Source organism: Mustela lutreola, chromosome 3, assembly GCF_030435805.1.
Source record: "Mustela lutreola isolate mMusLut2 chromosome 3, mMusLut2.pri, whole genome shotgun sequence".
Classification (NCBI taxonomy): Eukaryota; Metazoa; Chordata; class Mammalia; order Carnivora; family Mustelidae; genus Mustela; species Mustela lutreola.
In genome coordinates, this window is record NC_081292.1 from 135,401,751 (window position 1) to 135,473,839 (window position 72,089).

The window sequence follows — 72,089 nt, forward strand, 5'->3', positions numbered from 1 at the left end:
TCTGAAATCCCACTTTTATATTAATTTAAGTGCTTCTAATCATATGTAAACTACTTATACACAAGTGAACAGTAATTATTAAAGTGTTCTAATTAAGAACACATACACATATTTATATTTGTTGTAGCTAATGTTTTAATTGCATAATAAAATTTTGCTAACACACTGCAGTAATTATAAAACATCAGAAAGTTTCATTTCATTTTATGCAAAAATGTAAAATAATCATGGAGGGCTAATGAGGTTTGGTGCCTCTACACTCATCACCTTTTTGTTCAGACAGGCAGAGGTGTAACATGCAAATCTAACACTTAATGAAAATTAAGCATAATATGTCTTACTGACCTACGCCATGCACTTGTCACTCATTAATTTGCAAAATTTAGCAACTTATAATGAGCGCTACTGTTACTGTGCCCGTGAGTTAATATTTAGGAAAACTTGTCCCTTAGATGCCTAGCAGGGACTAGTGTTGGTAAAAGATTTTCATTGATTATACCTCCTAAGGGAGAAATTCTGAGGCCCTTACATCAGTCAGTGGCAGCTTGGCACACAAAAGGGCAGCAGTTTGAGTCCCAAGTGTTCTGAATAATGCAGCAGGTAACTACCTCATCAGGGGTTTAAAATCCCCTAATGCTTATTTGAATTTTCCTTTATAAACACCTACCTAATAAAAACCTTTCATGTTTGCCATAATTAAATGCAAAGAGCTTGTGATTTAGGTTCTGTAACCAGAACCTAGCTCTCTTCACCCACATAGGTTTAGAAATATTAAACATTGTTTCCACCTTTTCTGACTCAAAAGATTACCAGGAACAGGATAAGAAATAGAAGGCCTCTGCTGGCCATGTTTTCCTTAATGGCTTTGGAACAATACTGCAAGTTCCCTTCTCCCATGTGACTAGATTACATGCTATTTTGTCATCGAGGTTGAGTATGCATTTTCGGTGCAGAAATATGTATCCTCATAAGCAAAAGGCTTGTTTTCGAACACAGTCTTTTTCTTTTTTTGGTCACTCCTTGGTCTTCATTTTTATTTTACTTTTTCCTTTCTTGTCTCACCTTTTTTCTCTTTGAAATCTTATTTCAGCCTTTCTCCTTCTACCTTCCCTTATTTCTGCAATTTGTTACTTGAGAGGAATGCAACAGGTGGGGAGGGAGTTGTTGAGAGGCCTGGGGGTGGGGTGGACAGGAGGCTGTCACAGTTGACAGAGGTAGCAATATCCTCAAATTGTCACTGTCTTGAAGAAGCCGTGGGGCTTCACCTTTTCTTCCCACCATGTTTCCTCCCTGAAGATCTTTTATAAATGCAACAGTATAAGTTCCCAGCACATAGTAGATGCAAAATAAATGCTTGCTTGATCATCATTTCCCTGCAGCCCTCTGAGGCAGCCAGTGGGCTTATTTTATTGACTTGGATTTATATTCTAATGGTAGGGACTAAATTCTCCCCTGTACATCTATTTCTATGTTCAGATTTCTCTAGTGGTGTTTTTGTTTGTTTGGTTAGTTTTCTTTCTTAGAGAGGGGGAGAAAGAGTCAGAGGGAGTGGGAGAATCTTAAGCAGGCTCCATGTTCAGCGTGGAGCCCAGTGCGGAACCAAACATGGGGTTCGATCTTACAAGCCCAAGATCATGACCTGAGCCCAAATCAGGAGTCCAATGCTTAACTGACTGCACCACCCAGGTGCTCCTCTAGTGGCGTTTTTAAGGAATCACAGCACACAGTTCATTTTGCAATAGTAGGAACTCTGTCCATATTTACTTGTAATTATAGGCTATCTGCTCTTCAGGTTTATGCTGTCACGTGAGCCTAGTATGGTTATTATGCACAACAGAACCATAAGAAGACACAGGTTAATGAACAGGCTGTGTTTCTCTTCCATTATGTTATCACCATTTGCCCTGGTTTAACCTGCAGACACCATCTTCCTGTGTATATTGCTATGTCTGACCTACAGGCTCTGCTTGAGAATGCCGGCTCCTCTGTCAAACACTAGCTCCCTTAGGTTTGCCATCCTAGCCTGGAACACAGTGAAGTGACTTGATAGGGCACCATGGGGGTCAGAAACTCTGCCTCACATTTCAGTCATCCTTGGTTACCCATCCGAAATGCAAACCTCTGATTATTTCTCTACATCTTCCCCAGCTCACGGACATGCTCTGCGCTTATGCTACTGGCCTCACAAACTTGTCCATGGCACTCTAAGGTGTAACTGCCCCTCATTCCTCAACCCACTCAAAGAATGCTGCCTCCAGCTCTCTGTGTGGCTCTTCCTGGATATCCCTGCTTCTCTTCACTCAACCCAGAGAAAAAGCAGTTCATTTTAAACCCAATACAGCACAGTTCCTTGAAACTAAATGGTCTTTTCTAGCTCCCAACACTGATATGGCTATTTATGCAGCACAGTCTATGCACCAGGCACTAAAGAAAGCACCTTATGTAGATAATATTTATTCCTCCTATCATCCCTGATTTATACACCAAAAAGCATCATTGAGTGCTTCCTATATGGAAAATATTATTTTAGGTACTTTATTTTATTTTATTTTTTTAAAGATTTTATTTATTTGTCAGAGAGAGAGAGGGAGATAGAGCGAGCACAGGCAGACAGAATGGCAGGCAGAGGCAGAGGGAGAAGCAGGCTCCCTGCTGAGCAAGGAGCCCAATGTGGGACTCGATCCCAGGACGCTGGGATCATGACCTGAGCCGAAGGCAGTCGCTTAACCAACTGAGCCACCCAGGCGTCCCTTAGGTACTTTATTCTGAGTTTCCCCAGAAACCAATCCTGAAAAAAAGATTTAAATAAAAATTGTTGTTTGGGGAGTTGATTCTATGGGGAGTGGGCAAAGAAGCACAGGAAAGGGAAAATACCCCGTAAAGCATATGTTATCAAGGAAGTTACCACTTTTGGTAAAATCTGGGTAAAATGGGAAATCTCAGGGTCAGTGTACAATGCCATCCTCAGAGTTATGCTACTCAGGAGTTAAATTATGTAGCCAGAGGCATATAAATGGATTTTTAGATAGTGCTGAGATCTGGCTGGAATTGGGGACTATTCATTGGTAATAACACCAACCTATTCACTTCTGTGTGACTGCCCCATATGACTCCCAACCAAAGCCTTTATACTTTAATTCTTCAAATTTGTCTACGCCCAAGTCTCTTCTTCCTCCCTTGTTCCCCCACATTGGTTGTTGTGCCTCTTCCTTTACTGGACTGGACATCGGCTCACTCCGAGATAGCCATCGCCGGCTTCTCTTTTCCTTCTTTCTTCTACCTCTTTGTCATGTTTTCATTTTATTTCATTATCATCCCCAAATACGAACTTGTTCAAACCCCTCTTCTCTTAAAAATAGAAATATTCTTTTTACTTATTTGTTTATTTATTTTTGAGAGAGAGAGAGAGAGAGAGCAAGCAGGGGCAGGGAGGGGCAGAAGGAGGGAGAGAATCCCAAGCAGGCTCCATGCCCAGTGCCAAGCTCACCATGAGGTTCGATCTCTTGACCCTGAGATCATGACCTGAACTAAAATCAAGAGTCGGATGCTAAACTGACTGAGCCACCCAGGTGCCCCCCAAAATAAAAACATTCTTGATTCTACCTCCTTCTTTAACTGCTACCTTTTCCCCCTCCCCCTCCCACCTCATTTCCCACCTTGCTTGGTTATTCCTACAGTATCACTTTCTCCTCTCCTTTTCCTTCTCCAGTCCATGGCCATCAGGTCTCCCTGACCCATCCTTTCTTGAAAGTCCTTTTTTTTTTAATTACAAAAGACTATCTTCAATCTTTATGTTCATTTATTTTTTTCTGGAGACTTTGAATATCTTAAATGACTGACTTTCTTGAAATTCTTTCTCCTTGTCCTCTTTAAAGTATCCTCTTTTTCCTGGTTTTTTTTTTGTTTTGTTTTTTTTGTTTTGTTTTGTTTTGTTTTGTTTTCCTGGATGGCTTTAAAGTTAGCTCTAATAGTACTCATATTCTTGCCTTGAGCTGTTTCTCTTCTCTACATATTTCTCCTAGATATCTTCCACGTCTGTAAATTCAATAATCTTCTTCATTCCAGTGACTTTAAAATCTTTATCACATCACAAATCTCTTTGATAACCTCCAGATCTGTATTAAACACAAGCTAATGACCACCTTCCTCTAAATCTCTTCTTCCTTCTCTTTTTTTGGTTAGGGTCAACATTATCTCTCTAGTTTCTTTTTGAAAAAAAAAAAAAAAAAAAAGAATAATCCCCAAACTGGATTTTTAAAAAAATTAGTTTCAGAGGTAGAATTTAGTGATTCATCAGTTGTATATAACACTCAGTGCTCGTTACAAGTGCCCTCCCTGATGTACCCCCATCTTCCCACCCACATCCCCTCAATTTGTTCAGTGTCTTTTTTGGTTTGCCTCCCTCTCAATTTTCATATCATTTTATTTTTCCTTCCTATTCCATATATTCATCTGTTTTGTTTCTTAAATTCCACTTATGAGTGAAATCATATGGTATTTATTTTTTTTCTGACTGATTTATTTCACTTAGCATAATACCCTCCAGTTCCATCCATGTCTTTGCAAATGGCAAGATTTCATTCTTTTTGATTGCTGAGTAATATTTCACTGTATATATATATACACCACTTCTTCTTTATCCATTCATCTGTCATGGACATCTGGGCTCTTTGCGTAATTTGGCTGTTGGGGACATTGCTGCTATAAACACCATGGTGAATGTGCTCTTTCGAGTCACTGTGTTTTTATCTCTTGAATAAATACCTAGTAGTGCAATTGCTGGGTCACAGAGTACCTCTATTTTTAGCTTTTTGAGGAACCTCCATACTTTTTCCAGAGCAGCTGCACCAACTTGCATTCCGACCAAGAGTGCAAGAGGGTTCCTGTTTCTCTGCATCCTCACCAACAATCTGTGGTTTTGACTTGTATTTCCCTGATGCTGAGTAATATTGAGCATTTTTTCATGTGTCTCTTGGCCATTTGTATATCTTCTTTGGAGCCATGTCTGTTTATGTCTTCTGCCCATTTCTTTCTTTCTTTGAAAGAAGAATTTTTTTTTTTTTAAAGATGTTACTTATTTATTTGACAGAGAGAGACAGAGCAAGAGAGGGAACAGAAGCAACGGGAGTGTGAGAGGGAGAAGCTAGCTCACTGCTGAGCAGGGAGCCTGATGCAGGGCTTGATCCCAGGACTCTGGGATCATGACCTGAGTTGAACACAGATGCTTAATGACTGAGCCACCCAGGCGCCACTTCGGCCATTTCTTGATTGGATTATTTGTTTTTTTGGTGTTGAGTTTGATAGTTCTTAATAGATTTTGGATACTAGCCTTTTATCTGATAAGACATTTGCAAATATCTTCTCCCATTCTGTCAGTTATCTTTTAGTTTTGTTGAGTTTCCTTTGCTGTGCAAAAGCTTTTTATCTTGATAAAGTCCCAAAAGTGCATTTTTGCTTTTGTTTCTCTTGCCTTTGGAGACGTGTCTAGCAAGAAGTTACTGTGTCTGAGGTCAAAAAGGTTACTGCCTGTGTTCTCTTCTAGGATTTTGATAGATTTCTATCTCACATTTAGGTATTTCATTCATTTTGAGTTTATTTTTGTGTATGGTGTAAGGAAATAGTCCATTTTCATTCTTCTGCATGTGGTTGTCCAATTTCCCCAACACTATTTGTTGAAGAGATGGTCTTTTTCCCATTGGATATTCTTTTCTGCTTTGTTGAAGATTAGTTGACCATAGTCAGAGGTCCATTTCTGGGTTCTCTATTCTGTTCCATTAATCTGTGTATCTGTTTTTTTTTTCCTTTTAAAGATATTATTTATGTACTTGATAGAAATATAGTGAACACAGTAGGCAGACTGGCAGGCAGAGGGACAGGGAGAAGCAGGCTCCCCAACTGAGCAGGGAGCCCAATACCGGGCTTGATCCTAGGACCCTGGGATCCTGACTTGAGCCTAAGGTAGCCTCTTAACCGACGGAGCCACCCAGGTGCCTCTGTATGTCTGTTTTTATGTTAGACCATGCTGTCTTGATAATCACAGCTTTGCAATATAGCTTGAAGTCTGAAATTGTGATGCCACCACCTTTGGTTTTCTTTTTCAACATTACTTTGGCTATTTGGGGTAATTTCGGGTTCCATACAAATTTTAGGATCATTTGTTTCAGCTCTATGAAAAATACTGATCATATTTTGATAGGGATTGCAATGAATGAGCAGATTGCTTTGGGTAGCATAGACATTTTAAAATATTTATTCTTTCAAACCATGAGTATAGAATATTTTTCCAATTCTTTGTGTCTTCCTCAATTTCTTTCATAGGTATTCTATAGTTTTCAGAGTACAGATCTTATACCTCTGTGGTTGGGTTTATTTCTAGGTATCTTATGTTTTTTGGTGCAATTATAAACCACATGGATTTCCTTGTTTTCCTTCTGCCTCATTCTTAGTGTATAGAAATGCAACTGACTTCTGTGCATTGATTTTATATCCTGCGACTTTGCTGAATTCCTCTATCAGTTCTGGCAATTTTGGGGTGGAGTCTTTTGGATTTTCTACATCGAGTATCATGTCATCTGTGAAGAGTGAGAGCCAAACTGAATTTTGTACTTTTGTCTTCTCCGCATTCATTTCTCACATAGAATTTGTCTTGATTTGAATTTCAGTCCACCATTTTGGCATCCATCAAATCTTTGTCCTCCTGTGAATGATTTAGCTCATGTCCTCGTCTTTACTTCAGCAGCCTTCTATATGTACTTCCCTGACTCTGTTTTCGCCCTTCTCAATTATTCCTCAATCCACTTCCAAAAAACAAACATGACTACGTCACTTCCTGGACTGAAAGCTTTCTCTAGCTCCTCTGGCTCCTCCAGGACCCTCAGAATTAGTCCTGTGTTCTTTGGCAAAGCCTGTGAATTCTTCCTGGTATGACATCTTTGTACCCACTCACAGACCCATGTTTTTGTGCAAGCCACATTTTTTGCCTAGGATACCTGCAGGATCATTGCCCCTTGTTCCCAAACAGAGACACTGTTCTACTACTACTTACCTAAAAAATAACTAAGTATGTATTCTTCTAGCTCAGTTCAGCTCAAGCTTTGAGAGATCTCTTCAGCCTGCCAGATATGCTCTGGATGCCCTCTTAGGTGATTCCATTAACACCAAATTACCTACAGTAATAAACTTGAGTTTGTTAAATAAAAGGTCCACATTGTATACAATTTCATATTTCAAGCACCTAACACAGTGCCCGGCATAAAGCAGGTGCTCAGTACCTAAGTAGGGAATACAAACCTTATAGAATTCCTGCCCTCACACAAACACTCAATCCATCTTTTAAGAAAAACATTTAATGGCAGCAATTCTTATATAATATTTTCTCACCTTTTAGAACTCCTACTATTTGACTGTAGTTTCTCATTCTACCTTCCATGTCTCTTCCATATCTTAAAAATATTTTTGATATAAAGTTAAATAAAATTAGAAGGATGAACTCCTTATTTCTTAAAACGTACTTGCAAGATGGATGATTACAAAGATGTATCTTTAGAGACAACTAAACATCCATTTAATGTAAGTGTGAAATGTCCACTAGCTGCCATCATGATGACTAAACATTTTGAATAGCTATTTTCTTAAGTAATTTTTTAAAATGTGTACTTCATTTATGTGTCAGGAAAATGCACCATTTCATTTGATTAGTGTAAATCAAATCGCTACAAACTGCTCTCTGAACCAACACCATGCTGCTTCAGATGTGCATTAAGTAGTAAATCAACTTTATTGGAAATGCTAGGTCTCATCTTTTCAGAGCGAATGCTATGTACTTTTTTCAGAGATGCAATAATTCTTTTACATTTCTGGATTCTCTATTAAATTGCTCCTATTTTGTAAATTATTACTGCTCTAAGTAGCCCAAAGTAATGAAAGTATTAAAAAGTGTCCAAAAGTTACATTCCTGTGGTATTCCTGAGCTTTCAGCTGAATGCATTTAGCCTTCTCTCATCCTTTCAGGGATTTTTCAATACCTTTGGCAAATTTCAACAAAGATTTGCCAGCATCCATTGACTGGGCATAATATTTTATGACCTGCTTCTAGGGAGCTTTTGGACTAAAAGACATTCAATAATTAGAGCACAGCGAGGGGCTCAGCAGAAGAATGCCATGCTCCCTACAAGCGATGAAAGCTATTGTGTGTGGCCAACATCACACTTATGTGCATCTGTTAAATTAATTCATCTTCTATGGCTTTTCTCATTTTGATAGAAAATTTATCAGCAGCCTAAAAGAGTAAGACTGGTTCAGTTTCACATTTCAATGTGTTGCATTCAAAAGCTGTGAAGTGTGATTTTAAGTACTGCTCAGAAAACAATATCTATAATGTTAAAAAAAAAAAAAAAAAAAAAAAAAAAAAAAAGCTTTGTCAGGTAAAAGAAGGTGCATTTTGGATCCGAAATGGTTCTCTGCTGGGCAGCATGAAATGTGTGATAGTGAAGCCTTCCCCTTAAATTAAAGCAATTTAACCTGGCCTTTTCAACATAAGATGATTACTTACTTCTATTTTACTGAAAATGCACATGCATTGAATCTGCTCAAATATGACAGCTAGTGTTTTCTAATCTCTGGTCAGACACATATTAAGTTAACACATTTTAACTGCCTTGTAGGATGACATTTTAGCCCACATGGTTTTAGAAATAGTCCCTGCTACATGCTTCATCAGTTGCAACTGTGGATTGAATGTTCCTTTCAAAGCACGACCATAAATATTTCCACAAATGAGTGATCTGTTCCCATTACATCTGCTAATGCTATCTTATGGCAGAGCACAACAAATAGTTCCGACATCACATCACTGCACACGGGAACTGTTAAGGGGCACTCTGGCGGGATGTACCACATCACAGAGAATTGCATCACTGATTGTCTCTGAGGAGCTAACCTGTCTTTCCAGAGACATGTTTCTTGACAGCCTGTCACAAGGAAAGCTGCGGATGTGCAAGGAACAAAGAAAAATGCCAACACTGTATATGTTAAAAAGTCGCAAACTTTAATCTCAACAGTGAAGGGGAGCAGAGTTTGCAACCCCCAAATTTGCCTCTTCGGCATGCATTTTATTCTAAATTTGTTTTGTTTTTGTTTTATTTTGTTTTTTTGTTTGTTGTGTTTTGTTTTTTTCAAAGAAGCAACAGACATTAAAAATGAAGCAAAGAAAAAGCTCTAAAAGCTGAGTAGAAGTTACCCTTTCGTAAAGGACATTTATATTAATAAGGGAAATCTCCACTTGTAAGGATGTTCCCGTCCCTGTACTGGGAAAGGGGGGAGGATATCTCAATCTCTAGAAACTCTTATCAATGGAGAGAGCAACAACTTAAATCTGTGCAACAACCTTACCCTTGCTTGTTGTGTTATTCCCAGTAACCTTCCATGGTGGACTCCCCGTCTGCGATAAACTCTGTCTTTAACTGACAATGATAAACTTAAGGTGACGGCTTCATCCATTATGGAGACTTACTCCGTTTTCCTAGGTCTATCTCATGTATACAGGAGACAGGCATGTTACTACACTTCCGTTTGTTTTTCTCCTGTTGATCTCATATCAATTTAATTATTAGACCAGTCAAGGAAACTAAAAGGAAAGAAGAGGAAACTTCTCTGCGCCTATTTTGGTGACCCAGACGGGACCTTTGTAGCATGGATACTGCTCACCCTAGAGCCATGGCAGCTGAGAAATCTTGGGGCATCTGACAAAAAGCTAGCAGAAGGTAAGAATTCTCACCCTATCAGTTCTGGATCTCTGCCCGCAAAGTCTAAAGGAAGCAAAAGGGATTTAGTTCGTTTCTTTGTCTAAATTTATGTTATCAGGAAAAAATGTTTGGGTGAACTAGTTCATTAGGTGTAGTGGCTTTGGTAAAAAATCTGTATTGGGTACTTTTGTTTCCTATTAATCCCTTTCCTCCCAGAGATAGTCATTGTTTTCTTTTTGTCTCTTTCATCTTGTTCTGTCTCAAGAACTTGGTTTTGCGACCAGGGAGAATATTCTCCTTAGTCTCTGTCAGCCGGAGGGTACACGTATGGCTATGCTTCTGTGGATCGAATAAGCAGAGTCCTCTCTTTCCAGCTCTGCCAGCAATCAGGGGAATTTGTCATAGGGGTCTTGGTCCATATGGCGCTTTATTCATCTCAACCTTCACTGCCTTGTTAGAGCTAGAAAAGTCCCAGTCTAGTAACACCTATTCAGTGCCATAGATTAACAGGTCTGTAACTGGAGGCATCTCATGTTCTCATGGGAAGCCAGAGATACTGGCTTACACTTACTTACACTGTACCATTCTTACCATCTATAAAGGAAGACCTTTGCTTTCTTAGGCTGACTCTGAGAGTGAAGTTTCTAGATCTTGTGAGGCCTACAACTTTGCATTTTCCTTTGGAGATGACTCTTGCATCTTTGGGATGCCATAAAAAGGCTCATTGGTTTGACTCGGTATTGAGATTAAAATAAGATCCAACTTGTCAATGGCCATATGATGGATTCTTTGAATTGGACAAACTTTGATAATTTGAAAATTTCCCTTCCTTCCTTCCTTCTCTCCTTCTCCTCTCTTCTCCTCCACCTCTCCTTCCTTCTCCTTTTTTCCTCCTCCTTCTTTAGAGCACTAGTCCTAAGCAATTGTCTTATTGGTACCTATAGAAAGACCAAATTTAAAAAGTAGGTAAGAATTCTCACCCTATCAGCCACACAGGCACCTGGGTGGCTCAATCAGTTGAGTGTCTGACTCTTGATATTGGCTCAGGTCATGATCTTGGGGTAAAGCCCTGCATCAGGCTCTGCACTCAGGATGAAGTCTGCTTGTACCTCTCCCTCTGCTCCTCTCCTGGCTCATGCTCTCTCTCTATCTCTCTCAAATAAATAAATAAATAAATAAATAAATAATGAAATCTTTAAAAAGAAAAGTGGACATAGAGAAGTGTAATGGCTGGTTTTAGGGACTCTCTTGAGGAGAAAAAAGAATAGGAATTAGACTTAAGACAAAAATCAGTATCCACATCTTATGTGAATTCCCCTTCTCAAAATCGACCCCATCTATCTATTTAAGCTTCCTCTTTTCTGCAAGATTTTACAGGGAGCACTCAGCCTAATATCTAGGCAGAAAGTATACAGGTTACACATGTAAATGCTGAAAGCCAGAGAGTGAATTTAGTAGAAACACCCTAGATGTGTGGTAGGGCTCACTTTGCTGCCCTTTACAATACTTCCTATAAGCAGGGCTCTGTAATCAGGCTCTGCCAGTTTCAGACTTTACTATGCATGTACTTTAAGGATGTATATTAGACTTCCATCACAGAGAATTCATGTTCCCTGGACAGCAGAAGATTTTTAATTTTTTAAAATTAACTTATTTTTTATTTTTATTTATTTATTTATTTAGGATTTTGTTTATTTATTTGACAGAGAGAGAGAGGAAGGAGCAGAGTCCCTGCTGAGTAGTCCGCCGCCCCCCCCAATGTGTGATTCGATCTTGGACCTTAGGATCGTGACCTAAGCCAAAGGCAGATGCTTAAAATGACTGTTTTCCTTTACTTATTTGAGAAAGAGCGTGAGAAAGAGAGCACGAGTTGGAGGATGGGAAGGGGCAGAGGGAGAGGCAGAAGCAGACTACCCACTAAGTAGGGAGCCCGATGAGGAGCTCAATCCCAGGACCCTGGGGCCCTGAACTGAGCTGAAAGCAGATGCTTAACAATCTAAACAATGCAGGCAACCTGCAACAGATCTTTTAAATGATAAATGTCTTTAACTTTCTCTTTCAGAAGATCCTGCTAAAGTACAGATAAATTAGAATGATTAGTGGCCATTGACAACACCCCTCACAGAGGAAAGAGATGACCAAAATTGTTCCTAGGCTCTCCTATGAATTATCAGCTGAAGACATGTTCAGCTGATAGAAGCGAAGTTTGAATTGTACACACAGGAAGAAGGCTTTGTTGAAACACTTTACACAAACTTTACAAAGACACAAATCTTTTGATCCCTATCTTAGATATCTCCCTGCTATAGAGAAGCGAGTGTATTTGGAAAGGTGGGTAGTTCCTTGATAGTCTAGCTGCAACCCAGTTATTCCGTAACAGACTGTAACCCATAACAGTCTTTGTCTTAGAAATCTCTTACAAAACCAAAAATGTGGCTCTAGAAGCCACCCAAAATTCACCTATCCTTAGCAATCCCCAAATCTCCACTATTGATCTCAAAGTGCTTGTAGATATCAAAGAAGATCAGCATGTTGGAAACAGAATTGTCTTGTACTTAAAGAAAGAAAAAAAAAAAAATAGTAATTATCCTAGACCTCTGAGAATAGTCAAATATGATCCCAAACTCCATCTTGGAGAAAACTTGAATTGCTTTTGTGATGTAGATTGTCTCTGTCTTCTCTAGGACATAAGAACCATTCTTTGAAATGCAAACTTTAGAAGGAGGTATTTCTCATCAAAAGAAAAAAAAAAGTAAAAAGTATGGGAGCAGGAGGTATTTGGAAGTTGGACTAATAAAAAGTGTCTTCTTAAGTGTCTTCTCCACAAGAATTAGTAGAAAAACTATCTGAGCAGGTGAACTTAACTTTTCCAACTGCCAAAACAAAATTTATATCCAGTTTTTCTTCCTAAACCAGGGAGTTTTGTGTTATGCCTGACTAGTGGCTCAAATTTTAAGGCAATGGCTATGAGATTGCTGTGTCTGTTTTTAGGTTTATGTGTGTCTACATATGTATATTGTAGATAAAATGATATTTTTCTATTTCTAGATGGTATTGCCAAAATTAATTTGTAAAGAGCTCTGTTTACTTGGCTTTAAATTAAGTGCTTACAAATTAAGTATTTCTAAAGTTCTCAGAAATTAGAATAAAAACTAACCCAAATGCTTTATGGGTCACATGACCTGGAAAAAATACTCTATTAAAACTAGTTTAAGTTCATTGGTTTAGTTAAAATAGACATGTCTTTAGAGTTATCAAGATCGAATATAATGCAGACATACAACTTTTATCTTGCCTAGGTTTACTAGTCAAATAAATTCATGTTTTGTATCTGTGTTACAAAAAATTGTCAGCAAAAAAAATAGCCAAAGATGATGGCTGATTTTGTCTAATGGGTCATGAAATTCTCATGGGTCGTCTAAACACAATTGTTGGGTAGAAGTGACTTAGAGAGATGTAAGTGGGATAAGAGGTTTTAAGTGAACTTTTTAGCTATAATTATATTTTATGGTATGTGTTCTTAAAAATAGTTGCCAAAGTCTTTTTGGTAACTTGAACCTTTAGAGTTTTGCTAAGCAAAATTAGGTGATGAGAATTCATTCAATATCTATATCATTTCCAAATAAGAAAAAGAGTAAAACATTGATTGCTGAATATTGGTTTATCTACTTCTGGCATTTGGACTACAGAGTAACTAAAGATAAATTTGATTCTGTTAGTAACATGTCTTGTGCCTTTTTTTTTTTTTTAAGATTTTTTAATGTATTTATTTGACAGAGAGAGAGCACAAGTAAACAGGGTGGTAGGCAGAGGGAGAGAGAGAGGCAGGGAGCAGGGAGCTGCTGAACAGGGAGCCTGATGCATGGCTCAATCCCAGGACCCGGGAATCATGACTTGAGCAGAAGGCAGCTGCTTAACCAACTGAGCCACCAGGGGCCCTATGTCTTGTGCTTTATTGTAAGATTGTACTACGAAGTAGCACATGCTTCTAGAAATTATAAAATGGGGGACACCTGGGTGGCTCAGTGGGTTAAAGCCTCTGCCTTCGGCTCAGGTCATGATCCCAGGGTCCTGGGATTGAGCCCCACATCAGGCTCTCTGCTCAGTGGGGAGCCTGCTTCTCCCTCCCAACCTCTGCCTGCCTCTCTGCCTGCTTTTGATCTCTGTCTGTCAAATAATAAATAAAATCGTAAAAAAGAAAGAAATTATTAAATGTATTCATAAATTTTCCAATCTAAGGAATACTGGTGTATCAGACTGTTCAAAATAGCTTAATTTTTAATTTTCACTAAAAGTTAAAATTTCTAAGGACTAAAAATTTTAATTAATATTTGTAACAAAAACTACTACAAATGATAATGGAAATATCTCCATATGCAAGGAAAGTATGATATATGTTTTTAAAAGAAAGTGTAAGGGATGGAAATACATTTTTGTTGGAGGAAAAAAAAAGGAAATTTGTACCAAAGTAAAACTGGTTATTTCAAAATGAGGAAAAATGTATGACAAAATCTGAAGGTTGTAGAAGGTTTGTGGAAAGGAATCCTTAAATTTTTTTTTTTTAAGTTTCTATTTATTTATTTATTTATTTAGGGGAGAGAGAGAGAAAGAGAGCAAGAGCGAGAGTGAGCACGAGCAGAGTGAGGGGCCCAGCAGAAGCAGACTCCATGCTGAGCAGGGAGACTGACGTGGGGCTTGATCCCAGGACTCTGGGATCGTGACCTGAGCTGAATGCAGATGCTTAACTGAGCCACACAGGCCCCGAGAAAGGAATCTTTAAAAAGGGAATTTTATGCGTATTTGAGACTGAATACTATTGAAATGAATTTAATTAAATAAATGAATTTTAATATCAAAAGTAAGCTGGTGTAGAATTAGAATTTGGTTTTCTTTCTGTTAAAAGGATAATTTATCTTGAACTATTAGTCTGCTCTTGATAAGAGAGTGTAAAATGTTTTTCTTTGCCTTTTAAAATAATCTGCCTAGAAAGCGAAGATTTTGTACTGTATCAAATAATTCCTTCTGCTCCATGTTATCTCTATCATCACATCTTTGATTACTTAAGTAAACCTACTCCTCTCAATATTAAAAGAACTAAGTTTTGTTCATAACTGTGTAACCTTCTATATTTGCCCATGAAATCTTAGTCATTTTGGTTAAATAGATAAGTATTCTTTCATAGTGACCCATGATCCTATGTAGTCATGAGAACAAAGCCCTTTGATATTCTCCATGAAGTCTTTTTGCTCTGGAAGAAATTTTGGGGTAGTCCAAAAGGTCCCTGGAAAATATTGAAATATTTGTTGAACTAATTAGGCTTATTTGGCATTTTAAGTTCTATTGAAAGCATTGTCACAAGTGATGCTAAACCGTCTTAGATTGTATCTGTACAGATAATATGCTATTAGTAAATTAATCATTAATAACATTAGTATGTTTTAATATAACTGTTATTAATATAAGCATTCTAGAAATAATGTGAAATTCCTAAAAATCTAATATATCCTGGCATAGTGTTATCACTTGTAATTCTAATTATCTTGGAGTTGTGTGTCACAGAAATAACCAAATTTTCTTGTCAACTGCATTGTAATGAATTCTCGTCAGTTTATTTTATTTTATCTTGAAGATTTTATTTATTTATTTGACAGAGAGAGAGAGGTCACAAGTAGGCAGAGCAGCAGGCAGAGAGAGAGGAGGAAGCAGGTTTCCCACTGAACAGAGAGCCTGATTCAGGGCTCAATCCCAGGACCTGAGTCAAAGGCAGAGGCTTAACCCACTGAGCCACCCAGGTGCCCTCATCAGTTTTTTTTTAAAGAGAAAGAGAAAGAGAGTGCGTGCACACATGCATGTTAGTGAGGAGAGGAGCAGAGGGAGAGAATTCCCCCTTCCCAGCAGACTCCCTCTGAACTCAGAGCTTGAGCTCCGTCCCATGACCCATGAGATTATTACTGGAGCAAAGCCAAGAGCCAGATGCTCAACTGATGGAGCCACCCAGGCACCCCACCCTCATCAGATTTTTAACTATGGCCATTTTTTAACTCTTTGTCTCTTACACAGAATTACTGTTTTACTCTGATGCTTTTGCAAAGTTGTTTGCTAAAGTGTTTCCTCTTCAAGGAGACTCCTGGAAAGTATTCTAGAATACAGGTTTCTGATAACTTGAGGATTATAAAACTGGACTGGGGAAAAAAATGTCCAGAACTAATAGAAGAAGCAGATTCAAGCAGTACAAAATTAGTAACATGGGACTGAATGAACTGATTAGGATGATTATAGTTTTTGTGACTTTTTTTGTTTTGAAGATTTTTATTTATTTGAGATAGAGAGAGAGCTAGCAAGAGAGAGCAAAAGCAGGGTGAGGGGTAGAGGGAGAAGCAGCCTCCCCACTGAGCAAGGAGCCAGATGTGGGGCTCCATCCCAGGAGTCCCAGATCATGACCTGAGCCGAAGGCAGTGCTCAACCCACTAAGACACCCAGGTGTCCCAATTTTGAAATTTTCTTCCATCTTTTGACTTGGAATCACTGCCCATTTTCCTGAAGTCCTGAACACTGAAGCTAGATGATTTGATATAAACTTTAAAGAAAGCACCATAATAGTTATGTTTAGACAATCTTCTCTGTGCCTGTTGCCCAGAAAAGTTTACTGGTACACCCAAATGACATCACCAGAGACATTCAAACTGCAAACCAGCACAGTCCATCAGATTGCCACTGCCTGCTCTCTCCCCATCTGAAGATGCTTCCAGACTGACATCTGGAAATCTCAATTGCTGGCTCTCAGGACTCAGATGCTGAGTTTGTAATTTGCACTGACCTTTAACCTTTGGTTTTCTTTGTCTCCATAGAAATGCTTCTTATTAAATACCTGGTTGCTTGCTTACAGAATATAGGCCTAATTGAGATCCCACCTGCATTACCTGCCTCCCAAAATGAGATATAATTATTTAACTGAACTTACCTATTCTCAAGACTGAGACTGGTTCAATGAGCTGTGGAACAGTCTATCAACTTAGCTTAGAGACTGTGAAACTTCTTATTTGAAGTTTCAAAGGTGGGACTGACGGGGAATAGATTTTGCACCCCCAAACATAACTCATTGGTATATTGATTATTTTAAGCTTATTTAAGGTTATTATTTCTTTTTAAAACAACAGACGTAAAAGAAGTTCTAAAAACTGAGTAGAAGTTACCCTTTTGTAAGAGATTTACATCTTTAAAGGAAATCTACATTTGCAAGGATGTCTTCTTCAGTATACTAGGAAGAGTGAGATAACTCAATCTCTAGAAATTATTTTTTATTACATTTTTAAATGCCACTATACTTAACAGTGTTATTTTACTTTCAGATGTACAATATAGTTCTAGAAACTCTTACCAGTGGAGAAGGCAATGATTTAAATCTGCATAATAACCTTACCTTTGTTTGCTGTGCTTTTCGCGGTAACCTCCCATGAAGGACTCCCCATCCCCAACATCCGCTTTTATCTTTAGCTGAAGATGGGATTTAAGGTGATGACTTCTGCTCAACATTTGAAATGCTAAACATTTCAAGGACTTACTCAGTCTTCCTGGGTCTCTGCCATATACACAAGAGGTAGACATGGTATTAAACTTCTGTTTGTTTTACTTCTCTTATTCTATCTCACATGAATTTAATTTTCAACCAGCCAAAGAACCTAGAAGGGAGGAAAGAAAAACTTTTCTGCCCCTGCAACATCTTCTGCCAAAATGTGAGCATCTTTTTAGGGTCAATAAAACTTTGGGAAAAACTCACAAGAGATGGACACTCTGAAAACTGGGAAAAAAATACTGCATCTAACCAAAAATCTCATCTACAAAAAATTTAGAAACAAAAGCTTAAAAATAATGTTTTTTGTGTGTTTTTTTTTTAATTTACTTATTTATTTATTTGAGAGAGAGCATAAGTAGGTGGGGCAGGGGGCAGAGAGAGGAGAAGTATACTTCCTACTGAGTAGGGAGCCCACGTGGCACTCCATCCCAGGACTCCAAGATCATGACTTGAGCTGAAGGTAGACCTTAACCACTAAGCCACCCAGGCATGCCCCAAATAATGTTTTTTGTGAATTTATTTTATTTTTGAAGTCCAAGAAGGTATTATCAGTATTACAGTGATAATTTCACTTTTTTTCCCAGTGGAGAAACTTATCAGAATCTTTTATACCTTTTCTCAGTACAGTGATTATTATTTTTATTTGTGTAACAAGTGAAAGTTAAATTACTTTCCACCTTGATAGCAATTTGAGATGTTTCTTCTGCATGAGTGGTTAAAAATGACTAACCTTTTGAGATCTTTTTTTTTTTTTAAATAAAAACATCATTTGTTGTCATTTTCAAGGAAAGAGACTTAAACAGATGGGGAAAATATCCATATCTCTTAATGCAGCTCAACAAAGTAGGGTAAATTATCCAGATAATATTGTTTATGATCAGACATGTTATGTCCCATCATCTTCAGTGTGAGGTGATCGGAACAACAGACGCAACAGACGTAAAGGCATGTTTCTCCTCTCTAGAGCACAGCCAAGCAGGCGATGAAAAGGCCACTTAGTACTCTTTTATTTCTCTAGGGTGCAAATGCTTCTGGATGCCAAAATAAAATAAAATAAAAAGTTTCATACTGAAAATCAAATAAAGAGCTTCAGTGCTTACAACAATTGGCACATTCTAGAAATCTTCTACTGTGCTAGCCTTGGCACGCTGCATTTACCGTGAGCTCGACTAAATAACCTGCTCACCTCCCAGTTACATTTTCTGCCTTCTGCCTTTGAGTTTGCTGAGAAGTGTCATCCTATAGATGAAGCCAACAAAAAAAATTAAAGAGATTCCTCCATGACCAGACTTTCTTGTTTTAAGTATTGCACAGCAAAAAGCTTTACTAGCTATTTCAGTGCTTTGTGAGGAAAGAAAAATACACTCTGAAAAATTGTTGTGTTATAACTAAGAGTGTTTCTTAAGAAATGTTTTTAAAAGAAGAACATGGAGGCATCGAGAAGTTCTGTGATTTCTCCAAATTGCACTGCTCATTGAAAGTAAGACAGAGATCTTTTGATTTCCAAACTCATGCTTTTACCTACTCCTGTGTCTTCCTTAGCAGCCATATAAACTGTGCCAAAATGAGTTCCCGTTGCAATGAACTCTTCATCTTGGCTGGCCTCTGCTGGAGTTTCAGCCACCTCTTTTCTTGCTTTCTCTGATTTCCCAACCTAGTACAAATATACACTACATATTTGAAGGGCTTAGAGCATAAAGTGCTACTATTTTTAAACTATTATTTTATTTCAAGGATTTGCTGTGGTCTAAAATAAAATTAGCCACATAACGAATGTTTTCAGGAATTTACAGTATGCAGGAGAAGCACTACCACCATTGTCAAGTAGACTTAAGATGAAGCCCTAAGGGAAATTCTACATGTCACAAACCAGATAACAACAAGAGCAAAGCAACAACGTGGCAGTATCTTCTCACTGAGACAGATTTTCACTGGCAGCTACACAGACTACCCTGTTTACTGGACTTGTACTCAGACTTCTACTTGGTCAGGGTTTTGTTAGTAAATATTGTTTGAGGAGAAAAAAAACTGTGAAAGACTTAAGTCACCTAATCCTGGTTACTGTCTTCTGAAAAGCTAACACAGTTATCCCTACAGGTGCATTTGGTAAGCCCTTACTGTATGCAGAACACTGTTGTGGGAGTGAAGGAATAATAGCATTTGAGAAAGACATACTTTTTTTCTTCCTCAAGGAGTTTTCAGCCCACTTAATCAGGAACAGGTGCCCATAGCCAGTATGGGATTCCTACAGAAGAAACTAGTCCAACCAATAGTGATTTGGGGCACTCTTGTGACAAATTTATATTCTCAAACAGCTGAGGGGAAACCCACCCTGAGGATTTGAAATGATTTACTGAAAAGCAGTATCTTTTCTGTGTATTTGCTTCCCCTTAGAATCAGTGAGAAATAAGGGTCCAAAATCTAATAAAACTCCATCTAAATGTATTCCCCACAGCTCAGGTATGCTGACTTAATCCTAGTACCACCCAGGGATTTAGAGAGACTAATAGTGGTTTACAGCTAAGCAGTAACATCGTAACAGGGAATACTTTCCTTGGCTATTGGCCCATGTTTCAAAATATATAAATACCTACAAGCATCACATCTGAGGATTTGAAACACAGAAGTAATCTTTCCTTACAGACGCACAGACACACACATACAAACAAAACAATGGAGGAGAAAAAAATGTGTCACATCAACATCCTAGATCATTTCTCGAAGGCTAGATGCTTAAAGCTAACTATGAACAAGCTGAGTGAACACCTGTAAGACACTTCCTAGGCAATACACTTTTGCCAACAACTCATGACCAGAATGCTTTTTATGTATACTTTGCAAGGAAGCGAAAGGAGAGATGAGATGGAAGGAGAGAAGAAGGAAGAGAAAAAACAAAACAAAACAACAAAAACCTTATCTTTTCTTACCAAGTTAAATTTTATTCATAAAGGCAAAGGAGAACCTGGAGATACTATTTTGTTTAGTTTTATAATGTTACAATAAACAAGGTTCAATTACATTTTGGCATCAAATAGTGTTGAACGTAACTTTAACATCGACTGAGCCCCTTTCTCAATGCTGGTGACTCAGACTGCAAACCCCTTGAATCAGTTTTCTATCTGTTTTTTCAATAGTTAAACACAACCACTTGGAGATTTGCAGCACATCATTTGTATGCTGTCACTACTTTCCAGGTCCCATTGACACTGTGCACTCATTGTCTTCCTCTGTGACTCAAAGGCAACTGAGGGAAGAGACGTCTTTTGCAGTGTCCACTACTGGGTCCGACTATATTTATTACCTCCACTTAGGCCAGGTGTGGCACCCAGTTGTTTAGAGCAGAACTTACACAAGCTTAGTAAAAATACATTATGTCCTAATTAGGTACTTTTTTGTTACTAAATGGTGGGGTTGGGGACAATTTTAGGTCCCCTTGGACTATTGATTGTACTTGCTTTGAAAAATTTTCAGGCAGTAATCATCATGTCTATGAAATACTTTGAGACCTTCTTCATAAGCTGGAAATGGAAAAGTGGTTTTCTAAGAAACTCATTTATGCTCTATGCATTTTTAGACCCATCTCTAGACAGGGAGCCCTTATTCTGGAACCATCTCTGAGGTAGACCTGACACAATCCAGGAACCAGTTAGAGAAGGTAGAGCAAGTGGCAGACTGGACTGAGGTATCTTTAACAAAGACTTCTCTGTATTAAATAGCAGGGCAATAAGCTTTACCACCACCACCACCAACAACAACAACTAGATAGAGTTCAGTGAGGTATTTAACAAAAAGATGAAACATTGCATGAGAGGGGCTAACCATGTTGTTTGTGATAAAATTAAACTTATATGCATCTATTTAGTTTTTTCATCAACTATAAGTCTTTTTCTTTTGGTGCTAATCGGTAATGGTTAGCACTCTAAATTAAAACTTAATATGCTGCAATGATTCTGCTAAGTATTATTTTCAGCAGTACTCAAGTAAAATAAGATTCTCATGTTAAAAGTGTGTGTGTGTTTCTGTGTGTCTGTGTCCTTGGAGACTGGTTTTGTAGAAGGATGCTTGTATTGAAAACTACCATTACTTAATTTAGATGAATTTTAATCCAAGTATAAAAATTCCTCTATTATTTTTGGACATAAGTCTACTGTTTCATTAGAACCAAAATTATTATTATTATTTTTTTGAGAGACAGAAGGAGAGCGAGAGCAAGCACACAGTGGGAAGGGGCAGAGGGAGATGAAGAGAGAATCTTAAATAGGCTCTAAACCCAGCAAGGAGCCCAACACAGGGCTCAATCTCATGGGCCTGAGATCATGACCTCAGCTGAAATCAAGAGTCAGATTCCCAACTAAATGAGCGACCCAGGAGCCCCAGAAATAAGAGTTCTTAAAGAAATTAAAACTATATAGACTATAAATATGAACAAAATAGAAAAAATAAACAAAAATACAGGTAAACTTAGGAAGCTCTGATCCCATGATACTTTGTGCTGCCATCCTACCGCTCCTCACACAGCCATTTCAACTGCCTCAGGTCCTGAGCCCAACCCTTTCTCCTACCACTGTGACTCACATTCCATGTTATTCTAGACTGAAAGAAAGTATTGGGAGGTCCAGAGGATCTATACTGTGAATACTCTGAAAAGTTAAGGAAGGACATTATTGTGGCTGATTATAAGACCTGGTAAGAAAACTGTACACTAAATGGGAGAACTCCTTAAAGAATCTACAAACAGAGATAAAATGGTAAGAGCAGTGGTTGAGGTAGATGAGCTGAACAGTGATATGAAAGGACTGAGGTAATTTCCTAGACAGGGATACTGAAATAGTAAAAATGGAAAGGGATCTATACCTTCAGTGCTGTTAAGAAGAAATAGGCAGGTCTTAGGGAACAGTTAAAGATGGGAAGGATTAAAATAGAACCCTGAGGTTTTTTTGTTTTGTGATACTTGGGTAAGACGACAATGGAAAACTGATAGCATTAAAAATGTAAGGAAAAATAACCAATTCTAGATAGTAAGCTATTTTTTTTTTAAAAAAGATTTTAATTAATTATTTGACAGAGACACAGCAAGAGGGGGAACAGAAGCTGGGGGATTAGGAGAGGGAGAACAGGCTTTCCGCAGAACAGGGAGCCCAATGTGGGGCTCCATCCTAGGACCCTGGGATCAGGACCTGAGCCAAAGGCAAATGCTTAACAACTTAGCCACCCAGAAATCCCTGGATGGTAAGCTATTAAATGGACTTTCAGACTTGTTAAATCTGAGGTAACAATGAAACATCCATATTCAATTTTAAGAACACATAATAGGAGTGGGTGGCTTAACTGGTTGAGGATCTGATTCTTGGTTTTGGCTCAGATAATGATCTCAGGATCTGAGATCAAGGTCCCTGATGGGCTCCATGCTCAGATTGGGGTCTGCTTGAGATTCTCTCCCCCTTTGCCCCCTCCTCACTGTTCACACTCTCTCTGTCTCTCTCTCTCTCTCAAATGAATAAATAAGTCTAAAAATAAAAAAAAAAAAAAAAAAAAAAAAAAAGTACAAAATAAATCTTCACACTTGCATAAAAGATTGTGTTTTCAAGGTATTTTCTCATTTTGTTTTGCTAGATCCTCCCAATTTTAGGAGGCCTATTTTACAAGTAAGAAACTGAAAGTCAAGTAGGTTGAATACATTATCTGAATTCTATCTTCTGTCTGCCTATAAGTTACAGAGAGCTAGGATTCTAACACAAATATTCTGACCACTAAATTATGCTTATACTCAGTATGGGAGACATAGGATTAGAATTTGTCCCTGAGATTTTGGAAGTTACTAGGTAAAAGAAAATAAGAAAAGCCCAAACCAGGTAACTCAGGAGAAATCTCAGATAGATACAAGACTTATTGTAATTTATTCACCTATCTTTCTTGGGTTGAATTGTTATCTAGCTTGATTTCCTTTCCTGTCTAGCAAAACCACCTTTAAAATGACATGAAATCTGTTCTTTTCCTTAACCGGTTCCCAAGCCATTGTTTCCTCCCTCTGTGTGCCCTTCCTCATGGTGATTTTCTTGCCTTTTTCTTTCTTCTTAAAGACCCTGGCAAAGCTTATATTATCTATATAGTATATAGATAATATATATAATATATGCCTATACCACCATATTCTACTTCTGAGTTTTTTCAATTTTGCTTTAAGCACATGCTCAATTGAAAATCTGTAAATTGTTCTCTGGTCTCATGTCCCACCGGTCTCCTCAACTTTGCTTTAAGAGTAAAACCGTGATCTCAAGCAAATGACTTAAGGTAAAGGTGACCTTCAATCCAGGAAAGGAGGGCAATTAATCAAATAACCAGTATCTAGTTCAATTAAGTACCATCCCTGGACATGCCTATCATTTCTCTATTTTCAACATTTTTTTCTCACTTAGAAATTCCCAGGAATAGGAATCCAAGTTATCTGGAAATTCTATTTATTTTGAATGCATTATTCTATAAATCCAGAAAAAATAATGTATTGTATTAAGGGATATTTTCAGGAATATAAAGTCAATCAAAGAATCGTTCCTTTTTTCTAGGACGTCTTCCCTACTTTTGGTGGAAACCGTGTATGCTGTGCATGTATATGCATGTATATAAGCAATATGAACTGGAAGAGGCGCAGCAATAGAAATTAAATAACCGCCACAGAAATAAGAAATAGTGGCACGATAATATTTAGTTGAGAAGGCTCTCTGGAGGTTCGGAAGGTGGACTTAGGCGCTAAAGAAGGGCTTAGATCTGGTCAGGTGACAGAAGATGGGATTCCAACTGCGGAAAACCGAAAGAAGCAAAGACATAGGGACTCTCTGGAACACCTACTAACAGGTACAATGGACCCTGAAGATGTGGACCGCATGTGAAAAATAAGTAGGAACAAACTTAAATTTTAAATCAATGTCCCCCACTTAAGCCCGGACTTTCTAAAATAAGTATACATAGTATTTCTACTCATTAGATCCATATTTTTTCTCCCATTTGTGTTTTTGTTAAAATAGCAACTGAAGCCATGAAGACAAAAATTATCCAATTAATGCTTTTCTTCAAAGTGGCATTTAAAAATTTTAATTAAAACTATTTATTTATAGATCTCTCTCCTAATTAGAGGCTACAAAAATTAAAAACATTGGTCTTAGGAAAAAAATTGATGTAAGCATAATGTGCAATTTTCCTGGCCTGTATAAACATATTTAATGGGCAAATGATTTCAAATGACAATATCATGCCATTTAAAGCCAACTAATGACATTTGTCTAGTAGTCCCTGGCATCTGTTCTCAAATTTCTCAACATTCCTAAAAAGGCAGAGAAAAACACAAGTCACAATGGCACCAGCCGCTAGGTCTGACAAATCAGCTCTAAGTTAGGGGAGCCACCTTCTTAACTGCAAGGCGACTTCAACCAGGTTGGCAATTGCAATGAGAGAAATGAAGTTCTGTGACTAGCACTCTTGAAGAAGCAGGAAAGTCCTTCAGGCTCCTCCTTCCCCAACCCCAGCCCCAACTCCATCATAGCTTGATTCCAGACAGAGTTCCAGGCTATTTTTCTTCTGCTGTATTGCTATTGCCTTTGTAAGGATTGGATTAGACATTATGCTCTCACCCTACTTAAATCTGGAGTTCGCAAATCCAAACATCAAGTGAACAGAAAGAAGGTGGACTGGGAAGGTGAACATGAACTAATGCTGTGAGGTAAAAAACAGTCTGGGTAGGATTCTTTTCCATGTTGACTTGGTAATCTTTGGCTCTACCTCTTGGACACTGGGCTGAAGGCTATAGTATAGATACTATGATCTGTGTTCTCTTCTCTGGTCTGTGGTTAGACACGTTATCGTCGTATTATCTTTCCTTCAAATTCCCCAAAGCTGGGAACCAGTTCAGCCACTTTAACTTGATCTGGGTACTTTTCAGATTTTTAATTGTTTTCCTGAATTTGGAATATACTAATGAGTTGGTGAGAGTTTGGATTGGAGAGATGCCTCGTGATTCTTATCTTTGAGTTTATTATTCCTACACAGGTACCCATTATAGTTGTGATCCTCAGCAATGACGACGGGAGGAATACCTGTCTCTATCTGCAGTCCACCCTTGTTCATCTTCACTCTCCAAATGAAGGATATTAGCAAGGTGGGTTTTTGTTGTTGTTGTTTTTTATTTGAATTCCTTCCACTTTCCCTTATTTTTTGTCTACTTTCTTGCATAGCTCTGTCAAGAACTGGTGTCATACCATAATTTGATTCAAATTGTATGATGCAGTGAAATCACTATTTATATTGCCAGACCTATACTCAGAAAAATTGCTGCAAGGACTTGGAAGAAATGTTTGATGAGCAATTTGGGATATGGAAGTGAGATGGCAACAGATAAAGATGGAGGAGCAGAGGTGGCTGTCTATTGGAGTGGTTTCTATTAGAGACAGGCCCACTAACCAGAACAGCATTGTGTACAAGTTTACTGAAGAGTTGAGAAGAATTTCTGAGCGTGAGAGCCAGCATAGCTGGTCCTTTTCCAGCTGGCCAACTCTTAGCTCTTACAGAGCATGTCCCACCTCCCTAGGGGCCTCAGGAACTCTCAGCTGTGTTTCCTACCATCCTAGGGTCTTCAGCGTTTGTGAAGTTGAGTACTCTCAGTGGGCCCATCTGGCTGGTACCTCCCTCTGTCATCACCCATTTATTGTTCAGGACTTCCCTATGAAGCCTCAAGTCGCCAGGATGACATTCAGAGAAGCCAAAAGCTGAGGACATTTGAATGTGTGTCGGGAGTGGTGGAATTGCTGGAGACAAAAATGCCTATAAAGTAAACTTACAACCATAAGTTTAATAACCGTGAGTATTCAGTATTCTAAAATTTGTGGCTTTAGATAATTGCTCATAGCCTTTCCTCCTCTATTCTTAAAAAAAAAAAAAAGGAAAAAACCCTGATAGTCTCATTAGTTTAGCTTAGGTCAATTTTTCCCACTAAACTCAGGCTAATAAGTAAATCATAGGTAATCATAGACGATTAATATAAAACATGTAAACTTTGCATTGCAGATGAACATGAAGTATGAGAAGCTACTGGACATCACATAGGTAAAAAGGAAATATGCATTGCACCTCATTGGATACTAAATTCAGAATTTGCTCAGGTGCTGTGTAGGAAACCTCTGATGGCACTTCTTATAGACCTTGCTAACCTGAACAGTAGCATTTTAATAAATAACTAAAAGGGTTTTTTTTGTATGTGTAGGGGTACAATGCAAAGTAAGATAAACCCCCCAAATGTCTATTTTAATCTTTCTTAAGGTTTGAGGTCCATTTTGACTTGAAGTCACATGTTTAAGTCATTGTAAAGTTAAACAAGATTTGTTTGAACAAGATAATACCATTTTTGCAATCTCCCTGACCTTGGCATAAGGTCAAGGATGCAGCAAGTCCTTTCAGTGTTACACTGGGGTACTCTTGGTGAAACAAAGTGTCCTGGGTTGCCCAGGACATTCTTGGTTTAGCTCTGAGAGTCCAATGTCTGAGAACCCTCAGTTCTTAGAAAACCAAGATAGGTGGTCACTCTGTATACCCCAAAATTGTTTTAGTATCTTAGGAATTCACCTTTGTGTGATTCTATTATTTGCTTTTAAGGACTCCGACTTCGTGAAGTTACATGTTGATTTGTTGATCTTATCTGATAGAAATTCAGATAAATTATCTAGCAGAAAAGATAACTCCAAAAGTTATTGTTTTGTTTTAAAGATTTTCTTTATTTATTTGAGAAAGAGAATGTGCACACACGTGCAAGGGGAGGAGAGGCAGAGGGGGAGGAAGGAGAGGAAGATAGTCTCAAGCTGACTCCATGCTGAGCCTGGAGCCTGAATCGTGGAGGCTCCATCTCAGGACTTTGAGATCATGACTGGAGCTGAAACCAAGAGTCAGAGGCTTAACTGACTGAGCCACCCTCGTGTCCCAAGTTATGGGTTTTTAATTTTTTTTAGTTTTTAAATTTTAAAATTTCTCTGTAGCTACCCTAGAAGTCTTTTAAAATTCCTTTTGCATGCTGATCAATACCTAAAGTTTTTTTTTGTTTGTTTTGTTTGTTTGTTTGTTTGTTTTTAAAGATTGATTGATTGATTGATTTGAGAAAGAGAGAGAGAGAGAGAATGCTCACAGGAACAGAGGAAGGCAGAAGCAGACTCCCTGCTGAGCAGAGACCCTGATGCTTAGGTCTCCGGACCCTGAGATCATGACCTGAGTCAAAAGAAGACTCCTAACTGACTGAGCCATCCAGGTGGCCCTAAATATCTAGTTTTTAAAAATGTTTTATCACTTTATTTTCACCTTAATTACTTAACGAATTGTTGGTGTGTTCATTCTGTATATGTGTAACAGTTACATTACTTAAACAAGGAGACAATTAGACTGAGGTGGCTTTAATGCCTCAGCAGCCTGTGTTAACAAACCAAAACCGAAGCTCAAATGTCTCAAGGATAAGGAATTAAAACCCAAGGATAACCTATCACAAACAGCCAACTAAGCTTTCCCAAATAAAGCAACCTCTTAAGACATAGAAAGACAATCAGATAATTTCTTTGCTTTGCTTCCACCTCCTCTCTATAAATGTCTTTCCCTTAGCTTTGATCGACAGAGCACTTCTAATTACTTCTGGTTTGACACTGACCAACGTAAATCAATTTTTGCTCAAATAAACTCTTAAAAATTTTAATATGCCTCAGTTTATTTTTTTTATTAATTATTTTTATTAACATATAATGTATTATTTGCCCCAGGGGTACAGGTTTGTGAATCATCAGACTTACACATTTCATAGCACTCGCCATAGCACATACCTTCCCCAATGTCCATAAGCAAACCACCCTCTCCTTATGTCCCCTTCCCCCAGCAACCCTCAGTTTGTTTTGTGAGATTAAGAGTCTCTTATGGTTTGTCTCCCTCCCGATCCCCTCTTGTTTCATTTTCTCCTTCCCTACTCCCCTAACCCCCATTCCTGCCTCTCAAATTCCTCATATGAGAGAGATCATATGATAATTGTCTTTCTCTGATTGACTTGTTTCACTCAGCATAATACCCTCTAATTCCATCCACAGCATTGCAAATGACAAAATTTCATTTCTTTTGATGGCTACATAGTATTCTATTGTGTGTATATATATATATATATATATATATATATATATATATGATATATGTGATATATATATATATATCACATCTTTATCCATTCACACACACATCATATCACATATGATATATGTGATATATATATATATATATCTCACATCTTTATCCATTCATCTGTTGATAGACATATGGGTTCTTTCCTTAGTTTGGCTACTGTGGACATTGCTGTTATAAATGTTCAGGTGCACATGCCCCTTCAGATCACTATGTTTGTTATCTTTAGGATAAATACCCAGTAGTGCAATTGCTGGGTCATAGGGTAGCTTTATTTTCAACTTTTTGAGGAACTTCCGTGCTGTTTTCCAGAGTGGCTGCACCAGCTTTCATTCCTACCAACAGTGGGTTGGAACAGAGGGTTCCCCTTTCCCCGCATGCTCACCAACATCTGTGGTTTTCTGACTTGTTGATTTTAGCCATTCTGACTGGTGTGAAGTGGTATCTCATTGTGGTTTTAATTTGTAGTTCCCTGATGCCGAGTGATGTTGAATACTTTTTTCATGTGTCTTAACACAGTTATACTTTAACTGTTAAAAATTTATACTTAGGCCTCACTAAATAAGACAAGACCATTATGATTTCAATGCAGTTCTTTTAGATAATTGAATTTTAGCCAAGGTACTCATGCATTTCTCTAAGCTTTAGTTCACTTATTCCCAAATATGAAGATAATGTAGGGTTTTTATAATGATCAAATGAGATAGATGTATATTAATTATGAAGCAAGATGGCTTATATCCAGTAAAGCTATATTTATGCTTTATTGTCATGGTTATCAACTCATTACTGAATTCTTCCTCTGGCGTATTGAACACCCAAGATTAGCAATATATTTCAGCCAACTTTTATCAATGTATCTTCATTGGAAAAGTCTACATGACTAGATTCAATACATTATGATTCAAAATATGGTCTGCTGTCCCTCTTAAGACTTTTTTCATATACTGTTATTCAGAATACAGCCTCATTTTATATTTGTGAGGAGAATTAATCAGTTCTAGTTGCACTACCTTGAATTTGTTCTTACTGAATTTCACCACATTTAATTCAGACTCTCAATTTTTTTAGTTTGAGTCTGAATTCTTTCCAAATAACTTGGTCTCTGACATTTTTGTTATCTTTTCTGAAGGTAATACATATAACAAGGTAGAAATGCTTTGTGAAAACATTCAGTTTTTTTCGGAATTAAAGCATCTGAGAAACATTAATGATACAGTAAAGGACATTTTAATTCAATAGTAATTCAGTAGTATATTACATACTTCAAACATTTCTCTAATTTCTTAAATATAATTAACCAATTAGCATCCAGAGATACTCATTAATGTAGCAGGAGTAAGATTATTCATAAATTTATGTGCTCAAAGCTATCAAAATATTATTAAAATATTCCAGATTTTTTTTGTCTAATTCTTAAAATTTCACGATATTTGAAAGTCATTATAAAATGTCATGAAATCCCTTTAAGTAAGGCATCAGAATGACAAAGGACACTATCCCTCATGAAGCATGCAGTATAGTGTAGTAGGCTGTCGATAGTCTCTGGGGTCATACACGCCATGCCCAAATCCAAGCACTGTCATTTGCTAGATTTTGAGAAAATCATTTTATCTCTCTAAATCTTACTTTATTCATCTGTAAAGTGGGGATAAGAATACCGATCATGTAAGAGGAAGTCTCTGTTGAGTTAATGACATAATACAAAGTATAGAGCAAGGTAGCTGGCACGTCGTATTTAGTAAGTTTTAACTATTTATATCATCACTGGAGGATGAACTGCCAGTTCAAAATATGTACCTCCAACAATAAACACGTTTTACTATCATAAAGAGGAATCACCAAGGAGAGCAGAATGATCAGATATTGGCAGGGGATTAAGACTTCTTTTGCCTTCGTACTTTCCCAATTATTATATTACCGAAACTTGATTCTGAAAAGGTGATAGAATAAAGCTGGATAGAATAAGTGCCCCCGGCAGGTTTGAGGAGCAGGGTATGGATAGACATCAGGATAGGACCCTTAACTCTGCCTGATTCCTACAAGGCAGTTAAAGGATGAGATGGGAGCCAGGGTGTTGCTGATTACTCCCAAAAGATGCAGAGTCACATCCCTCTTTGAGGGACTTGTGTTCTCTAAACCCACAGTGCTTAAGCAGTATCAGAGTCGCAGAGATGAAACAAGTGGAAGAACCTTTGAGTGGATATACATTATGAAGTGTTGGTAAAAATCTCAATTCTTATACCTACTTCAAGTCAGTTTGAGACACAGATTAATCCAATGAAGAGGAAAGCCATTTTTTAAGTTCATGAGACCAGTAAAATAAAAGCAGAATTTGGGCTATTACGGCAAAATTTGTTTAACAAATGGCTTAGTCTAGTGCCTCACCTGTAATCCAAAACCACATGCCCTAGTTGAATTCAGGGCCTCTTGAATTGAAGGCCCTCACTTATTTTTTGCCCATGTGTTAATAGTAAAGAGATAAGGGCAGAGGATGGAAACCTTCTTTTAGATCAAGAATCAGCGAACTATGGCTGACAGAACGAATCTGCCTGCCTTTGTACTGAACATAATAAGCTAGGAATAGTTTAAACAAAAAACAGACAAACAAAAACAAAGATTACGCAGGAGAGACCATTTGTGGCGCCAAAGTCTGAAATGTTTTCTCTCTGGCCTTTTACAGAAAATGTTTAACTGACCTTTGTTTTCAATCTGTGATCACAAGCCCAACTCTAAAAGCCTTCTATAATACCTGTCGATGAGCTTTCTGTAAAGGTTAGAGATTAAATACTTAGGCTTTGAGTTGAGTAGTTACTCAACTCTAATGTTGTAATATGAAAGCAACCACAGATAATAAGTAAAGAAACAAGTGTGGCTGCGTTTCAATAAAGTTTTATTTACAAAAATAGCAGGCCAGATTTGACCCTATGATCACAATTTCCCCTCCCCTATTCCAGGAGATTGCTCTTCTGTCTGAACTTAATCTATATGCTTGATTTTCTCATTATATTCTTGCTTTGTTCTCTGAACTCAATTCTTTTGTTATGGCCTTTTTAACCTTCTCTTGCCTTCTTCAGGTACCATGACTTAGCTCTTTTTATGGACTTTTATTTTCCTAGATTTCCAGAATTCCTGGTAATGACTTCCTGCTCACCTGTGGTCACACTACTCATCAGATGATGCCTCATCTTTCTTAACTTACCTGTACTGGAGCTCAACAATCCCCACCCTCCAGCCCCTTTTATTCTTCTGACTTCGAGAAAGTTCTTAAAAACAATGCTAGCCTCAAAGTAATCCTCGTTCCCACACAAGAGGCAGGTTGATACCCACAAAAGACTATAGGCTTTGGAGTTAGATAGAACTAGGCTCAAATCTTTGGTTATCAACTTTCTGCCAAGAAAGAACTTAAAGTTTTTTTTTTCTGAGCATTGCTTCGAATAGTCTTACAATATTTCAGGCTTTTTCTGAAGATTACACATGTAAATGTACGTAAAATATCTGGCATGTTAGAGGAAACAACCAGTATCTGTTTGACGATGATAATCAAAAATCATGATTGCTGTAATTGTCCCCTAAAATGATTCTCCTTTTAGTCTTGTCTCTTTCATCTGTTATGCACACAAATGTTAAATTAATCTTCCTATGATATCTTTTTCAAAATCTGTCTCCTGAACGAAGATACCTAAAATGATTTCCAGTTGTACTGATGGAATATGATATTTTAATAATCTAAACCTACAGAGAGTGTTGGGATTAAACCTTCTTCACTGGGGTCATCCAGACTAGAAATCCCTTGAGAAATGGGGGTAAAGGTTACCTTGCATGGTAATAAATTTAACTTTTTCACACAAATGTTCTATTAATTTCTACACAACATTCACTCATGCCCCTACAAACACACAACCCCAGGTAAAAAAGTGATTCAAATATGGCATCATCGTCAGAATGTGCACTTATATCACTGCTTCCTTTGTGACCTAAATTATACTGAAAATATACTTGATTATTGCGTGCTTATTGCTTAACCCTTGTTAAATATCCTAGACATTAATAGGGGAGTGTCAGTTGGGTCCTTTTGGAAGCAGATGGGAGAGAGTTAGGAGTGCAAGGGGCTTATTGTAAGTGATGCCAATGGATAGTAAAAGAAGGAAGTGGAGGAGGAAGCAGGATGTGGCAGGGAGAGCTCTCAAGTCATGAGGCAAATCTGACAAAATCATGGTTAACACAGGGAGCACCAAGGCAACCGGTGCCTGTTAAAGGAGTTCTGCATTGGGCAGAAATGGCCAGACCCCACACAGTACCTCCATAGAACTAGATCACTAGGTGTTGCTTAGGCAAGGGTTGGCCTTGATCCCAAAGGTTTAATGGCTGGAGACTGTCAGCTCACTACATTCCTAACAGCTGAATAAGTTTTCCTTGAAGGAACAACTGAGTAACATGCTTCCATAGTTTGCACTATGAGATAAAGGCAAAAAAAAAAAAAAAAAGAAAAAAGAAAGGTACAATTCCTGTGACATATGAAATAACAGAAACATATATAAACTAAAGGAGTTAAATTAATGTATCAATGTTAAGAGATGTAACATGAGCACATGTCCATTTGAATCTCATTAGAGTTCAGAAGAGTGAAAAATCAAGTATTTCAAGAAGCAGGTTTCAATGATCAACATTTTATTAGACAATATTTGTTTGCTTTTAATTTGCTGTTTGTAAAACTTAGTTAAAACTTCTGATTCCATATTTATAGTTTTACAACGGAGTGGTGGATATTTGATTTAATATATTGTGTCTTGTTAAAAAACAGACCCTGAGATTATAAATTCATTCATAATTTCTCAAAAGGAAATTCCATGGGTTGCTGTGACACAGAATATTAACCTATATGTTTTAAAAATGTTTCCATGCTCAAACTAATGTTAGGGAGGAAAGGATAAAGAAGATAGACATGGATCTTTATTGCAAAATTTCTCAGGGGCTTCAAAGTGCAAATATACATTGTAATCTCAAAAGGTAGAAGGGGCAAGGTAAATGGAGTATACCAAATTTCTCACGTTTAACATAGAGCCAAAACTAGTTTGGGAATTGCTGAACTAACAAACTTGAAGTTTACCCATATAAAGGAATATAGTCAATTTTTCCAAATTTTTTAAAAATATCCAAAAAATAGACTGATTATTTTTTCAGTTTTTATCTGCATATTTGACATTAGTTAGACAAAGCCCAATTTTCTGTTTCTTTGTTGAAGGAAAATGTTCTTTCTGAAATAAATCTCATATTTTGAAACCATTAGTTAATAACACTAACTAGAGGCTAAAGGCAGCTATAATTATTTGCATCATCATCTGGAATTGGTTTTCCTTTTAATAGAGCCCATTTGCACTATAATAAAAAACATGATAGGAACTGATTAAAGCTGGCTGGAGCAGTTTTCATTTAAGAATTTCTCTTCCTGTGTCAGCCAATGTTTCTCTCTTAATGTTATTTTAATGCAGTCATTTTATGTTTGAAAATGAAGGCAATCATGTCAGTCCACGAGCTGGCAAAAGACAGTTATTGATTTTTACAAATCAGTCACCTTTAAAAATCCATATGAGATGAATATTTATTATTTTGCAAGTACAAATCAGTTTCTGTAGAAACAAGAATGGATGCATGATAAAGCGATGCGTTTTCAAAGAATGGAAATGTGACGAGGAATGGCTTGTCTTAATGTGTCCCTTACATTGTGTCATTGTCATAAACATCCCTCATTGATTATTTCTTCCCAAGTATTAGCAATTTTCGTTGTTTGCAGTGTGCCAGATGCAAACACTAAGAAAGTTTAAAAAGGACAAACTCTGGAATCACCTTGTTGCTCATTGAGTTACTGCAACTCACAGGTAACAATACAAATTTGTCAAACTTCAACGTAAGTTTTTCTTATAACCCGATGCTGAAATGATTTTGGTAAACTGAATCATATTATACATGAAACCAGGGCAATCATTTTTGAACCGTGTTCTATGGGGCCTTTGGGGGAGAACGCAGAAGAGAATTGCCTTCGAGGCTACCCCGGAGATGAGGATGCAAAGAGAGCGCTGGCTGAGCGCCCGGCCTCTCCCACACTCCTCCTTCTACCAGGAAAGGTACACCTTTAGAGTTTTATGTAATAATTCCTTTGTGGCTTAAGCAAACAAAACAAATCAAAATTTGAAATGGACAAATTTTGCTAGGGGAATTTTCATTTTTCAATGTTTATCAGCATGAACCCTTTAAAAATAAATACTAACAGCCAATTATGTAAAACCAAGTAAAAACAAATGTGCACACAGAATTCCTTGAATAAAATAAACTCGTGTATAGCGTAAGGATGATAAAATATCCTTGGATAACACAAGGTCCTTAATAAGATTTGGGAGCTTTTTTCCTTGCTTTCATTTTCTTTCATATTCTTCATGTCAGAAGGGAGCTAGGAGTGGAAAGTGGTTCCCCGTCTCTGCTAAAGGCTAATGTATGACGGAAAAGATTATTTTTTACTAAGCTCAAGATAGTCCACCTAAGGCAGCAGGGCAAACTATTATTCAATCAATGGTGTTGACTTCCATGTTAGAAATCTGTATCAAGTTTCCTCTGGACTCAATCCTTCCACTACACTTCATCTCTAGAGGAAAGCAACTCTTTTACTTCTCACTGGATCCAGGTCATGTCCTACTGGAACTCCTGCCAATCTTGGCAATTAGCTCCCCAGAAATAATTAACTTGACAGAACAAATAAAGGTTAAAAAGATCTTCAAAATGTGACCAGGCATTCAAACAGGTGAGCATGCACTTTGACAGCAGGTTATAGACATGTTAAGGCAAATCACATCCAATTTAGCGGACACCAGAATCTCAACTAGAGAAAACAGACTCCTGTTACATGAGCTGAGGAATTTGGAGCAGGTTCCCTAATGGCTGACAGAGAAAGGTGTGGTCCGTTCACCCTTTTCTTAGCAAGAATGTCTTTTTAGGGCTATAACAACAACCACAACAAAAGTCTGTATGCTAAACACAAGGAAATGAATTTGCAGAATGCGGATCTCTTTCAGACTTATCTAAAAGGCTCATTCGCCCTGCACGCTGAATTTACACTGGGTTTATAGGCAGGACTCCAGATACTTTAAATTTTGTTTTTGATTAAAGCTCCCTAAATTGTTTCTATTCCTGACAATTTGTTTCAAAAAAGCACCTCATTTCAGGATTTAAAGTGCCCAATCCATACCAGTAATCAGAGCTACAAACTTCGTTTAAATGAAAGTTTCTCCCCTCACCCCTCACCCCCAGGGATGCAAAGTTTAAGGTCTGGAAGTTGGCCCTGGGACAGCATGGCATGAACTGTGGTTTCTTTGTAGTTTTCTAGCCTCTCCCCCACTGTCCTGACCACTCTAGGGTCAAGCTCAGGAAGAAAGAGAGTAAGTGAAAAATGGGCAGTGCGGCACATTGTGGGAGGCACAACTCTTCTGTGTGTTTTGTTTTCATTTCACAGGTGCCCCATCCTACTTGAACTTCCAGGGGCAACAGCAGGACAAAGGCATGCCTCCTGCTTCTGACTCATGGCTCTCTGCCCTCAGACACAGTCACCCTGCTGGGATTTCCTTTCTCCATGTTGTTTTCCCTGCAGAGTTTTTTAAGTGGCTGCAACGAGATCTCTCTTATGGGATGATCTCACTGTCAGGCAAGGGCAACTGTAGCCTCAATCACTTCTCCTTACACTCTCTTACTAAGACTCAGACTCCAGTACCTTGAGCTTTAGGAGATATTTGATTGGCTGACAAGAATGGGAGATCTAAAATAATATGCAGATTGTCTCCAAAGAAATGCTCCCTCTTTCTATTTCAATACTGCTTTCTCCTCTGTTCTTTGCCTCTTCTCTTTGTCTCTGTCTCTCCTCCTCTTTCACTCTGTCCTTCCCAGAGCTTGTAATCATCAATGCTATAGGCCTAATTATACACTCTTTTTTTTTTTATTTTAAGATTTTATCTATTCACTTGACAGAGAGAGACCACAAGTAGGCAGAGAGGCAGGCAAAGAGAGAGGAGGAAGCAGGCTCCCCACTGAGCAGAGTTCCCAATGTGGGGCTTGATCCCAGGAACCTGGGATCATGACCTGAGCCAAAGGCAGAGGCTTTAACCCGCTGAGCCACCCAGGTGCCCCTTTACAGGCTCTTTTATAGTTTCCTGTAGAGATAGTCCAGCGCCTGCCTCTAAAATGTTCAAGTCCTTGGTCTTGGCCTTCAGGACTTCCAGGAAATTATCTTAGTGTTCCCCCACTAAGATACAACCATCCCAAACATACCAAGATTATTTAAATATCTATATCCCCCTAGACTGTGAGAGATAACTTATCTAAATATGCCCCATCAAGACAAAACCACACCCTTATTCATCACTATATCTGTAGTGCCTAAAAGGGTTTTGAATATGTAAGTTCTGATCCTTTTCTTTACATTCTCTTAACCTGTCAAATTCCTATTTATCCTTCAAGGCTGAATTTAAACATCATTCCTTCGCAAGTCTTCCCTGATCCTGTTCAGCAGCATCAAGTATTTTCTCTGTCTTCATAACTTCTATATAACTTTACTTGTACCTCTGTCATATTGCTTATCCCCAGCCATGCTTTTACAGATAATTAACATGTCACTTGTCTCCTTTAATGCTAAATGCAGGCAGAGAAGAGTAATGTGTCCCTGATGCCCTCTTCTGTCTCTGCATCTAGCCTACTGCCTGCAACACACTAGTATAAAAATAATTTCCTCTCCACCCATGTTTCTTTCTTTCTTTTCAATTTCACTTTGCTAGCAAGAGATCATCAATAGTTATCATGTTGTGCTAATGGGTAAGAGTTTTCTGTGCCATGAGAAGGAATGAAAAACTTATCCAAAAGGGGATTTAAGGGCCTACAACTCTTCCATTAAAGAAAACAAAACCTTCCATTCCATCTGAACAGGGTGACCCCTGAGTGCTACGTATTTACTGCACATCCTAAAGGAATTTCTGCTGTATCATTCAACAAAGATCACAGGCATCAGAATGACCTGGCTTACACTTAATTGGTTAACAGTTACTCAATTTCTCTGCAATTTGATTTACTCATTTACAAACAGGGATGTACAGTATATACCAGGAAATTTATAAAAACCACATTTGTGCACATTACCTGACTCATGGAAAGTACATAATTAATAGCTATTATTATTATTATTAATATTGCCAATTCTTTTGGTACCATCTGTGTGTTGGGCCTGCTGACAAGGGACCTATGTGTCTTCTTATTTCAGAGAATGAGGAACCACTGCCCGTCCTTGAAATGTATCAGAGAGAGATGTGTACTTGAGGTAGTGAGCTTAATGATCTTTGCAGCTGATATTAACTAGGTTAGGGAATATCAAACATGAGTCAAAGACCTTTTTTGCTAAACTGGATCTTTAACACTTAGCAACTGACAGAATTCTAGTCTCTTTGTGATTTTTTAAAGAGGAAAAAACATAAACAGATGCCATGAAAAATCTGTGTATGTAGGAAAGATTACTCATTCTGAAAACAAAAATTGTGCCCTTATTAAGACCTCTAACCCATATTGGCCCAGCTGCTCTGTGGACCCAAGAACCTTTCCTGGGTGATTTGTATCTTCTCCCAAAGTAATGGAGTCATGTATTCTAACACCTGGTACCACCTGCTCCTGATAAGCTAAACGGCTTTGCAGCCTCCTTGACTTTCAATGAGAAGATAAAATGATCCTGTGTAGCTGGGAGAGCGTATTATGGGGATGGCAGCAAAAGAGGAATAAATTAAAGCAGTCCCTCTCAATGCCCTTAGGTAAAAAGAGACTTAAGAGATTTAAAATGCTGAACTTTGGGTCAGCTGGGCAATCAAATAAGCAGCTGGAAGGATCTAGAGGAAATGTGATGATGGATATTTGAGGCTCAACTGTCAAGAGGGTCTAGATACACTTTACCATCAGGCCAGCGTTGGAGTTGTTTACAGTGAATGTTCCCGATAACCCACAGGTTCTTTTAACTTATCAGTAAAATGTAAATAAAATTTAAGGATTAGGTCTATTTCCCTCTTCACTTGGTTTTTATTTAAATATATATCTTAGGAGACAAAAACCAGACACTAACATTAAAATGCCCTCTTATAGAATACTTCTTGTTCTTTTGCTAAAATATTAATTTCACAGTAACCCAGGCATTGAGGTCAAGGGAAATATCAAATACACAGTAGAAAAAAAAACAGACACATGAACTTTATGAGCATTCTAACCTTTGGGGCATCCTTTTAAAATAGAAGACACTTTCCAGTAGGGATGCCTGCAACTTAACCCCCCTGAGATCAAATACTGTTTCTATCACTTTTTAATTTTTTAATTTTTAAAAATTTTTTAGCTTTTCATTTTTTTTAAAAGTAAGCTCTATGCCTGACATGCGACTTGAACTCATGACCTCTCCCCTACAACCCCGAGATCGAGGGCTGAACGCTCTACTGACTCAATCAGCCAGGCACCCCTCTATCACTTCTTTAGGTGTATGACTTCTGTGCTTCATTTTCCCCAACTGTAAAATGAAAATAATAATAGTATCCTGCTCATTAGACTGTTGAGCGGACCGAAATAGCTGATTCACATAAAAGACTTTAGAACGACGCGCTGAACATAACTGGTGCTCAGCATGTGTTTGTCAAATGAACTTCCAAAAACATATACATCTCCTTCTGTTTTGACTCCTTGTTGGAAATACAGCATTGGCCATAGTAACTTCATCAGTGATACCAACAGCTTTGCTCACTGGGCTCTTTCAGGTCACAACCTTTGCCTCCGTCATCTCCTTTATTGCTTGACTGGAATAGAGTGCAGAATTCCTAACATACCATCATAGCACCTTCATGATTTTCTCTTCTCTCTCGCTTATGCCAGACTTGCATTGTCAGAACAACCCAGGTGATTTCCCGTGGCATAGGATTTGCTCTGGAACAACGAAACTGCCACTGTCCACTGACAAACACGTATTTGTACTTGAAGACTCAAGCCAATTATCTGCTATTTTAAAATGCTGTCCACCATGCACGAGCAGGCTAGCTTTTCTGTAGCAGTTATTATGGTGCTATGCAAAACTGAGCATCAGTGCAATCATCTCTGAGTTTTATTGTGTGCTCAAACTTCCCTTTCCTCTTTCTATGACTCCTTAGCTCTTCTTTTATAAACCTATCATAAGTACAGTACAAGGTAATCTACATTGGCTGTGCCATGATTGTCATTAAATAAGCTCTCTCATGGGGCACCTGGGAGGCTCAGTTGGTTAAGCCTCTCCTTTTGGCTCAGGTCATGACCCCAAGGTCCTGGGATTGAGCCTTGAGCTGGGCTCCCTGCTCAGTGGGGAGTCTGTTTCTCCCCGCTCTTGTGCTCTTGCTATCTCTCTCTCTGTCAAATAAATAAATAAAATCTCTATTAAAAAATAAAATCACTTTCTTGCTCCAGTGTCCCACGGGGATGAAGACCCTGGTGTCTGGGTAAGACATCTGGTTACAGGTCCTAACACCAGCATTGTGTGTAACCTTGGACAGCTTGCTTGAGCTAAGCCTCATCTAAGTTTTCTTATAAAAATGGGGTAATAATACAAACTATTCTATAGCATTTTCTGATGGATTAGATGAGACTATTTTAAAACTGCTTACGACTGTGCTCAGCATCCTACGTAGGCTCAGTGTGCTCTATCAATGTTGTCTACGGTTAACCGAGAAATAAAATAACACAGGCCAAACACCTCCCTTTCGTTCTCTTTCTAAGTGTGGGCACACACACACATAGAAGACACGACTGTCAAAGGGATTACCACAGACATTATCTAAATGCTTACCTTAGAGGCATTTAATAAATATTTGTTGAAAGAATACTCTTGCCATGAACATTATGTTTTAAAAACACAAAAGCATATCTCTCAAACATGACATGCCTAAATAAAGGGATTATTTCTACAAATCCCTCATTAATGAAACAGAGAAACAGGAGAATACAACGAAAATTCCAGTTCCTTGGGAATCCCTAACATCCTTTTGCTCTGTTCCTTCATTCATTAGCCAGTTACTGAATGCCTGCACAACTAGTAACAAATCCTTTACTCGAGGAGCTGTATAGGGTAGGCAGCCTTTGGCTAAAAGCAACAGAGTTCTAACCAGTCAATTAAACTGTGTGTAGTTGAATTTTACCATTTTTCCTTTTGTAATCCTTAACTTTAGTGTAGATGCCTTGGTCAGTATACTAAGTTCAGTTATGAAAAAGAAGTGAGTGTGCGTATTACTTCTTAAAATATGCATAATTGGAAGGCTAGAGAATGGGGAGGTCCAAATACTTTTTGTGCCACTCCTTACTATTTCACGGCTTCATACAGGTGAGTGTATGCTTGCTTACCAGGAACTCTATGGCTTAAATTGACATATCTTCCCTACCCCCACATGCTTCAAAAGAAACAGACATTAAATTTTTCAGTGTTAAGGTAAGCAAACTACCAGTTCATTCCATTTACATATGTCTTAATAACTAAGTTGCTAACATCTTTAGATTATTTTAGTAAGTTTTCCTTCCCTTTCATTAACTTGTTTTCATAGGATACTATTTTTTTCTGAAGGATGAATCTGTGTACTATTATAGCCAGAGGGGCATTTAAGATGCTGCTTTGCACCTGGGAAACCCGTTTAATTACTCGAGCTGTCAAAATGTTTTATTGTAAACAGCTTTTCTGATAGATTCTGTTTCCCTCCTATGAACTATCTTCCCCAGAAGACCATCCTCTTTTCAGAGGAGCTTAAAGTACAGGTGTCATAATTTAGAGGAATGAAGTTTTTATGTTTGAAAATACTCCATCCTTCTTCTTATGTCTGATTAAGAAATATTGTATGTTCATTTTTTTTGGTTTATGTGCATCATAAAACACTATCATACTAAGACTTTAAAACTTGAAATAAAACCTGTCTATAAACTATAGGTGAAAGTAAGATTTTATCTGAGATAAAAAATAAGATATTTAAAGTTGTTCATTTCTAATAAATCTTTTTAGGATACAATCTAACAACATAAAAAAGGCCTCAATGTTATAAAATTTTAGAATTCACTTAAATAAACTGAGTAACCATAAATAAACTCAGGAACCAAAACAAGCTTTTGCGATAAACAAATGTCTTTTCACACAACACAGTTGAGGTGAAGGAGCTTTTGTCTTATCAGACAGAGCTTGATTGGGCCTAACATTCCAAATCTATTAAATCCCTTCGTTTTTGGAACCTGTACTTTCATTCCAGGGCCTGCCCTGCCTTGGACTACCAAGAGCATTAACAACTAAGGAAATTCTTCCACCTTAATGCAAAGAGGCAGAGTAAGCACCATTAATTCTCGACCCTGGAGTTTTCTCATACAAATGTAAGGGTAGTTTGTTAGGTAGAGAAATACAGTGAGAACTCTATCATGGATTCTCTTTTTAAGATTTTAACCCACTGAGCCAGTCAGGCACCCCTTTTTTAAAGATTTTATTTATTTATTGTGAGATCATGAGCAGGTTGAGGGACAGAAGGAGAAGTAAGCTCCCCACTGAACAGGGAGCCCAATGTGGGGCTCGATCTCAGGACTCCAGGATCATGACCTGAGCCAAAGGCAGACTTACCTAACAGACTGAGCCACCCTCTATTATGGATTTTTAAAGATTATCAGAAGCTAATGGCTATAATGAGAAAAGAATTATTAGCACATTCACTTAAATGAGGCTCCTATCTGCAGTATTATTGCAAAGACAATTTTCTTATATCCTTATGCATTGATAACTGTCACATGAAAATATGGATTGAACCTAACAATTCCTATGAATGAGTGTGAAGTTCAAACAGATTATCTTCTATTATTGGATTGGATGATTAATAAACTCAAGAGACCCCAGCTGCCGTTAGTTTATTATTATAGTTTCAAATAGAACTCTAAGCGCAATCTTAAATAATGGAGTTGTTGCGAGTCCTTCTCTACTCAATATTTAAATATTCATACACACTTTCTAGCATCAATGTGGGCGAACTGTCTATGCGGTTAGTACAGTCTGAAGTATGCTACCATGTTCTCAGAGATACTGCATTAGAACTCTGTCTATTGAACAGAATGTGGGCTTGGTCCCTGCTTGTAAGTTCTACTCAGCCTATCCACATACAGGGCACAGGCATGCGTGCACACGCACACACACACACACACACACGCTTTCTTGCTTTAAGATCTAGGATTATGGTCTTTATCTCAACCAACCAACAATGCAAGTTCTAAGTGTTCAAGGAGTCATAAAGCTACCAAAGATACCAGAAGTGTGGAATACATGTAAAACTATAAATAACCAGAATAGACATTTGAAAGCAGTAAGAGAAAATAATGTGTGAAAATGTGTTTATAGTGTATAGAATAGGGATTGTCAGCTTAGCTGCACAATAATATTATCTGAGAGCTTTGAAATAAATACGCTTTCTGATTTAATTTGTTTGGGGTGGTTCTTGTGCATGAGTTTTATTTATAAGTGTCTCAGGTGAAAATAATGTGCAGAGGATATAGATTTAGGTTGTGGAGACCTAATATCAGAGTGGCTGGGTAACAGGATGCCTGGTTAAATTTGAGTTTCTGATAAACAATGAATAATCTTTCAATATAAGTATATACCAAATATTCAATGGTGCATACTTACACTTAAAAACTTGGTCATCTTTCTGCAATTGAAATTTAACTGAGAATCGTTTATCTACATGTGCTGAGGTATAAGGAGAGACTTCTATTTGAGTTCTGCTAGATGACAGGAAATGACTTAATATTTTTCCTAAATTAAAAAAGTTATTATTTTCTATTAGCACTTGTTAGGTTTAGCAGATAAGTGATATAGTCAGGTGAGTGGTGAAATCATTAAGAATGAAATTCTTGGGATGCCTGGGTGGTACAGTTAGTTAAGCATCTGACTCTTGGTTTCAGGTCAGGTAGTGATCTCAGTGTCATGGGACTGAGCCCTGTGTAAAGCTTGGTACTCAGCATGGAATCCGCTTGAGATTCTCTCTCTCCCTTTCCCTCTGCCCCACCCCTTTAAAATAAATAAGTAAGTCTTAAAAAATATCATCAGACCTTAGAAGGAACTTTGGAATGGGAGCATGTGAAGCAATCCTGGTTATGAGTTTTGGGTCATTTGCAGTGACCACACGTGGGCAAAAGTCCTCATCTGTTCACTGCACATGCAACCCCCACCCCCCTATGGTTCAGACCAGCACACTGGCATTTCACATTGCAGTTTGGGGGCCATTTCTTAACTAACATTAGTTCCTTTGCTTTGTCTTATTTTCTAATCACCTGTTTTATTCAGAAGACTTGAAGGTTGTATTTTTACAATCCTAAATTTTCTTTGCTTAGATTTGAAAGGGTTAGAAAACTCTGACACCAAAAGACTTAAAATAAAAAATATTTGTTCTACTCAGAAAGTTTCTTTCTTCTTTTCTTTTCTTTTTTTTATTTTTTAAAGATATATTTTTTTTGGGGGGGGAGGCTGACATGGGGCTTGATCCCACGACCCTGAAATCATGACCTGAGAGTGATCATGAAACCAAGAGTTGGATGCTTAACCGACTGAGCAACGCAGGTGCCCAGGTCTGACGATTTGATATAAAAATATTTCTCTTTTTATATCAGGGATTATTGGTCATGGAAAAGAACAAGAGGAAGAAGATTACCACAGCTTTATCACTACCCCTGGGGAGAAGAAAAACCAATCAGTCATCTCCAGCCCACGGGAAAGTCACCTTGGTCTGAACTAGAGAGTTCCATGGAAGAAGAGACTGTGTTGTCTGATGCTCACTTACTGTTTTCTCCAGGATGTCCCTACTTCTTTTGTCTGGATGACTTTTTAATCCTGGCCCGCTTCTGAGGTTGGTATCTTTTCTACCATGCGAGGGGTTAAAACTGTTGCTTACTCTTTTTTGCTCCCTTTCTTACCTTCCCCCAGAGTTCCTACCCTAACTGAAAGATCAAAACCTGGATTTTTAAGCTGATTTCATCCCTCATGGAGTTTCTAAGATTTTTCTTTCAAAGGCCCAACAATAGTTGTCAGTTCATATGACGAATTCAGAAGGCTTTTCGCCCTTCACGGGGTAGTCCCTCTGCTTCTGAGCAAACACGGTTCTTGGAGCCAAAGCGTTCCAGCCACGGATCTTTTGATTTCCTACTAAATCTTCGAGTACAAGGTAATTCCATTGAGTTCTATTTCCATTTCCACCCAATTTGATGACTCATAGTCAGTGTAATAAGGGCCTTATCCCTCTTTATTTATTTAGTATTTAACTGTGCCACACTCTAGGTTTCTGAAACCCACAAATAAAATAAAGGATTTAGCTTACGGTCTCTGAGGGCCCTGACCAGGATACAAACTGATGGAAGACCCTGGCTCTTTTGCTGATCTGTGTGTGGATGTGTGTGCATTGTGTTTCTTCTTTTGTTTTGGTTTCCCTTCAACTCTCCTGCGTTCAACCTTCTCCAAACCATGATTTATATAACGAATAAATTGAGAGCACATGGTTGGAATGACTCAGATTGGCTGGAGAAATATCTGTGGGAGTCCCCTGGGGTGAATTTGGCGTGGTTGCCTCTGACCAAAGATGGTATCACAGCCAAGAGCAAGGTAAGGAATGACAGAATCTAGGGCAACCAACCAGGTAGTAACTTCTTTTTTTTTTTTTTTTTTTTTTTTAAGATTTTATTTATTTGACAGAGAGAGAAATCACAAGTAGGCAGAGAGGCAGGCAGAGAGAGGGGAGAAAGCAGGTTCCCCGCGGAGCAGAGAGCCCAATGCGGGGGCCGATCCCAGGACCCTGGGATCATGACCCAAGCCGAAGGCAGAGGCCTCAACCCACTGAGCCACCCAGGCACCCCAAGTAGTAACTTCTAATGCTTGACACTAGCATTCCAAAACCAAAACAGAACAAAACGTGAACTTGTGCAAGACAGCTGTGCTGGTTTTGTGGTGAGCTTCACCCGGCTAGTGAGGAACTTTGCATTTATTGTATTTTGCCTGGACTGTCAGGTCAGCTGTGCTGGCATCCAGAGTCTTCTTGTAAACTAGTAGGTTCCAACTGCATAATTTGTGGGCCAGCAGTATCATCTGAGCGCTTGTTAGAAATACTCATTCTTGTGCCCATCCGGGGCCCACTGAGTAGAAGCTTTCATGGTGGAGCCAAGCAACCTGTATTTTAATAAAGCCTGCAGGTGATTTTGATGTGTAAGAATCCCTGTCCTAAACACTGAGGATCCCTTCTAGGGTTATCCCTTCTAGGGGTATGAATTGGGCCCAACTTCTGCCTTTCACTTCTGCCATATTTATTCTCATCCCAGAGAGGAATGTCAGCCCCTTTGTCTCGGTCAGAGAAACATCAACAGCATCACTAGCTAGGGTTTTCATTGCAAACCCCAAGGTCTCTTTCTGTTGCCACTGCCTGAAAGGGAGGTGTCACAAGGGACTTGGTGGGATGGCCAAGATGACTTCAGAGATGGTAGTCTGAGCCCAGTACTCTTATAAGAGGAAAACATGAAAATTATATATGTATATGTGTGTGTGTGTGTGTGTGTGTATATATATATATTTACCTTTAGCAGCTTATAACACTACAGAGAACTCTACCATCCTGTCCAGCAGAATGTCCTGGGATTTGTCTAATAGTTAAGGAGTATTTCTAGCCCTTGGGTGACTGAGATGAAAATGAAGAGCTTAACTCCCCTCAGAGCAGTGATCCTCTGCCTTTGGTTTGCACAGGGATCCTGTGCAGACGGTCTAAAGTGTAGAGCCTAGGAATCAATGTTTCAGTAAGAGTCCCCAAGTGATCCTCCGGTTGCTTCCCTAAGAGATTTCAAAAAGTTCTGCCTTCTACAATAAGAGATCCATTTTTAGCTTGTATATTACATCCATTTTCCAATCTTCTTAGGTGGTGATTTCAAAGTCTTCCCTCTGTTAAAAATATAAGCAGATACTTTGTAACAATAATGTCCCCATATGTTCACGGGGCATTGGAACACTTTTAAGAGTTCTTTCCCATGCACCATTTCCAAAGAGGGAGGGCCCAAAATGGTATACCTTTGAGAATGTTGCTTCCTCAATCCAAGCAGTTACTTACAAACTTCAGAATATATATTTGCAGACATATACAATGTATAGGGATTCATGCCATGGATGAAATCAGGCATTATGGAGAACAAGCTTCCCAAGGGAAATCCAAAAGAGGATATCTTTTTTTTTTTTAAGTTAGAATTAAATTAAGGTGATTTTTAGTACAACTTCCCTAGAGTCTCAGCTGTTTTCAAGGCTGTGGTCTAAAGTATTGGATTAAGTACTTTTTCCATACTTGAAAAACTAGCAGTGCAACTTCCAACACATACTGCCAAATAAATACTATGTCCAAGTTTATTCATTTGGAACAGACATAAAAATCAACCAAGAACTCTCTTTATTTAGGAGTGGAGGCAGACCCCTGAAGGACACATTTTCATTTAGTAATTATAAAAGATCAGGACATCTCTCAGGAATTTCCCAGTAGGCTCTAGCTCTAACCAGTTACTTTTGTTAGAGAAGAGTACAAATGCAGCCAAGATTGCAAGTGTGATGCCCACAGAAGAGAAAAACTATTCTCTGGTCACATACTGCGCCCTGACCTCCAGCCAGCTGCCATGCAACTGTGGGCCACTGATCAGGAAAGACTTCGAGAAAATTCAAGGAGTTATTAATACTCCCATACATGAAATCAAAGCTCCTTTCATACTGGTACAAGCAGCTGGGGCTTCAGCTCTTTTGTATCTATCACTTAATTGGATTTCAGACATCTACTGCTTTGAGAGCATCATCAGTTTTTTGCACACAACAGTCTTACCATGCAACATATTAAGGGAATCTAAGACGGACTCTGCAGTATTAAGTAGATAGCACTATACACAACAATACTGGCGATTAATCCGGACATTTGTATCTGATTACCTTTATTTTTAGGCATGTTACTTCCTGGTTTTCTTACCATATTTTTAACAGTTGCTACATTGGCATATGACTTGACATTACTATAACTTCATTTGGTTCTGCTTAAGTTTTTTACTCGCAGATTTAGGTTATAAGTAAATATGCACTAATTCTATCTTGAAAAGCTCATTTAAACTAAAATAACTGCTGGAAGATTACACATGGCTTCACTCTGCGTGGAACTTAGAGCAAATGTGTGAAACATACAGCATTAAGCATACATCCGCACCTCTGTGTCAAATTTCTCCAAAGAGAAAAAGACAAAAAACAAAAGGTTAAGTAAGGGTCCATTTGATACACCTTTTCTTAGTTCTCACTTTCTGTTCTGATTTTTCTTCTTTTAAACAACAATAAGGAAGGTAAAAAGGGTAAAAATCTTTGTCTAAGATGGATTTTATTAAAGTAAGATTTAAGGACTGGAGTTAAAGGTCTTTTCCCAGGGGCATCTAGAGCAAAACAAAAATGGAAACAGAAGTCTGCAGATAACAAGCTGTGGTGGTCCCTGGGGCCGAGCTTCTCAGACTGCAGTGCAGTGGAGTTCTATTCCACCACTGCTGGGCACCGTTAATGCTCTGGGCCCACGTTCAAGGACTAGTTGGAGGGACAGCACATTTGTGCTGTGAATGCTATAGGCTCTCCAAGCGACATTCAGTGAATTTAAACCACAAGCATTGCTAAACAAGTTTGTATAAAATGAGTTTGAATAAAAACTCTGTTAATGTAAACTATAATGATGTTATCCTGTAGTTGAGGGCACCTTAGATATTACCTGGTAGGATGCAAATCCCTCAGATTCCGGATAAGGTAATGACCACTCAAGGTGGAAAGACTTGTCCAAGGACACACAGTTGGTTAGCAGAGTATCCCTCAGCTATTAAATAAAATTATCACATTTTGATAGCAGGGATAATTTGACTGCCTTAAAAACACCTAGAAAATGAGGCAAGTAATACTTACAACAGTCTCTGACTTCTACCCAGTCCCTTACCCTCATTTCCTCTCTGAATATTTCACCTTCCTCTCTTTTGCACAAGCTTGCCTTCTTCCTTCATTTCTAAGCCATTCCTGATCCACTTACCCCTCGGGCTCTCCCCACTTGTATCTCATATGGTAGCAAAGACTCAGCGGGAGGGAAGGGAATCAAGAATATATTTTGCTTATACCACCTGGCAGTTTTTGTTAAAGGCTTTATATCTTCAGAGGACATTTCAGATGTCCCTATTAAAAGTAACTGCATCACAACATCCAGCTTTGCAGTAAAGAAACACCATTTAAACACCAGGAATACTAGATGAGAAATTCTACATTTTAACTTCTGCCTGTGCCATTATCTGGAAGTGTATCAGACACTTGTTATATATCTTGCTGATTTTCTCAGACACAACTATCTGCCGCTCTGGATACTACTGCCGAGTTGGGCTCTGAGAGGGCACCAGCTAACCTCACACAGGTGCAATCTGACAGCATCACGTGCTGTACACTAATGTCCTCTATCTCTCTTGACCGCTCCTATGCTTCCCTCCTGCTGCAGATGGAAGAGCCCCAAAGAACCATACGTGGTACCCAAGCATGACCAACTTGAGAGTGGGAAATGGGAATTAGTGGGAAATTATTCACGTGCCTTCCTCCCCAGCCCACTGGGAAGTCCCGGGAGACAGATTATAAGGCTCTGTGGGGGTGAGATCTCTTGGATCCGGTGATCTGGCCAGCTTGTCTAAATATCCACATATTGGCTCTTGCTTCTTCCTGTGTCACCGCCTTTGTATCTCACTTCTGTTCTCTGGATTTGTGTTCCCTAAGAAAGTAACAGCACCTAAGCCTACTTTCAAGGTAACCCAGGCTAACCGACTATGCTTTGATTTGAACTTTACGTTCCATTCGAATCTCAAAATGACACTGGCCTATATTTTACAGTATATGGTTTAGCATGTATCAATTATGTGACTATACTGAATGCATACAAAAAATGTTAATCCCAAACTAAACAAGAAACTGGTTATTAATGACTTTCCTGGACTCTGTTTTAAAAAGGATTCCACTCCATGTTTAAACTTGGCTTGCTTTGGTATAATAAGGGTATGTGTGACTTAGAGTAGAGAAAGAAAAAAGATCATTAAAACTGCTTTATAAATTTATGTTCCCTACGTTGTCCATACAATTCAAAGTGTTGAGTTCATTTGTGATAAAAGCAAGCTATTGATGTTTTAAATTAAAAATAAGCATAATGTTTGGTCAAACAGTTTTGGGAAATTTTCAGTTAAATTTATTTTTCTTTATTGTACAATTTCTTAGAGCCTTTGATATGTACAAGTACAGATTATTCACTGATATGTGTCAGCATCTCAAATTATTACAAGTATATCAACATACTACATGTTGGAGATCCAATGGTGGACAAACCCAGAAATAATCCTTACTCTCATGTAGCTTTCAGCCCATCGAAAGGAGACCAACATCCAATTAATGATCACATAAATTAATGTAAACTTGCAAATGTGAGAAATGCAAGGTATGTGCGAGTTTGTAACAAAATTCAAATGAGAGCTGTGAATATCTAAAGAGGCTACACTATATACTATTTACGAACATAATTTAATCACCAATTATATTTCTGGGTGACAATTTTTGGGTGTGTGCATGCGATGCTGGATTAAAAGTGAGTGCAGGTTTAGAAGCTGAGATTCCAACAATGTTCAAACGTTTTTGTCCTTGAGAAAGATTCTTAACCTCTGTCTCCTCATCTGAAAATGAAAAGTTTGAACTTACTGATATCCTGTGGCTTTTCTAGCTGAATATTGTATGACTGAATAATTCTACCTAAAATATTTAAAAATGTGAGTATGTTGTGTTGTTTGTGATCTCTTCAGGATCCAAATCTTTGCCACTAATCTAATTGCTGATTACTGCCCCCATCTGAATGATATTACGGGAAGTAGAAGCTATAATAACCTACATTAGGAAATTTTGCTACTTATTGACAGCTTTTGCCAGCCTTTTATTGGAACTGTACTCTTTAGCCTATAGTTATGGCATAATCAAACAAAAGGCATCCTCTTTGCTCGAAGAATAAGATTCAGTGTAAAAAAAAGTTGAGATAGGGAATTGGTCCACATTTTCTTTGGTGAGCACAATGGATGATAATTGTGTTGAATTTTATACAGGAAAAAGTGATATAATGTATTTGGAATTAAAATAATCTTAAAATATTAAAATGATTTAAAAATCAATTAAAATTAACATAGATGTCTGCTTTAAATGCCATTTTCTAGCTAATCTCTTTAAGAAGTCAGAGTTCTGTTTCCCATTTGTCTCCTCTTAAAAAAAAAAGCTTTACTATGTGCCATGTATGTCTAATCCGTCTTGGATAATATGGATTTAGTAAGACATATTTCCTTATGTGTAGCACTTGGAAAGCCCTTGCCACAATCTGCCATTTCAGGTCGTACACATCTGGTGCGATTTTGATCTGGCAATTACATAGAGTTCCTTCCTTAATTTCAGTGGAAAAAATAATAATGTGACAAATTGGGACTATGTTCAAATTAGCTTTTAAGTTTTCCTAGTTGGGTGAACTTTGCAAGGACTTCTGTATGCATTTCCTTTTCAGAGCTGTATAAAACTTTCTCACCCATTTTTTTTTTTATTTTTAATTTTTTATAAACATATATTTTTTATAAACATATATTTTTATCCCCAGGTCTGTGAATCACCAGGTTTACACACTTCACAGCACTCACCAAATCACATACCCTCCCCAATGTCCATAATCCCACCCCCTTCTCCCCAACCCCCTCCCCCCGGCAACCCTCAGTTTGTTTTGTGAGATTAAGCTCTCACCCATTTTTTATTGTCACAATAAAATGTCCTTTTAAATGTCCACAAGTCAAGTTTCATGGCAGCATTGTAACATTAGTTCAATAAGTCGCATTACATATACTTCTCCCTGGATTATCATGGGCCATAAGTCCTAGCTTTCAGACCTGACTTTACCACATTCAGTTCATCTGATCACTATTAGCTTGTGTGTGTATTTCATACTCAGAAATAAAATTATCTGCTTTGCATACATCAAAAGGTTGCTTTAAGAACCAAGAGAAAAAATACACAAAAATGTGTTGAAATATAAAAGGAATTTTACAAATATGAGATACTGTTCTTGTTGCTTTCCAAAGATTCAATTTATTGAGCTCAATGACTAGAAATTAATGACCTTATTAGATATAAGGAAGATGAAGATATGAAACCTGTATTATGTGGTTTCTCAATTATAAAAGATAACCTTAAGACACTTAAACCAATTAAGAATATACTAATTAAATACCATGTATTATAAGCATGAAGTATAATAGCTGCTAAAAGAAGTAAATAATCTGTATAAGCTGGAATAATGAGGGAGAGCTTCATAGATCTATGTCAGGCAATGAGAAATCCATACTATATGAGTAATCGGAGAGGATTTGAGTAAGTGGAAAGCAAAAGATCAAGACAGAAAATATTCAGCCAGGGTAATCACAAGCACAAAGAGCTCAAATGTCCAAAGGAATGAATCACTTCTCAGGTGACACGGCCAGATCCTTAAACAAAAACAACTGTATCATTCTAGTCTTTCATACAAATTTGAATCCCTGTGTTCTTCTATCCAAAAGGAACATGTGGAAGAATTCAGGACCAACGAATCATTGAGAATACTCTGTTCTCAGACACTTAATATGTCCTCTCATTGCTCTTCCTCCACCAAAAGCAATGTAGACCATTTCTGGTAGGCTATCAATATGCAACCTGTCACCATACTGATTAATGTGTTTATAGCTAGAAAAGCAATGATAAAAATGACAATGTGATGTTTCAAATTTAATCCCTGATGGCCATTTCCCCAAATACAACCCGTGGAATTTATAACTCAAGAGGAAAATTTTCATATTTTTAAAATTCAAGACAATATGGCGATTCCTACTTCACCCCCTTCATACAGCATTAATGTGATTGGCCAGAGTGACTCTTCCCTAAGAAGGGAAGTAAAAAACCTAGGAAGAAGAAAAACAAAAGGAGCATGTTTTGTTATGGTGATGCTCAGGATTAATACATAAATGGAGGTAATCATGGAATCATGTTTTGTCTCTAAAATTTGTCACAGTTATCTCAGAAACCTAGAAAGAATATGCATATGGCATGCCAGAGCCCCTCAGTACTGCCTTTGGGCACACTTTTTCCCAAGGGAAGAAGGATCACACATGGTCCCCTCTCTCACCCAGAAGTGATCAATGATTTCTGTGAGGAATTTCCTCATTGCAGGACAAATCACAAAATAGGTTTGTGACATCATTAAATCACTTTTGTACTTCCTTTCTCTGTTTCTTTACTGGTTTCAAGCAACAGCTGAGTTAGTTATTAAGCTTAAAGTTTATTTTGAGCTAATTTCACCTTCATAATCTCTCCAGAATCCAATGATATGTTCACTTAATAAAAATTTACATAGTTCCCATGATGCTATGGGTGCTTTGGGGAGACTGATGCTCCACAGACATATCACGTCTGGTCCTGAAAATTATTTATTGAAGTCACTATGCACTTGTACTACTATTTAAACCTGCACTATGTCAACATATCTTGTTTTATTCTTGCCTCTTCCTTAATATACTAAAGCAGTCAATTTTGTTTAGAAGTTCTATTTCACTGATGATACAGTCAGGAAAATCTACCAAATACCTTCTATGGACCTTATGTCAAATTTTGGCATGGAATTAGTGGGGATGGTTATGGAGATGGAGGATGTAGGACCTAGCACACTGCCTACCACACTGCCTTTCTCACTCATGCCTTGGTAAAAACACAAGCTCACCACAAAGAGATTTTGCCTTTGAAAGCAGTAGAGACAAATTTGAAAGTCATTATATTAAAATATTAAATCTTCGCTAAATGCAATTTACTCTTTGATAATGGCCTCACAGAAAAGCACTACTGAAAGAAGAAAATTATTATGACTTTATAAGGTATTTGCCTGAGCTGAAAAAATTGGTTGAATCTCAATCAAGTCATGAACACTACAGCAATTTCACTCTTTCATGCATTTATACATGCTGTGGTCTTTATTTGGAAATACCATTTCTCTCTGCGTGGAGAACCCAGCTTAAATATTACCTTCTGGGTGAAGTTTCTTCTGATCTTTCTGAGGTAGAGAATAATGCTCCCTCTTTTGTTCTTTCATTATATATCCTCATTGAACTTACTTCCATTGGAACACTGATGATTTGTTTCGATGTTCATCTCAACTCAGCTCTAAACTTCTTCAGAACAAAGACATCTTTATATTTGTTCCCTTAGTGCCAGGCTAATCACAGAGACTCAGTACTTGTCTGTGAAATAAAGCATTGTCATGGTCACATGAAGTAAGTGCGAACATTAAATGGACAAGGGACAGGAAGCCATAACCATTTGTCTATGTCCCCAGTAACTTCCCTGGCTGTGAAAAGGTGGGAGTAACCCTCACTGTTTATACTATTTATATTGATAATATCAATTCTGGATAAAATGGATGTCAAGGGCAGCCTTAAAATAAAAAGGTATCCATTCATTCCAAGAGGCATTCTGTAAACATTTACTGATTAATCACCATGTGCCATGGAAGGCAAGATAAATGAAATAGTCTCTGTTCTTAAGGAGACAAGAAAATAAATCTTCACAATACAGGGTATTAAGTGTTGAGCATTGGGATAACAAAGATACCTACTAATCCACACTAGGTGAGTGAGGGAAGGATTCTCCAAGGGGGTTATGTCCAATGTCCTTGAAACACCAATGGACTTAACTGTGAAGAAAGTATAGAAAGCATTCTAAGTTAAAAGGAAAACCATATGAATGCTCACTATTGGGGAAGAGGCTAGCATGCCTCTGGATTGCAAGTACTTTGGTATAGCCAGATTTGGGGTCTGAGGGATAAAGAAAGAATAGGGAAAAGGGGAGGTCTACCTGCTTACAAGCCAGTGAGGGAAAGGAATGAATGCTTATAAATTAATATCAGGTCTTTAAAGGTATAATTTAGTGGATTCTGATTGCCTCTTCCAGCCAAGTCCTTCCTTATAGGGAAGTTTTGCCCAAATCACAAATAATCAGTCAAATTTGACGTACCTGGGGCATTTGGGGAAAGATTTAAGACAGCTATACTAATCCTACCTATTAACATTTTTAAAAAGTTGATTATGTTAAAAATCCACAATGTAGATACACCAATCTTTTTTCTTTTTTTTTTTTTTACATAGATGGTTAAAAATATTTTAAAAATTTCCTTTAAGGAACACCTGGGTGGCTCAATTGGTTAATCCACTGCCTTCGGCTCAGGTCATGATCGGAGGCCTGGGATCGAGTCCCACATGGGGCTCCTTGCTCGGCCAGGAGCCTGCTTCTCCCTGTGCCTGCTCTGCCTGCCTTTCCCCCTGCGTGTGTTCACTCTCTCTCTTTCTCTCTCTCTGACAAACAAATAAATAAAATATTTTAAAAAAAAAAAGGTTCACTTCCACAAACATATTCAGTTCTGTTAAAAATTTTTTTTTTCCTTTAAGTCTAGAAGAAGGATGAAAAACCAACCGATTCTAATATATCAGCACAACTAGCCTGGAGAAAAACATTTTAGTAAAATGGACTATATATTGTAATTTTGAGTACTTTATATTGACAACATATGGCTATAGTACAATAAAGTTTTTATCCTCATGGATGAGAGATTGATTTAGTACAAGATTAATGTGTCCATAAGAATCCTCAATAGTAATTTCCTGGACTGAACTTAATCCAAATTCAACTTTGTATAAGAAAAGCTCCATTTCTGCTAACTGTAATTCTAATCTTTGTCTTTTAATACCTAAATCAGCATTACCTCCCTGTGGTGCATAGTTGTCATTTTACTAAGTACATATATAGAAGACCTACCTACTTGTTTCTCTGAGAAAATCATGAAACAGGAGAGTCTCATTTCCTTTTATCTCTCTAAAGAGCAGAATCTAGAATTTCCAAGGGATATTACAATCATTTAAGGGGCAGGAAAGAAAGAGCTATAAATCAGTTCCAGCGGTAGAACAGTCATCTACAATCTACACACACAAATAGATTCATTCACATAATCTGTGCTAGGATTTTCAAAAGTCTCCAAACCATATTTGAAAAATCTTAATGGGTCATCAAAAAAAGCTAAGTATTTTACATGCATTTATTTCAATAAAGTGAATTCAAGCATTTTAAGTCTCTCCTAGTAGACAAGTCTATGCTAGGACTCGATTAGTACACATAGATGACCCCAGCATGGCTCTAGTCCCAAAGGGTGCTTCAGTGTGGGATAGCTGATGGATCCCTTCCTCTCTGAGTATCTCTTCATATTCAATGTAAAGTAAAATAAACACTCCTTACCCCATGTCAACTTAACAAATATTTTAAGGCCTTTTGGGGAGACAACTAACTGGGGTGAACTAGAATTAAGATATACTGACCAGTTGCTTCCAAAGTTCATTAGAATGTGGATTTTCAGGAATTTTCCTGATAGGCCAAAAAAAAAGGCAGGGGGATAAAAAGAGCTAACAGGTCTACGGATACACAAAGATTGTTGGAAATAAAAGGGGAAATAGTTTCTTTGTAAATCAGCAACAACACAAGGAAGCAATCAATGCAGGAGAAGAAAAAGAAAACACACAAAAAGGAATTTTTTAAATCTAGAGATTTCTGACAAATATATGAAAAATATTTTGCAGGGAAACACTATACATGTCTAGGTATCAAGATATATCTAAGGTATTAACTCTCACCACACAACTGAGATCAGTGGGCACTATTTCTGCTATTGGTGAAGGAAAGTGCCAAATTGCTTGGGGCTATGCAGCTTGTCCTAGTGGGAACCAGAACTAAAATAGGATTCCTGGCTCCCTGGATTTCTGATATCCAATTCAGCAGACTTTGACTTTCCCCTAGACACTCTGCAAGTTAAGCAGTTCTCTATCAGCTTGTGCCAACTACTTAAATACCCTGTCAACTCTTCAAGCGTTGTAAGTGTCAAGTGCCTAGGGACCTAGTATGTCCTCAAGGACTAGTACCTACCTTGCTGTATTGTTTGAATTTAGGTAATAGTAAGAGTTCAAGAAGCCATCATTTCTAAAGTCCTGCATATTAAATTCTGATGTTAATATCTTACTGAAAGAAGATTCAGCTTCACTGGATACAGGCTGAGGAGCCCCAGTTTTTTCCTTAGATAGGAAACAAAATTCCCAATGTTGATAAAGTGAATCAATATGTACACAATATCAACACTGTTTGTTTAAAAAATAGTAGAAGAAGAAAATCAAGTAACTGGAAGGGAGTAGGCATGTATTCATATGTGCTCATGTTGGAGCAGAATTTTTCTATAATATGTCACGTAACCAATTTACTTTCCATTCAATTGATTGTTTGATTGACACTGAATACACACAAGATATAGAAGTGCCTTATATTCAGATATTTGGGGTATTAAGTGAAAAATACTCATGCTTAGAAATGTTTCTTGTTGGCATGATTGAAAGATCTGAAAGTTAGTGGTTGAAAATAGAACACAAGGTAAATAAAAAAGATAGGGGAATGGGAGGTAGACAGTGTAATGATGAGAAAGGTGAGGTAACAACTATTTTTAAATTTAAATTTTATTTTTACTTTTGTTTATTATGTTCGGTTAGCCAACATATTATTAGTTTTTACTGAAAAATTACTATTCCTAGATACTGAACAAAATATCATAGAACTGGAATTCTAGTGAGCAGAGAAAATAAATAGTTATCAAATGCATAATGTGTCAAGAGAGGATCAAAGTTATGGCTATATTGATGTTTTAAGTAGAATTGGCTTAAATTTTAAATGATGTTAGATCAAAATTAAAAATACTTTTTAGGACAGTTTAAAATAGGAATTATTCACCTATGGTCATATATCCATATGGTAGTATATAGTTCATGATAGAAAGGATTTTCACTAGGTGTTCTTTCAAGCATCATGCCCTTACATCCCAAGAAACAACCTAAAGCAATGCTTCATTTATAATGAAACTGCTACCAAGATAACCCACTGACTTTATAGGAAGACCTTTCTCTGTATAATCTTTGAAGTAGTAACTCTAACCTTCCCCTCTCATCTCCAAATCCCTATTTTCAAAGCCTGGTTGCTTTGGGACTTAACAGCAGTGTGAAGAAGGGGTCTACGTGGATAGGATCAGACCCCAGAATTAGTTTGATAGCTTTATATTCACTCCACAGAGCCCTGGAGCTCTGTGACAATTGATTAAAGAGTGAACAGGTAAAGGTAATGAAACGACACCACAAAGGAGACCTCACCGGGGGAAGATGATATACAACTCAGCAGACCATTAAATTACCTCTTTTGATTTGTTCCAATAAGATACATACAGTCTTAGTCCACAAAATACATTTTGTGTTACTAACATGTATCTGAAGCTCACTCATGATTATTTTACTTCTTTCTTTAATCTCCAACTTTGCTTAAAACTCTCTTCAAGCAAAATAATGTGCATGGGGGAGAAGTCTTGCATGATCACATCCTTTCACACTCTAAACAAAAACTTTCTCCAAATTAACATAGCATTTTGAATTCCCAATGTTTGGGTTGACAGAACCATCGCACATTCCTATTACTGGTTCATTGACTCATTCGGTCACGTAGCAATATGTATTGAGGCTTCAGAATAGTATCAAGGCACTCTGCTAATACATAGAGAGGGATATAGAGATAAAAGACCCATTCTCTGTAAATCTTGAAAACAGACAGGCAGGCTTGAAGACAATTATAGTACAACTAAGTGCTATTATAGAAACAGGCATAGAGTAAAGAGAGGCTGGCACCTAACTCGCTGTTGGTAGAGGATACTGGGCAAGAATTTCTAGAGGAGATGACAATTGTCTTGAGTCTTGAAGATTAAGTTACATGTAAAAAGCGAGAGGTTGGTATACAGAGAAGAACGTTCTAAGCAGCCTTTCTTTTTCTTAAAAGAATTTAAAATGCTTAGCAGGAACCTAGGCCCTAGCTCACAGGTCAGTCATATAGTTATTTCTGCATCATAAATTCTGCCTTTCTGCCCCCATGTCTAGAATCATCTATTAATAGGGGTATTTATATGGGATAAGAAATACAGAAGTGGTCATTGGGGTATAGTCGGCGTAAGAGAACAAAACCGAGTTTTCAAAAGTGGGCGAGTTTGTCAGCTTCCAGTCAGGGAGCTGGGTCAGCCCCTGCAATCGACAATTCCAGCCTTTTGATATATTCTCATTGTGCAGCTGACAAGGGAGGTCTCAATGTTATGAGGCCTTCGACCAGCATTCCTCTGCAAGGGAAGACAAGGTAAAAAGCTGGACTTGGCAGACTAGCTCTTGGTTTTTCAAAGCCATCTGAGACTTTGTTTAGGATGACAAACCCGAGATCTCCTTTTCTACTGGAATGCAGGCCATCCTCCCACTCCTTTCCTGTTGGAAGTCTATAGGGTTAGCATGAGTGTGAGGCTGGGTGGGTGCCCACTGTGCTGAGGGGCCAATGATTCTGGTCTGGAGTGAAGGCTGTCTCTCTAAATTCGGATACTTAGGGACAAAGTGGATTACCATGGTACAAGCCCAATGCTCAGGGGGCCATTATGTGGTCTAAGGCAATATTCTCCAGGGCACAAAGTCCCAGGGCAATTCCCTGAACTTCTCAGCCCTTGTGCAGCCCATTACAAAATCACTTCTGAATTCCTGTAGGCCACACACACCAGGCAGAGCCAGAGGTGCTGTCTCAGGCTTGCTATTGACTGAATTCAATGCCACTGCAGTTGCTGTTTCTCAGATGCTAAGAGGCCATTGGTAGACTCTCTTTGGTAGAACAATGAAGTACTCCTCTACCCAAGTCCCCTCCCTCTAGGGTAGTATGGGAAGGGGAAAAAGGAGGGTGTAGAAATTTTTTTTTTTTTTAGCTTTTTATATAATATGTATAGATGATTCCATTTAAAGAGTGGGGGAAAGCAAGAGTACTTGCTGCTACTACCTTTAACTGGGCTGCCTCCCTTCTCCCTTCCCTAAAGACAAAGGGAGAGGCTTTCCATTTCCTCTTATATGGCTGGGTCTTTGCTTAGATAAAACTCAATAACCAAGTCCTCCAGGTCCAGCATTTGTTATACAAAAGGAAGAGCTCTGAAATTTAGAAATCTCTTGTCTAATTCCGCAAAGTTAAGTTTTTTTCAAGATCATTGGCTTATTATATTTGACAGTAAGCAACTTCTTTGTTCAGGGGGTACTTATTGTCTTTCCTGGAGAAGTTCCCATCATATCTCAGGATGAAGGTCAAAGGCAACAAGGGAGCATGATATACAGGAGAAATATATAACATTAGTTTAATATTTGCAAAATATTATCCTCGTATCATTGGGAAAGACTGAGGCCCCCCAAATTAAAATGTATGCTAACTCAACTGACAAATGAAAAGAAGCCTAGATATGTAGGTTTTTAGATAAAGAACTAATGTATACCCAGGCTTAATAGATCAGGTAATCTTTGTTTGGGGTCCATAATACAAAGTTATTCTTATAATATGGAGAAGAACCAAGTATCATAAAGCTTTAGAAATAGATTATCAGCAAGTAAAGAAAGGGCCCCTGTAAGTTGTGTGTAATTAATTACCTTGTTGCAGGAGTGGAAGTTAGGCATTATGCTGGCAGGAGAGGATGTATACGCGAAGGTGTATAAGTTCAGCTAGGTGTAGAAAAAGCGCTCTTTTAACCTCAAAAACAGAAACAGCTTGATACATCATGTCCTTTTGACAGAAAAAGCGAGACTTGTTGGTTTTTAATAAAGGGCTTTTCTAAAATAAATGAAGAAACAACTATTTTGTTCAAATGCTTAATGATTTCTTCCAATATCTCTAACAATCAGGGAACATTTGAATTTAATTAGAAGTCAAGGAGTTAGGTGCCTGGGTGGCTCAGCTGGTTAGGCAACTGCCTTCAGTTCAGGTCATGATCTTGGAGTTCCAGGGTCGAGTCCTGCATTGGGCTTCCTGCTCAGCATAGTCTGCTTCTCCCTCTGGCTCTCCCCCTTCTCTTGTTCTCTCTCTCATTCTCTCTTTCAAATAAATAAATAAAATCTTAAAAAAAAAAAAAAAAGAAGTCAAGGAGTCAAATGTATACCGTATTTAGTTAGATGGTTGTTAGAACATTTGGAGGTCATAGGAAAATTGAATATAATAAGAAAAGGGAATGTTGCCATTCTGAAAACCAGAACCTTGATTTGTTGCCTTAACTGTAAGGATTTTTGAAATCAATGGTACTGAATTAATTATGAAGCCTTATGGGTTGAGGAGTTCAGAACATACATTGACAGTGTTCTTGATGATCTTACTTCATGTTATAAGATTAATTAAAGAAAAATAAATACTGTGAGTATAAAATGATTATAGGTCTGATTTTTGCTCATGACTTCATCTAGAAGAGATGTAGGCAAAGTAAAAGGCATACAGAGAATTTCTCACACACATGACTATCACTGCTATTACTAGCCTTACTGTGTTCAGTGAAACACGCATGTATTTCCTAGAGCAAACCTGAAAGACTCTTGTCTCTACCTTCACATTTCTTCAAACTGGGAGGAAGTTTGCCTCAGGGTCCTCTTTACTCCCTTAAAAGTGGATGGATAAATTGACGGATGGATGGATGGGTCTATTTGTTCATTTGTGTATTCATTCATTCACTCATTCATTCAAGGGAGAGGAAAGTTGCTCCCTTGCTCCTACTTCTGACAATGACATTTTTGGTCTTTTTCTTAAAAATTTCCCTTCCTCCGAGCTTAGCCTGGGGAACTCCCTATACATCTGATCTCTACTGACACTATCCTCCCTGAAGGCAAGTGAGTTAGAGCCCAACAGATGCTAATGTGGGGAAGGGAAATGGGAAGAGAAGGTGGCTCACTATAGACTGAATGCGTCCCCCCCCCCCCAGTTTATGTTAAAATCCTAATGCCCAAGGTGATGATATTTGGAGATGATGCTTATGGAGTTGATTCAGGTCATGAGGGTAGAGCCCTTAGGAATGGGATTAGTGCCCTTATAAAAGAGACCCTAAGGAACTCTGCTCCTCTTGCCATGTGAGGACACAGTAAGATAACAACTACCTATGAACCAAGAAGTAGATCCTTCCCAGACACCAAATCTTGATCTTGGATTTTTCAGCCTCTAGAACTACAAGAGGATTCAAATGAAGATATTAATATTAACAATATTCCATGCTACGGCAGATAGACTATTTATAGGGATGACAGGGAGGAGAAGGACCTTTTAAAAAAAGATACCATATAGAATTGAAAAGGAAAGGGGGAGCAGTGCCTGGGTGGCAGGTTAAGGATCCAACTCTTGATTTCAGCTCAGGTCATGATCTCAGGGTCACTGAAATTGAGCCCCACATCTGGCCCGACAGCCAGTGGGGAGTCTGGTAGAGACTCTCTCTCTTCCTGCCCTCCGTCCCCTGTTCATACTCTCTCTTTCTCAAGTAAATACATTAAAAAGGAAGAAAGAAAGAAGGCAAGAAAGGGAGGAAGGAAGAAAGGAAGGAAGCAAGGAAGGAAGGAAGGAAAAGAAAGAAGAAAAGAGAAGGGAGAAAACAAAAGGATACCGCAGACAATGATAACTGAAAAATGTCAAACGTTTCTCACCCCTCTCCCTTTCTGTTATGTCCTGGCCAGTCTGTCTCCTGTGGATTATGTAATTAGAGCTGCCATCATTTGTCATTTGTAGCACCATGCTCTTCAGTGCACACATACTCAACAGGATGTCAGATTAGATCTACATGCATTGCCAAAAAAGGGGGAGAAGAAACACCTTAGGAAAACACAGTGACAAATGAGATGATTTTTGTATGTTTGTGTGTGTGTGTGTTTTTCTTTTTGGTCAATAGAGTTGTTTGGGTCTGCCACACTTTGTTTTGACATGAAAGCTTATTTTTGTGCCACATGAGTCCGCTAAGGTGAGAATAATACTTTGTTTAAGCAGACAAGGGAACGTATTGCCTTGGAAGCAAGGTGTCTTTCTAGGTACCAGAGCATGCCATTAAAACAAAATGATGTGAACATTTACCAACAGAAGGAATGTATATGTTGGATGATGAATTGAGATGGAAGCTCTTTCTGGTGTCTATTCCAAATCCTATGCGAAAGGGGGCGGAGGGTTCAGGAGGAAGGGAGAAGAGATGGAAAGAAGGAACTAACAGTCCTGCCATGGAGAGAGGGTGATGAGAAGGAAGGACAGAGGTCAACATCTACATTGGACCAGGAGTCAGAGCATTAGTCATCAAGCCACCCAGTTCCCTGCGAGAGCCACTGCTAATAGCACTGGCTGAAAGATCAAGACATGCTACAGTCCAAGCAGAAGGAGACAGATACCCGAGATCTTCAAAAGACACAGAGATGCTGATGATCTCAAAATTCACTGACAAAGATTACAAATCTGAACAGAAAAGTCTCATGAAAGAATCCACGTTAATGAAGCAACTCATTCATCATAAAGCTTATAAAGGGGAGATGGAGTCAAGGTTTCTGAAATTTAGAAAGAAAACTCTACCAGAAAAAAAAAAAATCTTTACTTCTGGAAGGCAGAAAACATGTTTTGTTTTTTATTATTATTTTTTTAAATCTTTTTCTCTGTCAGCATCTGGCCTCATGAATAAAAGCTGTTCACATGAGACTTTGGGGTGTAAAGGTTTTACTGAGTACCCTGCAGCTTTCTGCTCAGAACTAGGTAACGTACTTACTAAGCTAGTACTAGCAAGGATCACCGTACACAGACCGATAAGCCCCATTTTGGTAGTCACACTGTTGCCTTCATTGCCTGGAGATGCCCATCAAGGCTTTCTGAATATATTCAAAAGCATCTTCCCCCGGTTTGTTTTAATACAGGGAAGTAGAAGGAAAGACTATCTTGAGAGTTGGAGGGTCTTAATCTTCAGATTCTGAGATATTCAGTGTCCCTGTTTTATTTTCCAAGGAGGAGTCTCAGTTATGGCTTCACAGTCCAGCCTGACCGTGATGGATGAGGATAAGGCCAGCTGTCCACTGCTCTGTACATGCTATGGATTTAAAACCCAAGCAGCAGAAGCATCCCTGGACGTTCCTACCAATCCTCTTCCTGCCACACTCCACAGCTCCTGCTTTAACCCCTTGCTTCCTGCCCCCTTCTCCTGCCTTGGATTTTCATGTTGGAATTTAATTTTTTCCCCTGGAACCTCAGTTGGAGACACATGATATAACTATGTTCTTTGGCTTGCTGCTCAAATCTTAATACCATACATTCTTGATTTTGGAATTGCAGTAGTTTGGGATTAAAGACACCCCTATCACTGGTCAAGCCAGGCAGCTTTGACAGGGATGAGGGGTTGAGAAAGACTGAAAGCAAAGGAGTACACGTATGTATATCCCTTTTATGAGAACACCTGCAAGGCTTGATAAAAAACTTAAGTCAAGCAAAATACATTTTTCCTAAAGACAAATACAGGATTTTACTTTCATGACTGTTAAAGTAATTTTGATGACGCTCTGCTTGTTGTTAAGTGTGTATTCTTTTCTTCTCTGCAGCTAGAGAGTCACTAGAATAAATGCAAGTAGCTGTCATATCCCTTCCTAAAAGGACAGGTCTAGAAATCCTGAAATTTATTGAGGACTTTGCCTACGAAAGCAAATCTCCTTAGATCCATGGGTAATACACTCCGAGGATGGATGGGAGGGCTCCCAGAATTACTGAAGGTCACTTCCTTTAGGGGGAACTTAAGGGGGCATCATTACAGCCTAAGTGTTTTGAGGGTTTAAAAAAGGAAATTTGTCCTAGGTGGATTCCAAGGGAAGACAGAGGAATGATGATTTTAGGTCTATGAGATGAAGGATACCAAAATGCCCTACTTCATGTTCTGAAGCCATTTGCTGTCCATGAGAGTGATGGCGTATAAGAATCAAAAGACATGCAAGGTGAAGTGGACAAATTTAGAAACCAGAATGTTGGCACAAAGAGATGAACTGGTTCCTGGTGAGAGGGGTCTCTGTACCTTCAAGACATCACTGCAGCAGTCAGCCAGCAGGTTCTGTGGCAAGACCATGCAGCATTGAGCCGAATGATACCTGGATCAACCCCCTTTTACAGCTCCACTCGGGTATGGAAGCGAAACAGACCCTCCACCCTTTGCATCATAAAAGCTTCCCATTCTCATTGGTGTAAAAGGTTTCTTTATTCATTTTTTCAATAAAATATTTTGAACATGCAGAGAAGAATAATATAAGGAATACCTCTTACCCACAACCCAGCTTTACCAAACTGCAACATGTATATAACATTTGGATACAATATTCTTGAACTAAATCTTTACTGACAGATTTCCAGACCCCTTTATAACCTAACCACCCTGAATTTCATTCCCTTCTCTTCATTCCCAAAGTCTGTCATTCCCACACATATTTCCATAATGTTACTGTCCATGTATGTCTTCATGGACAATATATGGTATGGTTTTTAATGTGTTTAAACTATGTATTTTTGCTGGAAAAACCACCTTTATCTAGTTATATATCATCCTTCAAACAAATTCTTCAAATCTTTGAGGATTCTTCCACTATTTTCTTTGCCCTTGGTTTTTATACTTATCCATGTTAATATATACATATAGTTGTAGTAATTTTTTAAACAGTCCACTTGTAGTAAAACTTCGGACTTCATTTTTGAGGTCTCACTACTGTTAGTTTTCAAGCTCTATCCTTCTCCCCTACCCTTCTGCCCACATCTAGACAAGGGAATAAGAAAGTCCAGTGCTCACTCATTTACCATTGGGAACTTCAAAGAATCGAAGCCCTCTTCATTGATATTTGGGTTGTTTCCAGGTTTATCACCATTATAAACAATATTGTGCCAAATTTCCATATGTAGAGATTTTCTTTTGAATTCATCAGGAATCTGTTTAGAATAAATTTCTAGACTCATCATGAACTATTTCACTGGCTCAGGGGACAATAATGGCCATTTGTTCTTACATTTTTCAAATTAATAACTCGAAGCCCCATCACACTATTGGAAGGAAATTTAGTGTCTCTATTTTGAGAACTTGCCCTCTTTTTTTCCCCCACAAGACCAAGAACTTGGAGATTTACTCAGTTCTGCTTTATACGTGCTAGAAAATCCGATAGGGTCACTAGAACCTTTGTTATCATTAGCTGCGTCAGAACATTCAAGTCAGGCCCTGCCCATCTACCATTATGCGGCTCCCTGTGGCCCACTCACTGTTCTTCTCTCAGGTCTTGAACAAACTGTGAGCTCTCCTGCCACAGAGCATCTGGTGTTGCCTCTGTTTAAGTTGTTCTCTCCACCACACCCACCTCTTTATGTGGTTAACTCTTAGTTTATCTTCATGTATCCGTCTTAACTACACCCTTCTAAGGGAAGATTCTGCTCTCATTCCTTGGCCTTACTATGTATGCTTGGACACAAAGAAGAGGCCCCGTGCTCTAGTCTCTTCCTTGACAGAGCCTTTTCCATCAGCGGCACACAAACACATCGGAGACTTACTGAACTACTAGGCACCCTGTGACTCAAGAGCTTGCCTTGTACAAAGCATCAGCATGACAGGAGTACCCCCCTCTAAGCACAAACATCACGTCTGATTAACTGACACCAATCAGGAACCAGGCAATGCTCCTGCACTTATCTTGCCCTCTGTTCCTGAAATGAAAGATTTCATTCATACCATGAGAGTTTGTGGGTTGTACTGTTTCTTACACTGGAGATGGAAACTGTGAGAAAACATGGGAGAATTTGAACCATGAAAATGCCTAGGTAAAAGAAAAGTCAAATTAATTAACTTGTCAAATCCTTCCTCTCAGATGGCATGAATACAATACATTCTTACATAATGAAGTATCATTTCCCAGTCGTGCACAGCATCTATTTCTTTTTGTTTTGTTTTTCTGTTATAATTTATGATTTAGAGGTACTCATGAATTAGCATTATATATACAAAAGTAGAAAATGGGGACTGAAGAGCATTTTGCAGTGTTAAATCTTATTTTGCATAGATGTAGATCTAGATGTACAGCAAGTACAAGAAAATATAGGTTTTTTTATGTTGGTAATTAGATGGACATTGAATATGAGAATTGCAAGTTTTTCCTTTTTATGTTATTTAATGTGATTTAACAAATTTAAAATTAAATTTCAGCTTTATTTAAATGTCTTATTTAAGTATTTGATATTTAATCCTTTAAGAATACAGTTTAATCATTGATGGAATTTGTTATCGGATTGGAAAGCAGGATAAAAAGATTTTATAACTACAGAGGCTGTGGTGCCATTCTCTGAGCAGGAAACACTGATTTGGGAGGTGCTCAATAAATAATGATGAGATGTTGAATAAAGCAAGATGAAGAACAAAAAGTACCCTGTGGATTAAGCAATGTAGAGGTTAACAGTGAATTTGGAGGTGACTCTTCGGGTGGAGTTATAGGGGAGTTGAAGTGGAGTGGTTGAGAGGATGGTGTGGGTTATGAGGAAATGGAAAAAAAATGTTGCGAATGTAGGTAACTCTTTAAGGAAGTTTGGCCATGATGAGGGAAAAAGAGAATATGGAGTCAACAGAAGGTTTGGCTTTTGCTTAGCGTTTTTTGTTTTCGTTTTAATAGGAAATGTCTAAAAGCTTGAAGAGAATGATCAAGTTGAGAGTGGGGGCCGAAACTTCCACAGACAGAAGGGAAAACCAGTAGTGTGAACTCTTGAAAAAGCAGGAGTGGCAGAGATCTAAGTACAGAAAGAGGCATTGGGTTTAAGTAGCTGGAGGGAAATGTCTTTAACCTCAACAGCTGGAGAGGAAATAAGAGACGCTGATACAAGTGGATGTCGATTTGAAAGTGAAGGAACATCCACCAGGTAGCTCAAGATTCTCTTAGTAAAGTAAGTGATGAGCTTATTTGCTAAGATAATACATAAAGAAAGGTAAGGCAGAGAGAGGCTGGATGTTTGAGGAAAGGGCAATCAGTTAAAACAGTTGCCACAAAAAGGGAAAAAAGCTGACTAGTACATTAGAACTGAACAGTACTGAGAGTCCATTTCAGATTGGTCATTATTAATTTATGTTGGTGAGAAAACTGTCTGAATGGGCAGTTAGGTTCTACCAGGATACTTGGAGTCCAGCAACGAGGAAATCACCGCCAGCGCTTCACCAGAGCAAGATCAAACCAAACAGGCCCAAGATGGCAGGCACCATGACAGGAAACCCCTGACCAAATCCCCACCCCAGGTAATGAATATTCTGTCATTTGACAATCTTCAACAAGACAGAAGCCCAAGCTGCAGGTGTGCAACTCCTGGAGCTCTCATGCCCACATGTGTGCAAGCTCGCGCTCTCTCTTCGCTTGCTCTCCCCAGAGGTAGCCTGCTCTCATATGTCGAAAGGATACTTTCGCTTTTAATAAACTTTCCTACTAGTGTTATTAATCCACCTGTGCTGTGTGTCTGTCCTTGACTTCATTCTTGTGACAAGACAGAGAACCTTTGGGGACTTCCTTGCATCTGGCTGGGTTGAGGGCTCAGGGACTCCCCAGTTCACCTGCCAATAAAAGGACCATTTAAAAAATTTGTGCTGCACAGCTACAGAAACAGAATGAATTAGAAAATCCCAGTTCTGCCTTTTATGCCGGGCACAAACCGAACACCCTTGTTTGCCTACATTTCCCTGGAGACTTAATACATTTCCTGAGGCAAAAACGGTAACTCATTCAATTTGAAAATGAATTTTAAATGCTCAATATCCTCTTAAAGAATTTATTTACAGTACATTGATATAAATACATATTCCTTGTCATTGTGATATATGATAAATTATGTTTGTATTTGACCATATGTTTATGCAGGTTTAAATTCACTGATGTTAACAATGTATATGGATTTGAAGCAACTAAATGATTTTGTTCTTGTCAATATGATCATTCCTTAAAGGTACATACTCCAATATATTCGAGTTAATTGGATTCGGAAAACTGACTTGTTAATGATTAAATTACTACCAAATCAATTTTTGACGTTTAGCAAAATTTAGAGCTCTAGTGGACATAAAATCACAGGTAGAGCAAATTAAGAGAAACTACACATAGTATCATGCAAATGAGTCAAGGTGCTTGAAAATTGATACTCATTATTCATTTTTTGATAGGTGATAATCAGCAAAATTGTCATGCCACCTTTTACTTTTATTTTTTTTATTTTTTTATTTTTTATTTTTTATAAACATATATTTTTTATATACATATATACATTATCCTACCTTTATTTTGTAAATGGAGCTGAATATTGTCAAATTATCATGTTTAAAAGTAAAAGGTGAATCACCACCTGGTGATTCACCTTTTACTTTTAAACATGATAATTTGACAATATTCAGCTCCATTTACAAAATAAAGGTAGGATAATGTAACATTTAGTGAATTGAGATTTTTATTATGTTATTTGTACACTGTATTATTTGCAGAAAACATATCCTCAAGTACATATTTTGATTATACATCAAATGAAAAATTAAAATATAACCACATTGTAACCATCTTTCTTTTGTATAGTTAGTTGTAAAATTTTGCATTTTAAAATTAGCCAATTTGAGTTCTTCACAGATACAATGTTAAGAAGTTGATTATGTTTGTGTTTTTAGAAAAAGGAAATTATATATAACTATGCTTATTTTTCTTCAAGGAAATGTCTTTTTTAGGGGATTTATCTTCCAATGATGAAGATAATTAACAAATATTTGTTAACTAAATCAGTTTAGGACTTTACGTCTTCACTAAAAAGTTAGGTCACTAGACTTTTATGAGATTCTTTGAATTCCTACTTCTTGGTTTTGTAATTTTGGTGATTATAAGCACCATAGACTATAGAATATGGACTTTAGGAAATAGCCTAGGTAATTTAATCCAATGAAAATTTGGATTGAGCCATTAATTTGCTATGTTTATGGAGGACTTAAATACTTAATTTGTCATTAAGTATTTAATGATTAGATCTCACAAAGTAACCATGTGGAAGTGAATCATGGTGAAATTAAACTTTAGAAAACATGGCACCACAAGGGAAAAGGAGGAGGAGGTGGTGGTGACGTTACACAAAAATTCAGTCTGCTTCTCTGAGGTCTACTTATCAGATAGGATGAGTCATTCTGAAAACAAAATGCTGAAAAGCATTCTATAATTGCCATTCCTCTTGTGTTTCCAATGCAGCTTGTTGTGGTTATATAGACACATTTTACGAAAACACCCTAGAAATTGCTGTGACTTGTCAAAGGAATTACTTACCCTGCCGAAGATGTAGATTCCCAGGATCTGGGAAGTGGCATAGTATTTGAGATCTCATTCATGACATCAGGGCCAGAGCTGAAGGCTTGAGAGGGATGGCATGGGTTAGGGCTCAAGGGAAAAGAAATGTAACATCAGAAGTAACAGTTAATAAACCTGCAGTTGTATCAGAAATGAATCCTCGTCATTCTAAGGTCTCTGTGGGTCTACCCATGACGGGAATATTCTAAACTTGTGCCCAGTGGCTACCTCTTCACCATCGGTGGTAACATGCAATAGAGAATGCCCATACTCCTATACCCAGGATAGGAAAATGTGCTTTATTTTGTGATAGAAAGTATTTTTAAATCTATGCATGTTTTCCCCTCCAAATGTTCCAAAACACTTCATATTTTAGAAGTGATTCTCTCTGTCTGAAATGCCTTTCTTTAATTCATATATTATGGGTCTTGCTCCAGACTCCTTTTGACATGTTGTCTGCCTGGTTTCTTCTGCTTTTACCTTTGGGAGGATGCTAATTGCGTTCCTTTCAGTGCTTCATTGCCCCTCACCTTTTGCTTTCTTCTCCACATCACAACTCACTGACCCCAGTTCAGATTAGGCCCTCCCACTTCTATATACCCATAAACATTTGTTCCCAGCCTCATTTTAATAGTTTATCTTATCTTATGCCTGTTGATTCAAACATCTCACCATAGATTATTTGTCTCTGGATGACAATAACTCTGCCCCATTTTTATTTGTATTCCCAGGGCTTAATACATTACTTCTCTGAATATTTTATCTTGCCTATAAAAGCCACATCTGATAATGGGGAATTGAGAGTCCCCTTATTCATCTATTAGAATTCTTGGTGTACATCGTGAATATTCTCTGCTGACCTTTCATTTGTCTTTTAACTTTGTTCAAGGTGTTTTTTTTTGCTGCATTGCAAATGGTAATATTGGTGATGCCAAACCTGCCAATATTTTCCATAATGGCTTGTGTTTCATTTCTCATTTAGGAAGTTATTCCATGTATTAAAATCGTGAACACAGTCTTCTGTATTTTCTTTCAATATCTTTATCATTTTTGTTTTCAGTCTTCTTAAGAATCGTACGCTTAGTCAAAGACCATTTTCATTAAACTAACCCTGGAGAATTTTATAGTCATAACTGTTTGGAGAAAAGAGGCTGGCAACTCTGACCATTATATGAACAACTCCAGTTTTCTGTGACTCAGAACTTCTGGAAGAATGAAAGCCTAGTTTGGTGATGAAGATATATATCACATATGACTACTTCCAGAATTATAAAATACCCCTCAAAAAGCAGGATTCAAGGGAGTAGTTTTTGGCTATGAGATAGAGTACACACATAGGAAAGAATGGTTTAATTAATATATTCCTATGTTTTAATATCTTTGGTGTTACTGAAATTATTGCTTTAAAATTTACAATTTTTATTCAGTTGCTGGCATATAGGATGTATTAGCTTGCTGGTGTTGTCATAGCAAAGCTGCACAGGCTGGGTGGTTTAAACAACAAAAATTTATTTTCTCATAATTCTGGAGGCTAGATGTATGTGATCAAGGTGTCACAGGGATGGGTTTTTTCTTGTAGATGGCTGGCTTTTCACTGTCTTCATATGGTTTTCCCTCTGCATGTTTCTGTGTCCTACTCTTCTCTTCTTATAAGGGTACCAGTTTTATTGGATTAGGATTCACTCTAATGACCTCATTTGATCTTCATTACCTCTTTGAAGACTCTGTCTCCAAACATAGTCACATTCTGAAGTATTAGGGGTTAGCACTACAACACAGGATATGGTACAAAATTCACCACATAATATAGGAGTTCATTGATAAACCTTGTATCCAGGGAGTTTGTAAATTTTATTATTTTGAACTCCACTCTGCTTTTCAGTGGGGTTCTACTTAGCTTCTTAGCCAATTCCCCTGACAAGCTTAAAAATAGGGCAAATGTCTAGAGGGGAAGACCACTGAGATCTGGAATTACTTTGTGCCTCCCATCTCACCAGGATCTTGGCCCCTCTAATCCTAGCACCCTGACCACGCAACATTTGTCTCTCTCTCTCGTCTTGTGAGACTGTGCTCTGCTGGTGTCTCCACTTCACTACAGCTTTCTGCCTATACTCAGTTGCTAAATCAGAGCCAAGATATGCAGATGTTCACAGGAAAAA